This window comes from Scardinius erythrophthalmus (genome assembly GCF_964197995.2).
Source record: "Scardinius erythrophthalmus genome assembly, contig: HAP1_SCAFFOLD_105, whole genome shotgun sequence".
In the NCBI taxonomy this organism is placed as follows: domain Eukaryota; kingdom Metazoa; phylum Chordata; class Actinopteri; order Cypriniformes; family Leuciscidae; genus Scardinius; species Scardinius erythrophthalmus.
The window spans coordinates 76,978-149,066 of record NW_028296503.1 but is presented as its reverse complement, the minus strand read 5'-3'; positions in this window follow the sequence as shown (position 1 = coordinate 149,066).

The following is a 72,089-nucleotide window of genomic DNA, read 5'->3' as shown; positions in this document are numbered from 1 at the left end:
CCACCCCTGCGCGGGCGGGCACTCTCCGTCTTCAGTTCTGTCTTTGCTCTCTCCCTCGCATCAAAATCAACTGATCCTAAAGGTCGGAAGACCGAATCCATGTTTCATGTGGTGCATTCGGAGAATATTTTTGCTGAATTAGCGCTGGGTGTGAATTGCAGTCAAAAAAAAGTTGCCTTATCTTCTCTTACAACTTGTGACAAGCATTCCGCACATGCAGCTGACATAACTTTAAATAAACGCAAAAAAGTGTTGAAGAGTTTGAAGTGTTTTTTTTTTGTGTGTGTTGACAAATCTTTTGTGATGTCCTAACAGCCAGGATTCCCACACAACACGTCCGCTAAAGTCCGATTTGTGACCTAATGACTCCTTTGAGCCGATTCATTATAATGAATGGTTAAAGCAATTGGTCTGCCCGTCAGTGTCTGAATCGGTGTATAACAAATCATTACTGAGAAGAACATACACATCTGAAATAGGGGTGGGAGAAAAAATCGATTCTTAGATGCATCGCGATGCGGACGTGGACGATTCTGAATCGATTCACAAATGTAAAAAAATCGATTCTCTAAAAAAAATTTTTTTTCTAATAACGTAATATTGACGGAACGCAAAAGGCGGAACATAACAGACTCGCGCACTTAACAGACGCATGATGGCTGAGCGCCAAATTCGAACGGCACCCTCTTCGTTAAAAGCTAACGTATGGAAAATTGGCAATTTCATTGTTACCTATTTAGTATTTTTTGTATGGAAGCTGCTTTCAGTAGCCTATTTAGTTTTCACATCAATATACCGTATTTTCCGGACTATAAGTCGCACTTTTTTTCATAGTTTGGCTGGTCCTGCGACTTATAGTCAGGTGCGACCTATGCCGAGTTCAGACTGCACGATTTTCAAAGTAGTCGGGTCACTGTTCTTTTCACACTGCATGACTATCCAGGGTAACATTCAGTTGCTGGTGTGTTCACACTGCACGATGCATCGGCGACAGGAGGTTTCACACTGCATGACTTTCAGGAGGAAGAATCGCCGAAAACTTCTGTCTGGTCCGCAAACTACGTTTCGCAACCAAACACACGCGAGAAGTGATAAGGAAATAACGCAAAATCCCGCGTGCGTAAGACCGCAGTTCTCGCGCGAGTTTGAAATTGTTATTAAAAAATGATAGCCTGCAAGAAGCTTGCGATCCAAATTGTCTGTGCACTGATTGCAGCGAAAAGGAGAAAAAGAAAAACATTATGCGTGAGGAAATGGCTGGGAAGACAAGGGGAGCAAGGACTGTGTGTTCTGCAAAGAGAGTTTGGGGTAAATAAATAATGTTGCAATGTGCTGCTGTTGCTGCTGGTCAAGCAAATATTTGTGCTTTGTTTCTGTTTGATATAATTGTAAATATATCTATTAAAATACTGATATTGTGGTCTATAACTCCTCCCCGAACTCCCTGCTGCTCTGTATCTTGCTCTCTCATTGGCTATCGGTCATCGCCGATGTAGTTTTCAGTCAGAACACTTTCACACAGCAGGATTTTGAATCAGTGATCAAGTCAGTGATTCTCTCAGATCGCGTCTTTGCTCATTCACACTGCGTGATTGTCACTCGTGTGAACGAGCACCGATTTGCCTGTGATTTCGGGCATTTGTCGGCGATTTCTCAAAACCTGTCGGCGAGCCAAAATCGGGGCTAAAATCATGCAGTCTGAACTCGGCATTATATATCAAAATTAATTCAGACTGAGATGAACCAAGAGAAAACATTACCGTCTACAGCCGCGAGAGGGCGCTCTAGTTGGCGGAGTTGTTCAGAAGCGACACCATGGATGAAGAAAATTCAATGGATTCATTGATGTGGAATGAGATCGCGGGGGCTTGGTGAACTTGTTTACTGGTAACTTGCTTGTTGGACTCACTGGCTTATGTTAATTTAGCCTATTCAGCCTCCCAGGTATATGTTCTGTATGCTATTGTGTAGCTGAATAACTGTTAATGTGTTGCGTTAACATACCGGACACCTACTCAGCCTGTTGTTCTGTGTGTTACTGTGTAGTTGAATAACCTGCCTTTCCAGATTAAATGTCTGTTCTTGGTCTTGGATTTTGTGAAATAAATTTCTAAATGAATGCGACTTATAGTCCAGTGCGACTTATATATGTTTTTTTCCTCTTCATGACGCATTTTTTGACTGATGCGACTTATACTCCGGAGCGACTTATAGTCTGGAAAATACGGTACTGTAAACCGATCTGTTATACATACGTTATACTGCCCTGCAATAATGTGCAATGCCAGTCACAAAAAGTTACATTTTGACTGTGCTCTCTGCAGATGTTCATTCACTTTTTTTGTATAAGCTGTTTTTGATTGTGGTATACAGCTAACATTTCAAGTCATAACTCTTTATTATTTAGTTGTGAATAAGAGAGGCTTTGTATGTTACTAATTATTCAGAATATGCGCAAGTCCACAAGCATTATATGATATATCAATAATAGACTTCTAACCAACATCCTCTTGTTATTTCCAATGAGCAATATAATCCTTCTGACAAAAAAAAACATTTTGCTGTAGCAAAATCACAAACAGTTTTTGTTCAAAAATATAGAATTATGTACCAGAAGCTATAGCTTCTGGTACATAATTCTATATTTTTGAACAAAAACTGTTTGTGATTTTGCTACAGCAAAATGTTTTTTTTTGTCAGAAGGATTATATTGCTCATTGGAAATAACAAGAGGATGTTGGTTAGAAGTCTATTATTAAATGCTAGAGATTCAGAATATGCTGAAGTTTGTATTAATTTACTACAAGTACGCTGCTAGTACAGGCACACATTTATTTTCCTGTTGGTTCTTTGCAATGTTCAAATCACTTCCATTTGTTTTATTAATAAAATTAATATAGGAAGATGGAAGTAAGTTCGTTATGGGTACCATAAATACTTTGCTTTAAAAGTACCAAGTAAGTAAGTAAAAAAAAAAAAACGTTAATAATCAATAATCGTTACCCTCTGAATCGTAATCGAATCGTGAGGTGCCTAGAGATTCCCACCCCTAATCTGAAATGAGAAAGTAAGTGTGCTTAGCAAGAGTGTTTAGTAAAATTTAACTGTTTCTTTGTATTTATTTTAAATTTAACATTTACTGTCAATATTGGGCTTGCGGATCATGTGGGTACTAGGGTACTCTTTGCTGTGTGTGGATGACCATGTCGGTCAGCCACCACCGAAGACCAATTTTGACCCAGGAAAAACCCTGTTGTCCTGTAACATCTTTCATGATAGCTTTTAGCTATATTTTTATTTTGAAAGTTTTCAAAGTTATTCCTTTACAGACAGTATGAGGATTTTAATTTCAGGAGAGTTAAAGGAATAGTTCACTTCAAAATGAAAATGCTGTCATCATTTACTCACCCTAAAGTTGTTTAAAATCTGTATGAACTTTTTTCTTCTGCTGAACACAAAAAAAAATATTTTGAAGAATGTTGGTAACCTTTGACTTCCATAGTAGTAAAGGTAAATGATCCAAGTTGTCTGAAACATGAGAATGCTTTACATATTTTAAAACAAACGCATAAGCGTACTATGTGTACTACTTGTTTATGTCCCACAATTCTGACTTTATAATTCGCAATTGCAAGTTTATATTTTGCAATTCTGAGAAAAAAAGATTTGAGCCGATGGGTGCATACGCATCAAACAGACGGAGAACAGTAGAATAAGAGCACATTAATTATCAAGCATAGCGTTAGCTCTGGCAGGTCACGTTAGTCAAGCTCGCATCAGCTGACTCTCAGCTGATCCACACAGTGGCGGCTCCAGACAATTTTGATTGGGGGGTCCTGGTCATTTCAAGGGGGGTCTCATGAAAACCAACAAAAAATACAGTGGACACGGCTAATAACTGCATATTACTGCTACTAAACAACAAAAACAACACAGCAAATCAACTACTTTGTTTTTAATTAATCAATTGCAATTTGCAAACAAAATGCTCAAACTTTAATTGCCATAGCCACACCCATGACAGAAAACATATTTACAAAATAGTATCTATTCTCATACTCTCACCACCTTTTGATTGCCCTACTTCTGTCCAGTTTCCCCCTGGCATCTACTCCCCTCTCTTCAGTCTCCACAGGTGTGATTTACTGCAACATATGAGTTTATAGTACACATGAATAGGTTAGTATTTATGCTAAATACAGAAATACAATAGCAAGAGGTTCACCTCACTCACTTCACTCACCAATATTGACAGCTCTTTTGTCCAGTCTCCTCCTGTCCTCTTCTCTGCTCCTCTTACTCTCCAGTCTCCTCCTGTCCTCTTCTCTGCTCCTCTTACTCTCCAGTCTCCTCCTGTCTTCTTCTCTGCTCTTCTTACTCTCCAGTTTCCTCCTGGCATCTTCTCATCTGCTCCTCTTACTCTTCAGTCTCCTCCTGTCTTCTTCTCTGCTCCTCTTACTCTCCAGTTTCCCCCTGGCATCTTCTCTCCTCTCTTCAGTCTCCACAGGTGTGATTTACTGCAACATATGAGTTTATAGTGCACATGAATAGGTTAGTATTTATGCTAAATACAGCAATACAATAGCAAGAGGTTCACCTCACTCACTTCACTCACCAATATTGACAGCTCTTTTGTCCAGTCTCCTCCTGTCCTCTTCTCTGCTCCTCTTACTCTCCAGTCTCTTCCTGTCTTCTTCTCTGCTCCTCTTAAGTCTCCAGTCTCCTCCTGTCTTCTTCTCTGATAGAATAAATGGAATGCATATTTGGCGTGTTGTCCGGGGAGAGGGCTCCGAGCCTTCACTCTTCATGAATGTCATCATTGTGTACTGTATGTAGCGCAGAACAATAGATATCTGCTGTTTTTTGCTCACATCTTTTGTTTCATCCACCATTAAAGTAAAGTGCTCTCCTAGTTTAACTTCGTTACTAACCTGTTCTCTCAACATGCAGGCCATTATATCAATTAACTCGTTCTGAATGTCATGATGGACACATTTTTCATTACCTGGCCCACTAGATAATTTTTTGGATACAGTGCTATCAAACTTCCCCAGCAGATGTAACATTTCAAGGAAATTACCTCTGTTGGTGGACTGTAGGCTGACCAAACGTCCTGTTTTCCCAGGACATGTCCTGTTTTCACGTCCTGTCCTGGCCGTCCTGCCTGTTTTTTATAAAGTGATAAAATGTCCTGGTTTTCATTATTTTTCATTGGGCCATTAAGCTTGTACTTTAAATACATGCTTGGCTTTGCACACAAAACATATGAAACCGGCTTTGGCTTTGCCCCCTCTTCTTATAATCAGCACGTTCCTCAATCCGCAGCGGCAAGCAGAGAGCACGTTGGAATACAGAGGCCTGTGTGTGTGTGTGTGTGTGTGTGTGTGTGTGTGTGAGAGTGTCACTACTCATCAATGTCAGGTATTTTGAAATGACCAATCAAACCAAAGTAGGCGGACTTTACGTTCACAGAATTTTAGCAGCGTGACTCACTCAACGGCGCTTTAGTTTCCCCTTCAGTTTACGGTCAAGTGCAAGATAAGATGTAAGTCGATAACAGCGTAAAAAAACAAACAAATGTAAATTCACAGATGATTTACAGAGACAATTCCCGTGTTTTCGTTTCGTTACACGGGATCCGTGTAAAGCAGAATGCATGAACTGCAAAGTTGGCACGTACGTGTCAGTGTCAAATAAAGGTGCTAGCGACCTAGAAGCCCACATAAAGAAAGTATAGGCTACAAGAGGATCAGGAGGATTGAAATAGTTTTTTTACTGAAATAGTGTAGTAGATTTTTTATTTTAGTAGTAGATTTTTAACCTATGCTATGGCCATGAAAAGAAATAGTGTCATGTAAAAGGTGTTAAAAGCTAAACTTTTATTTATTTATTTTTTAATAGTATTCTATTGTTGCGGGCCAAACATTGAATGGAAAGGATGTATTACTTTATGTATTAAAGTACAATAACATAGTTGCAAGGTTGTGAATGCATTTGTCAAGTATTTTTTGATGCATTCACCCCACCCCACCCCACCCCACCCCTTAACCACGCCTCCCCAAACCCTGCCTCGCCCATCAACCACGCCCCCTTCCTGTTTTCTGAAAACTAAAATATGGTCACCCTAGTGGACGTTCATTCTCTCGGTGGCCTCTCTGACCAATGGTTTGACAAGCTGTAAAGCGCAGTGACTCAACAACTACTCGCATGTAGATCCTGTTTTCTTTAACAATTTTCTTATGTCCATCGTCATGGAGGTGCGTCAAAATTCTCGATCCGTTTTTCTCTCTCTCCTTAAATTCACACCACCCTTCCATTGCCACTTTGTGAGAAGCGCTGGCGTTATGTTGCGCCAGTTTCTCTCCTCCTTTTCTCCAGTTTTTAAACCCTTCTTGGGTGAAGCACTTTTCTGAGTGACCACCAGATCCATGCACAGTGTGAAAAAAATGACGACAGGCAAAACAAAAAGCTGCGTCTTTTGACACAGAATATTCAAGCCACTGGTACTGTTTGAACCACGAATAACTAAAACCCCTGGATGCTAACTGCCCCTGCGATCCAAAAGAACGACGCAGGTATAATTTTAGTTGAGGCTGTCTTGGTTCCTTGGCTGGGCCATGGCTTAAATCCGTCAGGATTCCCACCATCCGTGCCCACTGTAGCACTCGATGAGGCGCCATTTCTTTCCATCTGCTCACCTGTCTCCTCCGCCTCGGGGGCTGCGAGTTGCTCCGGTCGCACCTCCTCATCCTCAAATTCCTCGGTGTCCTCTGTTTCTAGGATCAAGCAGGGCTCGCCCTCCACTGCAACGGGTATATTTTCACTCCTATTGCTATAATTTCCATCTGCTCTCAATTTTTTTTGAGGTATGACAAAGCGATCCATTTTTAGCTTCAAGCTATAGCTGTAGCTCTTGCGGGCTCGCAGCAGCGCCTTGAACGCAATGACGCAAGGCGCAGCGACGTTCATGGGGCGTCGCAGTGATTCTTATGTTTATATTTTTTTATATGTCGAATAAATTATTAATTATTATTGTTCTGTGTAGTTTGAAGAGAAACATTTTTAAATCTTTATCCTGGATATATATATTTTTTAATCAGGAAGGGGGTGGGGGGTTAAATGGGGGGTCAAGGCATTTTTTGGGAGGGTCTTGAGACCCCCGAAGACCCCCCCGGTCTACGTCTCCCTATATCTGACACACCCATTTCAGGTCTAGCAGTCTCTACTGATGAGCTCATGAGTTGAATCAGGTGTGATAGATGAGGGAGACATCCAAAATGAGCAGGGCTGGTGGTACTCCAGGACAGGTTTGAGAACCACTGCCGTATATATAAGCTCCTTCAGGCGGGGGCGGTGTTTGAGTTTGAGAGGTGGCGTCCCTACAAATCTCGCGAGAATCACGACATGCTTTACGGCACAACGTCACATACATCAACAACATATGAAGCAGCCTCTATGAAAGACACTAGCACACATTTCAGACGTGAATCATGACAGAGTCGACGAAGAAAACGCGGTCGGAAGAGGTCAGGCTTTCACTCGTTGGCGAGAGCTAAAAAGCAGCAAGGATGCAACAGCGATGCTGACCTGGCGTTCTTGTTGATGGACTAGTAAGTAAATCTCTTATTTGTAAACTTGCTTGCGTTCTATGTTGTATGTTGTTGCGCTTGCTTGTTGTATGTCATTTTTTACGAAGTTGTTCATTCATCCATTGTTGATAATAAGACCAGTCCACTAATTTCCACATATGTCTAGCTAGCTGTTGATTAGCAGAGCTATTAGCAGACTTGATAACAAACACTCGTTTCTCTTACGTGTTTTTGCGTTATGTTTTATTGGCCAGCTTGCCTCACGAGCAAGTTTACTAGCTGAACTCTGGTGTTGTGATGTGTATTTATCACGTAGTCCTTGTCTGATTCAGGTTTCGTATGGCATGTGTACTGTGCTTATGCAAACTTTAACTGGCATATTTGTATGAAATCATGAAACATCACCTCGTCAGTAGACATCTTCGGAGGCTATCTGTGCCTGTTCGATGTCCGATGCTTCCATCCTACTGAATAGGTACCGGTATACAGGGGGGAGGGGATCAGGTCATGAGTGCAGAGACAGCTCTGCGTGAGTGGTACACTGTAAAACATGTCCCCGTTAATTTACAGTAAACTACAGGCAGCTATTTACCTGTAGAATGCTGTAATCTGAAGCAACAGTTTATTACTGTAAAAAATATTACAGTACTGTGCTGTAGAAAATATAGGCTGCACACTATAATACTGTCAGGTGTTCGGCTGCCATTATATTGTTAAATTAGTGTTCCTGCTGTAATCTACATAAACTGTGTAATCTACATAAAGTGTATTAGAGTACTCTAAAATGTGATCTTTACATTGTAACACTACTAGAATCTGACCATTTAAAATTTGCATTCTAAAATAAAAAACACACTGAAAATTGCTTGCAAACAAATGGCTCAAACAAAAGATGACCTTAAAACATGCTTTTATTAAAGCTAATACCTTTAAGTAATATTCCATTTTATGTTATGTGGATTACAAAAGAGAACAACACAACACTAGATAAACTTTTAGATTTATTCTCATACAACATTAGATAGACTTTTACCATATGCCTTAAAACAGGCATACATAATTACATACATATATACATACATACATAACCTGTTCATAAAATACAAATATACTCTTAAGTCAGGCTTCAGTGAACAGCCAATTATTTTATATCAAAACAAATTGTTTATAAAATATATATCAGCATTTTATACTTTTGGACTGATGGTTAAAGTCTTTTTCTGCACAGTTTTCCCAGTTATTTTACACACCTCTTTGCTCTGTGTAGCTTTGGTCCTCTTTTCCGGATTTATTCCAATAAAGTATCTGAAAAATAAGAGGAGAAAATTTTCAGTTAAAATGATTTGCAGTGTATCATTTTGATCATCTAAAAAAAAAATTACCCAAAACTACTGGATATTTCACTGAAGACTTGGAATTAACTGTAGAGGTCATACAGAGTACAATTATAGTCTAGTAGATTCTAGCATGAGGCACATAAATGTGGATCTTCTCCTGATAAACGAAAGTTATGTGTCAGTCTGGAGTGTGAACTTTGTTTTAGAGCAAGGGTCACCAAACTAAGGCCCGCGGGCCGACTCAGGCCCGCCACCCCCCTTTGACTGGCCCCCCCAGCCCCTCTGCCCCCCACCACTTGAATCGGCCCTATGAGGCAATCCCCAAAAGTCGTCATGGACGGTACGTCATGGTACGGGCGTCACAGTTTGGTGCATACATTTACACGGAGAATACACGGTATAAAAATAAATAAAACTTGCGTGCAATTTAATTAATGTAATGCGGAACTACTGTTAGATACGCGGATTCTTAGGGACACCTAATCTGTAGCTCCACCTTAGCTCTGAAGCATAGACAGTAAAAGAAACTCTGAAGCTCTGAAGCAGGCTGCGGTGTAAAGATTGCTATGCTGGAATATGTTGAGAGAGAGGTGTGGGCGCGATCGAAAAGTCGTAAAGTGTTTACTTATTTGTGTGTGTGTGTGTGTGTGTGTGTGTGTGGCCTGCCGCGATCGAACAGTGGAAACATAAAAACATACTCCGTCATTTAGTTTATGCAGGACATCATTCAAACTGCAAAGTGTTTAAGTTACTGTGACTTACATTTTTAAGGAAAACAAATATATTAATCTGAAATGTAGCAGATTAATTTTCAAATAATTCAGGTCCAATTACCAACCATATCAAGGTATTTTTATTAATTGAATTAATGAACTAATTATATAAAACTATTGTCAGTGCACTACAAATAAACTGGTTCTATGCCTTTACTTTATTAATAAAACTTATTTAAAAAAAAATACAAGGCTTAAGACATTTATTTTTCTTTTGGTGGTCCAGCCTGAGACATGCACAAGCCTTCTGCATTTTTGTTTTGCTTTTCCCTTCACTGTACCCAACCGTGATGTCTGAACCGAGGTATGAACCGAACCGTGACTTCTGTGTACCGTTCCACCCCTAAAAGAGAGTGCAGAGTTTTCAAAGAACAGTGGACCAACGATTATTTGTGAAGAATAACTTTAAATAAAACAAAGTGTGAAGACTCGATTACAACTTTTGCAAACCACTAGTAAAGATAAACAAATATGTGCCAGGAATCAAGTGTTGATATAGTAGCCTAGTGTGGATATAGTAGTGGGGATGGCTGTGCCAGGCTAGTAATCTCTACTACACAATGAGGCCTGCTGGTGGTCATTTTGGTCTGGGTCATACAATTCTATGTTATATAGCTGACCCGGCCCCGGCCCCCCATCACAGTCAGGAACGATAATGTGGCCCCCAGAGAAAAAAGTTTGGTGACCCCTGTTTTAGAGAAACAAAATGCAGACGTGTCTAATATGACATACTTACCAAGAAGGATCAAACAAGGAGACACAGGCAAGCATTTTCTCAAGGTCAGCAGGTTTGGCAGACATCTATTGGTAAAGAAAACAATTTAAAGGGATACTCCACCGTTTTTTCATATTAAACTATGTTATTCCCTTAACTAAGACGAGTTGATACATACCTCTCTCATCTCAGTGCGTGCACTCAATCGCTCTAGCGCGCGGTGACACTTTGAAAGCACTTTAGCTTAGCCCAGTATATTCAATGGTATCTAACAGCAATGAATTTAGAAGTGACCAAACATAAGCGTTTTCCTATTTAAAAACAGTTACACGAGTAGTTATACCACCAAGTATGGTGAAACGTGCCTTTTCTAAGCGGAATAAAAAGGATAGGCTAACTATAATGTATGGCGGAATAGCACTTTTGGGAGTACTTCGACTGGCGCAGTAAAAAGTCATGCCTGATCCTCTTCCTCTCACTTCTGTCAATAGTGGGAAGAGGATCAGGCATGACTTTTTACTGCGCCAGTCGAAGTACTCCCAAAAGTGCTATTCCGCCATACATTATAGTTATGCTTTTATTTTGTGCCACCATACTTGGTCGTATAACTACTCGTGTAACTGTTTTTAAATAGGGAAAACGCTTATGTGTTTGGTCACTTCTAAATTTATTGCTGTTAGATATCATTATCTATATCATATCGTAGCAAATGCAAACCAAATGAAGTCTGAGTGTATGCTAACGAGCTCACAAGCATGCTATCGTTTTACCCGGTTACTTTTCCATGATTAAAACATGCTATCCTGTCATCTAATTACACTTCACTGGATCTTTATACTGCATGTTAATATTTAGATGTAGGCCTACTTGGTAACTTACATATCAAATCAAAGAGTACCGGTAGTTTGCAAATAACAGCAGCAGATGGACGGTTTGAATCTCACGTAAAAAATGTAACCACATAAGAAAAAAAAACACCATTTCACTCGGATTTTTACTTGGATAAGTTAAGGAAAATGTGCTTGGAAAAGTTGACCAATTAAATTAGGCAGAATAACTTTTTATATGTTTGGTTGACTGTGTTTTATTTGATAATGAACAGTCTGCGATATGAAGCAACGCCAGAACTGATACTATGTTGTGTGAGAGCGCGATGCGCCTGCGCCATCACTTGGATTTGTTCCACTGCTGGGAAATAACTTAATACTCTGTTATTTATAGTCATAGGCTACAGATAATATGACATCATTCGAAACAGTAAAATGTATATTTTTATTTGTGTACATTCAAAATGACTACAATGACTTTCATGCCATTGAAAAGTAAATGAAATAACATGATGCGCTGCTTTAGCGCGTCTCGGTCTCCTTCAAGATCTTGCTGGCGCACACCAAAAATTAACCAAAATACAGCGAATAGCCTTCTTGGCGTGCCTAATTTTGAAAGTCAACATTTAGATTATTTAACGTTAAATGCATTATATATACCCGAGTCACTTTGGAATAAATCACAGCGTGTTTCATGATAAAACGTGACTTAGCCTATACAGTCCGAAAAATAGGCTATAGGTTATAGCAAATTCAGACCAACTGCTGGTCTACACAGAGAGAAAGCCCTGTCTAGGCTCTTCTGTTGTTCCCGAGCCATTCGTTAGTCTAGTTGTTTGATGAGAAAATTAAATGTAGCCTATAGTTGCAATACACGCGTTAAGTTTTGTAAGCTCCGTGCAACTGCTGCAGCAGACTATTATATTAGACTATTATATTAGCGGAATTAGGCTACTAGAATATTAGAAATCTAATACTCAAGCTGTTTTCTCATTTTTCTACTCTTAATATTAAATAAAAAACGACTGAACGAAAGATACACGGATTCTCTTGAACCACCACCGCGTTTGCGGCAGAAAACTACTGCAGTGCAGCCAAAATGCTCTGTTCGACTTATCTGAGATCTTTTACTCTTCCCTGTGGATGACCTGTGACCTACTTTCTGTAAGATCTGAATTTTTGAGTTTGAATTTTTGAGATTGAATTTTAGAAAACTGAATTTAAAGTTCCGAATTTCTTCATCTTGAAAACTTGAATCTGTATTTTTTTAAACTGAATATTTGCAGTATAAGAATTCAGAACAAAAAAACTAGCTGTTTGAAAATACATGTCTATAAAATTCAGCCATAAAAACATTTCAATTTGTTAAATTTCAAATGTTCAATATTCGTTTAAAAAAAAATCTAATTCAGAACTATTTAAACTACCACCTAAAATTCAATTTTGTTAGATTACACTTGAAAATAATTCAAATTTACACAATTCAAATTCAAATAATTTTGTCATAATATAAGCTCCATATTATACTGTTAAATAACAGTGTCATACTGTTGCTGGTCAACACGCAATTTGAAGCAACCAAGTTATCCCATAATGCATTGCAAAAAATGGTAACTTAGTTATTACATGAAAACAGCATTTTGCTGTTAAATTTTCATGTAAATTTACAGGAATTTTTTACAGTGTATTTAGGACAGTAACGTTAAATACAAGTACTCCACAGCGACTCTAGGGGTCGCTGTTTGACAAAAACGGAAAACTGCGTAGTGTGCCTTTTAACCCTTTTTAATGTACAGCATAGCCTACATAAATACATTCACTATATTTGTTTTCATAGGCTTTATATTAACATTGTTTGCAGAACAGCACTGGGCAGGATGTGGATTAACATTGTTTAAAATAATGGATGAAAATATATTTTTTTTTAATTAAAAAAGTTTTTTAATGTATAATAACTGTTAGATTTTTCATCAGATTAATTGAAAAAATAATCGACAGATTAATTAGCAAAATAATCGTTAGTTACAGTCTAACATATGTAGTTAACGTAAATGTAGTTAAGAAAAAGTTTCCCAAAATAAAAATACTCTGATAAAATACAGATACTTGAAAAATGTACTGATGTACAGTAACAAAGTAAAAAGGATTCTTTATCTCAGTACCCTCTGCAGGTGTAATAATTTACTGCAAGGTGCTTTTTTTATCAGACAAACAAAACTTAAAAGATCTGAAGTATTTAATAATTAATTAACAGTAATCTCAATGCTTAGCACTTAAGTGTGGTTTGTGAGTTTGGTTGAGACACAATGAGAGACAGTTCAGCATGGGGTCCATTTAACTATGTAAAACACTCTGTATTAAAGAATGCTTAAAATTATTTAATACTAGAGGTTGACTGATTCATCGGTTTTGCCGATATGTCAGTGGCGATAGTTGATTGGTGGAACTATGGTTATCGTCAAAAATCCATACCGATAGTTTTTCTGGGTTGCGTCCATTGCAGGAACGGCTGAGAATTGTGCGCAGTCATTACATGAGAGCGCTGAGAAGAAACTGCTGGCATTATACAGAGCGAGAGCGGCCTCTAGAGGACAAATAACAAACTATCACTGGCTGAGTTGTTTACGTTAACATGTGAGACCATGAGACCATGCCCATTTAACCTTCTGGGGTCTAAGGTGTTTTTGGGGTCCTTGAGATGTTTTGAAATGCCCTGACATTTGTGTTTTTTTCAGTTGCTTATAAACATATTAATGGCAAAGGTGTCATTACACTCTATTTAGCACAAACAGGGCTACCATAATATGTGAGCAACATGTATGTACATGTTTGTATTTTTGAGAGAATAATGTTTATGCATGGTTATTGAAAAAACTAAAAATTAAAGTTTCTGAAATAAGGCCACAAAACACATACTAAATATGTGTCCACAAGACTTTTGACTAATGGATGTTGTCGCCCAGAGTTTTTGCTTCAAAATGACCTGAAAATCATCCTGCCTAATCGATTTAAACTTTGTAAGACACGTTTTGTTTGGAAAGGCAATATGCGTGAATGATCATGAATAATGCTCTGATTCACACCTGAGAAGACAATGACCCGCATAATGAGCTGCATAATGAGCCTTTTATTCAGATGTGTCACTGAGAGGGTATACCACAAGAAAGAATGTGAGGACTTATTTTGTATGCATGCAAATTGTATAATATCCAAGGTAAACATTTCTAGTAACTATACAGTTAATTCTCATACTGTATTTTCAAACAGTTTTGGAATATATCCTCCCCCCAAATGTGTCACTAAAAAAAAATAATAAAAAAAAATAATGAGAAGGCTTATATTGACCTATTAACCCCCTGGGGTCGGCTATCGCGCCGGCTTTTTTTCTTATCAGTGCAAAAGAGACTCAAATAACTCAGTCGATTTTTGTCATACAGGCAAGTGTTATACCTCATTCAAAACTGTTAAATGTCTTCTTTTATTTGTGTACACTAATAATAAAAACAAAATGTTGTATTTTTCGTAAAGTAAAGAAAATAAACATGATGCGCGTTCTCCCTTCTCTCTCAGTGTGAAGATTATTCTGAAACGCGACAGAAAATTATCTGTAACTCAGCGAATGCTTGTCACTGTGACATGAAACATGTCTTTACGAAGCTTGAAGTCTCCATTTTTAAATGATGTAAATCATATCAAAAACAAATGTTTTCTATTTAAGTAATCCGTATGAAAGCAACGACATGTACAGTTTCTCCAGTCTGAGCTTATTATCTCTAATGTGACCACGCCCATGCACGCACTAGCGATTGACATACAAATAGTCCACGCGGGTAAACGCCCTCATTACCTCAAAACAAAGAATCAGAGACTACAGTAACGCACTTCTCTGCTTTTCATCGAGACTGTGTTTGTGCTGTGCTGTTTACCTTGGATTTACCTCAGAAGACTTAGAAGAACGCGATTTGAAGATGAGAAGATTTTTAAGGTAAGACAGTTCCTCTCCTTATAGTAAGCATGTTATTGTTGTATAAACTTTACAATATAGCTACTAGTTAAACTGGTGCCAGACTAAAATGTACGTTATGAAATGAGATTGGAGTAAAAACATGAAGCCTATGTCGTTCATGTATATGTAGGCTATCTATATATAGACAGAAACATGTTGAAATGTGAACTAGAGGCAACCTTTCAATGCTAAATGTATACATGTATGACACGAGGATGTTTTTTCGATAATAAAACACAGCATGATAAAAGTACCGTATTTTCCGCACTATAAGGCGCACTTAAAAGCCTTTAATTTTTTCAAAAAACGACAGTGCGCCTTATAATCCGGAGCGCCTTATATATGGATCGGGCGCCTTATGTTAATGTCTGTAAAACAAACGCTGACTTTCGCCTGGCACCGGAGCGCGAGCCTAAACTCCCCAAACAGACGAGGCATTTATACTTGACGCAACTGTTTTGTTTTAGACTGAACACCAGACCATACAACTGATTTAGACGCGCAAACTGGGTGCCGGTGTGGCAGATTCGGCTCAAAGTCATGCATCTTCGGATGCGGAGGCGCACGCGCTGTTACAATGACGTCATTTTTGCCGCGCGCGCACCTCCGCATCCGAAGATGCATGACTTTGAGCCGAATCTGCCTGAGCAGACGGATATTATTTTTTTTATTACCTTCGCGCTCATGCGGACGCGTCGAGTAAATAAGGTTTTACAGCTCAGCCACTTGTTTTTTCATATTTTTTTGCAAGTGGTAGATCTTGGTTTACATTTGGACTTTGGATGTGATCTTATAGGCTTGAAAAGGTTGGTGACCACTGCATAACGCAAACCCAGTCAAACGTTTGACTGCAGTATCTTCTATTCTATGCGCCTTATAATCCGGTGCGCCCTATATATGAAAACAGTTCTAAAATAGGCCATTCATTGAAGGTGCGCCTTATAATCCGGTGCGCCTTATAGTGCGGAAAATACGGTAGGCTAGTATGAGAGTTTACTCTAATATGGTGATTATTATAATGTTTAGACCCGTGTTTACTGTTAAATACTTTGTTTGTTGATATCTGCTCAAACGTAGATGGTAACAATAATGTTTCATAGTTTGGAGTGGCTCGATCGCTTTAGTAAATGTTCTCCGCACGGGCTGAGTTTGAGTCAGTCGCGCTGTGCATTAGGCTTCATGTTTTTACTCCAATCTCATTTCATAATGTCATAACAAACGGAAACATTTGAAGTAACATAGGATAATCAATATATTTTTCTCTAGTGTAGTGTTACTGATATGTTCCTTTTTAACAATGTATAGGCCGCCTGGTATAGGCTATTGTAAATATTATTGTATGCAGCACTGCAAGTATATGGTGTTCATTATTTATATATATATATATATATATATATATATATATATATATGTGTGTGTGTATGTGTTACGATGAGGCAAGGATGAAGCAGAGAGAGAATCCATACGCAAGCACTAATTTAATGAAACAAACAGGAAATCCAGGGCAAACAATGGAACTCAGGACAGAAACATGAAAACAGCTACAACGACAGAAAAACAACAACTGAAGCACAGAGGTTTAAATACACAGGTAAACAAGCTAAACAAGATAACAAGGGCGGGGCTAATTAGAAACACCTGGGAGACTAATAAACGAGAAAAACTACAAAGGACTACAAAACATGGCACAGGACAGGAAATAACAAAAATCCACACAAGACAAGGGGAACAAAAGACAGGAATCATGACAGTGTGTGTGTGTGTGTGTGTGTGTGTGTGTGTGTGTGTGTGTGTGTGTGTGTGTGTGTGTGTATTTTGTACATTTTAAATCGCAATTTTAACCAGAAAAATCTAAAATGTATTCCCAAAATCGTACATCCCTATAGTTTCTCTTGATATCAGCATCAGGTGTTTATTTTTATTTTTTATACAGGGACCAGATGCCCCACTGAGAAGTCCTGCTGACTTCAACATTCACATGAATACATGAACATGGTAAATGAAAAATCAAACACCTTGGAAATGACAGGTATGTTCTATGTTTCAGGAATGGCACAAATTTGTGTGACTGTTCAAGTCTCTGTCTTTAGATCAGTGTGTTAAATAATGTGCTTTTTTGTCCTTTGTTGTGTATCTTTGGATTATGTTATGTTATAAATAAATCCAAACAATCAAAAAAACATTATTTTTTAAATCTCATTCTTTGTGCAAGGTTGCTCAGAATGATAGCCCCTGCCCACATAGCAAATTTTCTCTGGCCCAGCTCCGGCCCACACAACCAGCTTTTGCTTGGCCCACATACCGCAATGAATGACGGTCCTAGTGTGGACCAGGTCTGGATTCCAGACAAGGGCCACACATGGGCCATAACTGGACCAAGTCTCAGCCAAGTTAATTACCCATAACTGGCCCAGAATTGGGCCAGATCAAAATGTAACATTGAAATCAAAACATAACCTTAAGTAAACCATATCAACACCAGTCTTTAACCAGAAAGCCCAAAACTGAGCCACACCTGAGCATGATCCAATTTTTCTGTGGCCCAGCTCTGGCCCACAAGACTTGGCCCACATACCGCAATGAATGACGGTCCTAGTGTGGACCAGGTCTGGATTCCAGACAAGGGCCACACATGGGCCATAACTGGACCAAGTCTCAACCAAGTTAATTACCCATAACTCCAATACGCTGGACCAGATGAGTTCCACGTCAGCCTCAACACCACCATAACCAAGTCACTTACACACCCCTCCCAGATGGATAGTCACACCAAGACAGTATTCTGAACAAATATTTAATTGTGTTAAACATCAAAGCATTGGCATCTGTTTTTTCATCATGACATTTTTCAGTTTTACAAACTCTAAAATGACACTCCTCTGTCAGTTCAGCTAAAAATAAATAAAAACAAAAATAAAACAAGTGCCGTTTTTTTGGTTTATGACGTTTCCATTTAAATGTTACTTGATCATCCATGTTTCTGATCATTAAGTTTCATTGCTTTGCCTAATGCTTGAACGTCCATGTTTCTGGTCACGAACAAGATTCACTAAACATATAACACTAGAACATGTTTCATCAACAAGTTAGATACAGCCATCTTTTAACGGTGGAATCAATGTCTTTCTCTGTGGCATCAGATGTTAGACGGTTAGCCTACGTCGCACAGCCGCTGAAAAAGACAAGCACACATGATGTATATTTAACTTATGCATCATCAGGTAATGTGGATATTGAATCAAATGCAATATTACAACAAAACCTGAACCCAGATTTAAATTCAAATTCTGACTTTCTTCTACAGGTGAAAGATCCTTCAAGATCATGTTTATTTTTACTTTTTTTAATTCAGTGTATGTTTTTGTTATGCAACCTGAGCTTGTATTGAGGCATATACATAAAATGTTCTCTCCCTCCTTCACTTTCTTAATCTCTAATATAGTGCATTCATGCTCAACCATGCTGGTTCCAGATTTGTTTTTGTTTTCATTCATGCTTTAAGCATTTAATTAAAGAGAGAAAGAGAAAAAAAAAAAAAAAACCTTTGTGGGGTCAATCTCCACACTGAACTTTGATTTGAAGGAACTTTTTTTTTTTGAAAACTGGACAAAAAGACAAAAGGTACAATACTGTGTAATTAAAGGCTTTATAAAAAGAACTGCAATCCAATGAAGCACTACAAAATCAAATTAAAAACAGCATGACAGTGTAGTTAAAAAAAAAAATGCATTATCAAAATTGGAAACAGTTCTGCTGCTTAATATATTTTCATAACCTGTGATACCTTTTTAGGATACTTTGATGAATAAAAAGTAAAATAACATAAAAATAAAAAAAGAAGCAAATGTTTTAAAAATAGAAATCTTTTGTAACAACAATATACACTACTGGTCAGTAATTTTTTTCTTTATTTTTTTGAAATAAATAAATACTTTTATTCAGCAAGGATGTGTTAAATTGATAAAACGTGATGGTAAAGAAGATTTATATTATTAGATTTTTTTTTTTTTTTAATAAATGCAGTTATTTTTAACATTTTATTCAGCAAATATATTAGGCAGCAGAACTGTTTCCAACACTCATAATAAATCAGAACATTAGAATGATTTTTAAAGGATCATGTGATAGACTTGAGTAATGATCCTGAAAATTCAGCTTTGCATCACAGAAATAAATAATAATTTAAAGTATAATAAATTGAAAACCAATTATTTTAAATTGTAATAATATACTAAAATATTAAATATATAAAAAAAAAATGTTCTGTATTTTTTATCAAATAAATGCAGGATTGATGAGGAGAAGAAACTTATTTCAAAATAAATTAAAAATAGTAATGTTTTCAAACTTTTGGCCTGCACTGTATAGTTTTACAGAAATTTGTTCCAACCACAACTTTTTGGACATGTTAGTTTATTGTATTTAAAACTGTGTTTAAACAATTGGCGTGCAAATTTTAATTAGAACAGTTTACTATAATTTCGATAGCATGTTCACACATCAATTAATTAAAACTTTACTTAAGTCCTTTTACGAACTTAATTAAACTTTAATGATACAAGTTTTCACTTACCAACTCTGCTGGCTTTTTCCTGGTTCAGTGCTTGACCGTTTCTGAATCTGAAGTCTGTGCAAGACTGCAGCGCCCGCCCACTTTTTCGACATACTGGTTCCGGGAGTATTTTCATTCACTTTTCCTCTTTGGAGATTTGTTGCTTTAAAGCGTTATAAGCCATGAATCATAACAACCAGCTAAAACTTGAATCACAACGTGTACAATATTCGATCCGAAATAAAAATATTTGCAAATTTGTAAAAAATACACAAGTACGAGACTATGTGTGTTAAAGCCAACTGGGTAAATAAAACTACAATCCCATGAAGCACTGCATTTGATAATTGCGCCTTTCGGCCAATAGGCCTTTTTCACGGAAGTTAGAACGCACATCCGGTTCAGCATTTGTTGTGTAAAGCGACTTCCGGTCGAAACAGCAATGGCTGAAGCAACATCGAGGTGTCACTGTAGCATCCCTCATTGCTCAAATAATAATCAGTGACAACCATATTTGATATATATATATATATATATATATCAAATATATATATATATATATATATAAGATTTATTTTTTGTTAATAGGCTATCTTCATTACCCAGAGATATAATTAAACAAAGTATTAAACAAGTTAAATTAAACAAGTAACCTAGTCAAAACACATCTAACAGAACAATGTTTATTTTTTACATTGTGTTCTTATTTTTTTTTAATTAACGAAATGTCAATTTTCGTCTTTATAACAGAAGATACAATCTTCAAGATAGCCTACAATCTTCAAATGTATAACGGATTGTCACCTTATAAACAGTCCTTTGTGTGGTGGAATAGTTAGTGAGCATTATTTGGATACAGTATGGTGATATCTTCCTGGAACAGTAATTTCATTTGTGTCAACATTAACTAAAATTATATTATGACTTGAAAGTGAAAGGACATAAATGTAAAGGCTTCAATAATAGATTTAATAAAATATGACGGGAAAGTAGCTTCATAATTTGTTTTCAGAAATGCATAAACATACCTGGAAGGAGTGACTGCTAGTCATGATCTGCTCCAGCGCTGTTGCCTCACTATTTCGTCGTCAGAGTAAGCTCGGTGCCACATTGCTGCCACATATTATTTCCTTATTATTTTGTACATTATTTTATGTACAAAATATGTCTTTATCCACATAAAATTGATATAGCCTAATCCTATCATGTCTATCATACATCTACGTTCAAAAAGCTGATAGCCCCCAATGGACATGTTAAAATATCAAATTCTGTACACACCTTATTAATAAACCACACTACAGAAAAGATGAGTCAGATGAGTCCAGAATATGAACGCAACGCATTTAATTACACGTTAAGCGTTTTCCTCCCATAGAAACCCTTTATTAAAGAAAAATCTTAACGTGTCTTTCTATGGGATGATGGCATTGCGGTGCACAACAAATCCTTTAAATGGTAGGCTATTCAATGCAAAACAAAAAAGGAAAAATATAAATAGCCTTTAAAATAAACAAATTATTGTGACAATATTTATTTTAAAGCCTAAACGAATTTATTTAAAAAAAACACCAGCTTTCTAGTGTTGTGTTTCAGCCGCCCAGCGCACACTGGTACAGCGCTTACTCGCCGTAGAAAATTCATGATTTAATTTGTTAAACATGAAGAGGACTTGTCCGTCTGGCATGGCCGCTCGCCCTACCTATTATTAAAGGGTAACTAAACCCTAAACCAACTTTTTTTAGTTAATGATCTGTAACAATGGGGCTTTATAAGTGCTGTTCATTGATTCGAGTAACTTTTTTGACACTTGGGTATAAAGTGTTTTAATTTTATAATATATGGTGTAAAAACGTCTGAGTGCTGCCCTCTTAAGGTTGAACGGTGGCTACTGCAGTTGAATTTTCCTATTGGATGTTGCGGTGGCAAGTGACGTAAGCGGTGGCAGGTGACGTAAGCAGGTTCCAGCTCACCACGCCCCTCGTACGAGCTCACCACGCCCTTGGTACGAGCTAGCGTAGATTTATCTGTATTGTATAGTGGGCAGGAGGGTACTTAGGTGTAGTGTTGCTGGTTGCAACAGGACTGCTGGACTGCATAGCTTCCCAGCAGACTTGGAAATTAGGCGCCAGTGTTTGCATGCACTTGGCCTGGAAGACCGTGAGTGTAAAACCTGCATTTCACGCGGGATTGCTTCTCCAACGCAATAGAGGTGGAAATGGGCTTCTCCACACAGCTCGCGCTGAAAAGCGACGCAGTGCAAAACGCTGCTACTCCTGCATGGACTCCACCACCGCAGCGGCGCCTTGATGTGAGTGATCATATATATTTTAATCACAATTTATGGTTAGGCTAAAGTTAATCCTCTGGGGTCGACAAACGCGTCGGCGCATTTTTCTGGATTTTTTCACATAGCGGCAAAATATGAAAATGCCTAGAGATCGCGCGCTATTGACATCAACTAGATAAAACTCATCAGATGCATGTACTTTACGTCGTCTTGCGACCCTGTGAGCAAACTCTCCATTTTAGAGAGTCTGACAGCAGGTCTCAGGTGCACGCCCCCCCGCTCACGGTTCGTCCCCTCTATCTCCGCTGGGGTCTGCCCACTTTTCTAGCATTTTTCAAATATTGCCAGTGGGTGGAGTCAGGCTCTGACCAGGGGTTTAGTTACCCTTTAAGCACATATCCAAGTGTTTGTGCAGAGTGCGGAGCGCGCACTGCAGGCGCCGGTGCCATCACTCGCATTTTCCTAACAGTGCAGTAACAACTTAAAATACTCCATCATTTCTGGTCATACAGAAAACAATAATACATTAGTCGCAACTACTTTTATTTGTGTAAACTCACAACAACAAGAACACGTTGTGCTTTTGTAAAATAAAAGAAACAGGACGCGCTTTCATGATCTCTGTGAATTGGGGCGCGTCTCAAAAATGAACTGAAAAAACAGCGCATCACTAGCCTCACAGACAAGAGAAATATATCTATAAATCTTGAAATGTTCAATAACGAAAAAAAAAATCCAATTGAAAGCAAATACGTACGGTAGGCTACTATCTGATGATGTAATCCTGTCCGATGAAAGGTGCATCTACTTTACAGCGGATATGTATGGAGATGTTTTCAGTCGACACTGATTTAGAAAACACCAGTTTATTAATAAACAATTAAAATGCTTCATTATTTTTTTAGACAAATTTATTACCATTAGCCTACTTTTGCGGCAATATGTATGCGCTTGAGCGCATAATATGCTATAGCCTATACCAAGGATTAAATATAAACGTGCGATAATTGCTTAATTAAATGAATGACTACTAGAAAAAATCTTTAGTCTATGGCAACTCTTATCAATAGCCTACATTTAATAGTTGACATTATTTAATTAGTAATTAGTATCCAGCTCTTTACATTGCATTAGTTGAGTTGGCATAGTTAATGAACTAATAAAATAAAGTTTAAAATGCTAACCATATATTTCAACATAGCCTATCATTGCATATTCCACCACACAAAGGACTGTTTATAAGGTGACAATCCGTTATACATTTGAAGATTGTAGGCTATCTTGAAGATTTTTGTATTGTATCTTCTGTTATAAAGACGAAAATTGACATTTCGTTAATTAAAAAAAATAATAAGAACACAATGTAAAATATAAACATTGTTCTGTTAGATGTGTTTTGACTAGGCTACTTGTTTAATTTAACTTGTTTAATACTTTGTTTAATTATATCTCTGGATAATGAAGATAGCCTATTAACAAAAAATAAATCTTATATATATATATATATATATATATATATATATATATATATATATATATATATAAAACTTAGTAGGCTACTGCCAGTAGCGGCAGTGTAATTAGCATCGGCTAACAAACGTGCGCTTCTAGCGATCTTAAACGTCGGGACTTCTACGTGTCAAATAGCATGCATCCACTTCTTTGTCAGACAGTCATCGCTTGGAAAAGCATTAAAACTCAAATATGGTTGTCACTGATTATTATTTAAGCAATGAGGGATGCTACAGTGACACCTCGATGTTGCTTCAGCCATTGCTGTTTCGACCGGAAGTCGCTTTACACAACAAACGCTGAACCGAATGTGCGTTCTAACTTCCGTGAAAAAGGCCTATTTTGCTCTGATAGGTCAGCTTCACATTTCCGGGGTTTTGAAATCCTGATTGGCGCGAGTTGGGCTAACTGACACTAATCCACTGATTCATGCGGAAGCTGTTTCTAGAAATATCTGTCATAAATGGCAACACGTTTCTATCATTTCTCAAATATATTTAATCTCTTTCAGTCACATATATGTTCAATTTGTGATCATCTTAATTAACCAACTGGTAACAGAAATGATCATAGAGTAACTTTGAATAATATAATATAATATAATATAATATAATATAATATAATATAATATAATATAATATAATATTGAATGCAGGATATAATCATATATAGCATATAAATGACAGTGGAAAAATGTTAAATTAAGAAAAGTCCACTGGTGTACAGTACATGGCATAAAAAATTGTGGTCTAAATTTAGCAATGTGCAGGAACTGAAATCAAACAATTACAGTTGATTTTCATAATTCAAATAATTAAATATTTATTGTTGCCTGGATTAACTTGAAAGCATTAGACCCAGGATGTAAACAGGAAGATGAAAATATCTTTGTGTATTAAAACACTGGAATTTTAATCAAAAATATTTGAAATGGATTTTAAATGTGGGTCAAGATCGGCTATACTTATGCCGCCCACATATCTATATTTGACATCTGGGCCATGTCTTGGGTGCCGTTTTTGACCCAGTGCCATCTCTACCAAACCCGGGCCATGTTTGGCCCACATGCGCCAGTTCCGGATGAATGCCAGCTGTGCCAGATGCATGCCAAATCTGGGCCAAATTTGTTTACTGAGTAGTACATAAAGTCAAATAAAATGTCCTGAAACCTAATCATGTATTGTTTACGTGGATAGGGCTACATCAAACTGTACTGAATGAGAATATGAAAGCAGTGAATGCAAAACATTGTTTGAAGTCAGTCATATATAATATCAGGATATACTATTCTACAATATAAGATATAATATCATACATCATATAATCGCCTGTCATATATGAGGCATGAATATAATTTTACATATAAAGACACATAATTAAATATGCAACATGAGCTTATGTTATGCATTTTAAAAATATATTATCAAAATGTATTTCAATATATTTTACAGTGTTTCACATATATGTGAATGTATTAACTTTCTGTATGGGAAAACATTGGGATCTTACTCAAAAATATTTGAAAAGGATTTTAAATGTGGCTCAAGATCGGCCATACATATATGGCCCACATATCTATATTTGACATCTGGGCCAAATACTCCATTTGACATCTGGCCCATGTCTTGGGTGCCGTCTTAAATCCAGTGCCATCTCTGCCAAACCCGGGCCATGTTTGGCCCACATGCTGTATGCCAGTGCCGGATGAATGCCAGCTGTGCCAGACACATGCCAAATCTGGGCCAAATTTGTTTGCTGACTGGGTGATAGGGTCATTATGGGAGGGTCTTTGTCTTTCTCAGGTGTGAAAAACATTAATATTCATGATGTGTGCTCGCATAAAGCTTTCTTACACAAAACATGTCTTACAAATTTAAAATCGATATATTGTTTTACCTGAATGAGTTGTCAGGATGATTTTCACATAGTTTTGGAGCAAATATTCTAGGCTACGTGATACAATTTTCAAAAGTCTTGTGAAGAAATAATCAGTATGGGTTTCATGATCTTATTTCAGTGACTTTTTTTTTAAACGTCATTATCTCAAAACTACAAACTTTTACATACATGCTGCTGACATATTATTGTAGCAGAGTTTGTGCTGAATTCAGTGTAATCAGACTTTAGCCATGAAAATGTCACAAGTAACAGAAATAAGTCGTCAAGTCATCTTCATTTATATAGCGCTTTTAACAATGTAGATTGTTTCACAGCAGCTTTACAGAGATAAACGTATAATTTAAGGTAACAGAGATTGTTTTGGCTTTATAGCGGTTCTTTAATAAAGTTATTTTCCAGCTAAAGTTAGTTTTGATTGATTCGCTTCCGTCGCAACGATCATTTGTTATTAAATTAGGGGCCGCCAAAACGACCCCATTCTCTCTACACAGACTTTAAACGCGAACCTGTGATAAACGCTGATGGCGTTCACATGAGCATTAAGAATTGGTTCTATAGTTATGTGCATTTGAATATATGTGCTCAGGTTTGTAATTCCCTACAAACCAAGCCTAAACAAAGTACTGGTCTTTCCTTATAAATTTTGATACAGAATTCTATTTTATTTTATCACTTCGGGGTAGGTACGCAAAACGAATTTCCCGAAAACGCTTTATCTGTAGAGTGGTAAAGGGATCCTCCATAGGGAGAGACTAGTTGGCACTTCAGCACTGCGTTGTCATCGGGTCCAGGCGAAGGTCCTTCGTCAGATCTGGATACGGCCTGGATCCGGCAGGCTGCAGGAAAACCTTGGGATAAACAAAGACACTAAAATTAGCATAGATGCCATTCTTCTTATGATGTAACGAGTACATCAGGATTTATGGGAAGTGTTCCCGGTTCCGGCTGACCTAATCTATGCAGCCTAACATTGAATTATAGAAGTCTATAATGTATTATGTGAATGCTAGGTCAAAGAGATGTGTCTTTAATCTAGCTTTGAACTGACAGAGTGTGTCTGCTTCCCGGACAATGTTAGGAAGACTTTTCCAAAGTTTTGGTGCTAAATAGGAAAACGATCTACCGCCAGCAGTTGATTTTGATATTCTAGGTATTATTAACTGGCCGGAATTTTGAGATTGCAATAGACGTGAAGGACTATAATGCGTTAAGAGCTCGCTCAAGTACTGCGGAGCTAAACCATTTAGTGCTTTGTAAGTAATCAGCAATATTTAAAAATTTATACAATGTTTAATAGGGAGCCAATGCAGTGTTGACAGAACTGGGCTAATATGGTCATACTTCCTGGTTCTGGTAAGAACTCGAGCTGCTGCGTTTTGAACTAGCTGTTCAAATAAGCACAAATGTCAGAGCATGTCAGAACACCTCCAGGGCCCAGAAAACACCACAGACCCCAGAGGGTTAAGATGTTGCTTACATCTACCTTGTAAACCTTGCTATTTTATTAAAATGTTTTCACATGTAAATCAACAACAATTACAATTTCAACAATATTTCAAGTGTAATCTTTCTTTGTAAAAAGTATAACTTTTATCATACGTATTCAAAAGTTAAGGATTCATTAGTTTGAATATTGGAACAAACACTATAATAACATCTTAGCTGATAATTCAATATACCTACTTTATTTTTGACAAAACATCACTATATATTTAACATATGAGCAGAAATAGGCGAACAAAAGCTTATTTGATGTGACAGTAGTCTTTTTTACAGTAAACACTTCATAATCTATCCAAAACTAATCAACGAAATCTTGTCTAAACATATTTTGTCTGTAACATATCGTTTTTATGATATATTAGCATATAAATGTTAATTTGCAGTTTAATACGTTGCTTATACAAAGACATTTTATTTCAGCGTATTTCAGTTGATTTTTACTCATCTGAGTAGCCTATAGCAATATAGTTAGGTAAAAGCTAAACGTCATAGATGCAAGCTGTTCTGTAATAAACAACAGCGTGCATCTGTGCAGTTCATTCACACACAGACACGCAATTCATATTTAACCCTCTGGGGTCTGGGCTGTTTTTGGGGCCCTTGAGATGTTCTGACATGCCCTGACATTTGTGCTTTTTTCAGTTGCTTATAAACATATTAATGGCAAAGGTGTAAATTCACTCTATAAAGCACAAACAGGGCTACCATAATATGTGAGCCACGTGTATGTACATGTTTTCATTTTTGAGAGAATAATGTTTATGCATGGTTATTGAAAAAAATAAAAAATAAAATTTCTGAAATAAGGCCACAAAACACATAGTAAATATGTGTCAATAAGACTTTTGAATAATGGATGTCCTTGCCTAGTGTTTTTTCTTCAAAATTATGTGAAAATAGTCTTGCTTTATCGTTCACATAAAACAATACATTGATTTAAATTGATGTAAAACAGGTTTTGCTTGGAAAGCCAATATGCGAGGGGGCGTGAACGAGGAGTGGTTTACAACTTAGAACACCCACTCTGCATAATGACTCTGCATAATTAGCCATTCATTCAGGTGTGACACTGACTGAGCCACAATGCAATGACAAAAGATATATTTAGAAGAAGACTTATATTGACCATTTAAGATTTTGCTTATATCTATCTTGTAAATATGTTTTGCCATTTTATTAAAAAGGTTACAATTACAACAATATTACAATTTCAACAATATTTCAAGTGTACTCTTTCTTTGTAAAAAAAAAATGATTATAGGCCTACATTTTATCTATGTATTCATTACTTTCATATTTCGCCTGACTGTAACGTTGTTTTCATGAAATATTAGGGCATATTGTTAATTTGCAGTTCAATACGTTGCTTATACAAATAGCCTACATTTTATTTCAGCATATTTCAGTCGATTTTTACTCATCTCAGTATAGCAATACAGCTTGCTGAAACATCATCATTCATTCACACACGCGATTTAAATTTAAACTGTCTTTGCCAGCTGTGGTAAACAGCGCGCATCTCTGCCGTTCATTCATTCATAAACAGAAACCCACTTGAAGAAATTCACGTGAGAAGGAAAAAACTTACTAGTATTCCTCAGCTCGCTCCTCGATATACCCGCACTTCTGAGGGACATTTTCCATTATTATTATTATTCCTCACAGCGCTGCAAGACTGTGTGAACAAGTAATGATCTGATTAAACTTGTGTTTTCTCGAGCTGATATAGGGGCGTTCACAGGATTGCGCGGATTGCCTCAGACATTTGCGTTTGAATAGCGTGCGCTCTCCGTGGGCGGAGTCACATTACATCTGAATCAGATGTAATTAGCTCGACTGGAATCGCTCTCTTTTAATACAGATTTCACAAGATGAGAATATTTGTTTTTTTATATAAATTACTTCATTAAAAAGAAGAGAATTCAAGCTTCATGCCTGTGCGTCTGTATGCCTGTTTGACTGAGTATTCGCTGAGTTATTGTTCATTTTCGGACGCGTTTCAGAATGGACTACACTGGCAGAGAGAAGGCAGAACTCGCCTCGTGTTTATTTTTCTTTATTTGGCAAAAAGCACAACACTTTGTTTTTATTGTGAGTATACACAAAAATAATACACATTTAACAGAATCGATTGATGTATGAAACTTGTTTTGTAAAATCAAAGTCAAAAGAGTATTTCGGGTCTCAATTCAACTCATAAGGAAAAAAGCGAGCAGATCACGCCGGCGTGATCTCCGACCTCTGAGGGTTAAGCAGTCTTTTTGCGGGTTACAGACACTATTGCATATCGTGATTAGAACAAAGCACTTAAGAATAAAGAACTTACTATTCACAATCCTCAGCTGGATGCGTTGCTCCTCGAAACGAGACTAAACCGCACTTCTGAGGTAAATTTCCCAGGATTATTATTACGATAGCATTATTCCTCAAAGCGTCGCAAGACAACCTAAAGTACATGAGTCTGATTAAACTTGATGTGTTTTATCGAGCTGATGTGGGCGTTGACAGGTTTGAATGGATTGCCTCAGATCATTTGCGTTTGAATAGCGCGTGCTGTCCATGGGCGTGTTCACATTAGCAGTTAATGAGCTATAATGAGCTGAAATGAGAATGACTGACATCTCTCTCTTTTCATACAGATTACATAAACTGAGAATATGTGTTTTTTATATAAATTACTTATTTTAAAAGAAGAGAATTCAAGCTTTATGCCTGTGTGCCTGTATGCCTGTGTGACTGAGTATTCGCTGAGTTACAGTTCATTTTTGGACGTGTTTCAGAATGGACTTCACTGAAAGAGAGAAGGCAGAACTCGCATCATGTTTAATTTTCTTTATTTGGCAAAAAGCACAACACTTTCTTTTTATTGTGAGTATACACAAAAAAATAGACACTTAACAGGATCGAATGATGTACACACTTATATGTAAGATCTAAATCAACAGAGTATTCGGAGTCTCTTTTGCACTGATAAGAAAAAAAGCGAGCTGCCGACCCCAGGGGGTCAACACACAGACAGTGAAACGGTATGAGTACAGAACACTAAAGTACATATTGCAATATCATTATAAAGTAATTAATTTGTTGACTAGATGCTGCATTAGCAGAGAAAGAAAAGAAGTATGTTGCTGTCGAGTCTGAGAGGAATAACATTAGTAGTGGCTACCTCAAGCGGTTAAAACAATGTGTCAAAAACACACACAAACCTGACCCAAATGTTTTATGTCACAATTGTTACCATCTGTTTGCATTAGTTTATATCCAGCTGGTCATTTTTATGCATTCATTAGCCGACAAAGTTTCATATTTAAAGCTAGATACGTGATTGCTTTCTCCACATTGACATGTTCTGCTGCTGACAGAAACATAAACAAATCAGTAACACATTCGATTTAGTTCTTTTTAATCACTACAATACATATTGATATTTTGATTAGATAATCATCAAGTGTTCTAAAATAGAAGCAAATAAAGTGAGAGACATGTAGGTCAACATTTATGTAATTTTAATGGCCATCTTTAAAGGTCCCGTTCTACGTGATCCCATGTTTCAAACTTTAGTTAGTGTGTAATGTTGTTGTTAGAGTATAAATAATATCTGTAAAATTATAAAGCTCAAAGTTCAATGCCAAGCGAGATATTTTATTTAACAGAAGTTGACTACATAAAACGGCTCGATTGGACTGCACCCCTCTAGTTCCTTCATTAGTGACATCACCAGAACCGTGTTTAGACTAACCTCCGCCCACAGGAATGCTCCCTCAACTCTACTGGCTACTTGCGCACTTCTTATAACTTAGGCTACTGTGTTTACTCAGCTCTTACGGTGATTTTCTGAAGTAAAACTGACGCTTCATCTTTTGTGTGATGTACAATAAACTTTATTAAACTCATCAGTACATGTTTGATCATCATTCGGACCTGGTCCGAAACAGCAGACTCGTAGGCTGTTAATAAATAATGGATACATACAAGCAGATGACAAATACGTTATAATAACCGTAATTAAACTACTAAACCATACCTGTTTCATCTCTATACAGCACTCTGACTCTGTAGGCATTATTGTCCGACTCGAAATGAACGCCGTTACTGAGAGTTTCTGATATTATCATCATTCCGTGAGATGAATTTGTCCTGACTAGTGATGTCCAGTTCGTGAACGAATCGTTCTTTTGAACCGGTTCTTTTTAGTGAACTGGTCGAACCAGTACACTAAATCGGACTGAATCGTTCGAAACAGTTCGCGTCTTGCGTCAGCACTGATCCACAACAAGTTACTAAAGTTACTCACTTTCGGACATGCCTGAGTCCTGACAGTCCCTTCGACTCAAAATAAACCAATATCCCGGAGTAGGCATATATGTTACTCCAGTAAATCCAACAGTTCACTGAACTGAGACATGTTGTGCTGAGAGAAGTGATGAGCACGAGCAGTTGATACTGAGCATGCGCGCACTACCGAACGTACAGGTACAGTGGTTCTCGGACCACCAGTACAGAACCGAGAACTGTTTCTTTCGGACGCGTTCGATACGGAGAACCGATGAGCTGAGCATGCGTGCAATTCTTTCAGAGGGACGAAATGCATGTTTCTTAAGTATTTTATTCAACATCAAAGTGTAACAAAATAAAACATGTTAGAAACATGTTTATCACATAGGCTACTGCCTTTTCACTGTATTATTTTAAAGATTGGAAACACAATGAATGGATTGTAAAACTAAACATTTATTATTATAGCCTACTAAAACATTATTTTCTGGAACAGATCATTTAATTTCTAAGTAAGTTGATATACATTTTTGACGTAAACTCTTGCCAAGGTTTTAAAGGGTGCAAAGTAAATGTTTATAATGTGTTAATCAAAACATAACGTATTAAACATACTGAAGACATGCATCAAGTTTTTATTTTTGTCGACTGAAGGCTATAGCCTAGTAAGGTTTCAGTAGTTCTCAGCTCACACACAGGCTACGGTTCTCGAGTCAAGAACTGGTTGTTGCAGCAGTTCTCGGATCACCAGTACAGAACCGAGAACTGTTTCTGTCGGACACGTTCGATAAAGAACCGACGAGCTGGAGAGACTGCGCATGCGTCTCTGAACCGAACTTTCTTTTGGCCAACTGATGCTGTGTTTATACTGTCTGTGCTGTGCTGATGAGCACGGGTGAACCAAGGACTTGAATGAGGGGCCGAATTCGGCGAAATGTAAGTTTATTTAATTACAAATAAAATAAAAATGATGAAGACCAGTTTATTCACTTCAAGACATGTAAAACATCCGCGTTTGCGCATCGCCTTAGGCCTACTACAGTACAGGGTTCATTTTCAAAACGTAAATGAAACCTATCCAAGATGATTATGACGATGAGTACTATTATTTAACTGGAGTTATGATTACAAATGCCTTTATTTGAATGTATTTTTATCCGCCGGGATGATAGAATTGACGTCATTACCTGATGACGTAAAAGAACTGGTGAACCGGTTTTTTGAACCGGTTCATTGAAACGAACTGTCCGAAAGAACCGGTTCGCGGAAAAGAACCGGACTTCCCATCACTAGTCCTGACAGACTGAGCGCGAGCTCATTAAGCTCCGCCCACTGGGTCGTCCAGCAGCAGCTCATTTGCATTTAAAGGTTTACTGCATTTCATGCTGTAAAAAATGATCTGTTGGGTATTTTGAGCTCAAACTTCACATACACACTCTGGGGACATCAGAGACTTATTTTACATCTTGTGAAAAGGGGCATATAACGGGACCTTTAAGCATGACTCTTTAAATTTATATGAAATGGTAACACTTCACAATAAGATTACATTTTTAGTATTAACTAAGGTTAATACATGTAGAAGTATTAATCATTGTTAGTTTGTTAATTTCAAAATTTAGTAATACATTTTAAATTGAGTTTTAATTTTTATTTGATCTGTTATTACCTTAGTTAATGTACTATGAACTAACATGAATGATAAAGGTACAATTGTATTACTCAAATCTAAATAAATGCAGTACAAACGTATATTGTATAGTGCATAATGAAAGCTAGCTAATACATCCTTGTTAACAAATTGGACTTGCAAAGTGTTACCTATGAAATATACATATGTTTCTAGTAGTGGTGGGCCGTTATCGGCGTTAACGTGCTGCGTTAACGTGAGACTCTTATCGGACGATAAAAAAAATATCGCCGTTAATCTATTCTCAAAGTTGGGTTGGGAGCTGGGTCTATACTACGCAAGCTGATGACCTTCACCTTGATATTTTAGCGCGGATGTATACCTAGCCGAATTCGGTTCGGTGTTCGGTACACATTTTCAAACCGAACGGTTCGTTTGACCATTTTTCCTGCCGACCAAAAATTTTCAAATGTAGGCGCGTTGCGCGTGGCAAGCGCACTCATAATGTAAGAGATGCTGGCGCGACCACAACATTGTCCGATATCAAATGGCAAACGTAATGTAAGCGGAACGAAACTGAGCTACTCGTTATTGTGTGGTTGACGGACCGTTGTTTATCAGTTTGGACCAAAGCAGCGCGAGCCGATCGTGATCATGCGACACTGTTACTACACAGCGCCAAGAGATCCAGTAAAGAAAGCATTTGAATTCGCCACAGAAGTAATAACATTGCTGCGAGATCTAGTGAGAAACATTCGTATTTCTCCGTTATTAACGGATCAAACAGTGCATGGAAGCCAGGAATTAGCATTGTGCCATGAATGAACTATTGGTTTCCACTATTGGTCGACCTCTATTTGATACATTTGGTAAACTGTCCGGTTATAAAATTAACTGGAGCAAATCCGTACTTTTGCCCCTTCCAGTCAGCAACCAGTTTAACCCCCAGAGGTCGACGGTATCGCCGGCGATACCAGCTCGCTTTTTTTTTATCAGTGTAAAAGAAACTCATAAATACTCTGTTGACTTTGATTTTCCATAGGAGTTTCATACATCAATCGATTATGTTAAATGTGTATTATTTTTGTGTATACTCACAATAAAAACAAAGTGTTGTGCTTTTCGCCAAATAAAGAAAAATAAACACGAAGCGAGTTCTGCCTTCTCTCTGTCCGTGTAGTCCATTCTGAAACGCGTCCGAAAATGAATCATAACTCAGCGAATACTTCTCACACAGACACGTGATATATGTCTTTATGAAGCTTGAAATCTCTTCTTTTAAATGAAGTAATTTATATAAAAAACAAATGTTTTCAACTCATGTAATCCGTTTGAAAGCAAGGAGAGGTACCGTTTTTCCGTCTCCCTTCATTATCTCTAAATGAGCTGAGGCCGCCCCGCCCCCTGCGCTATTGAAATGGTAAATAGTTAGGTGATCTAGTATGCAGCGCACCCGCCCCCCATCAATGCCATAAAAACACAGTTTATCAGACTTACTGATAGTTCATCGCTTTTTGAGTATGGCACGCTTCTCCAAAGACGCCCTTCAGATGATTCTGGACAGCGAGGAAGAATTCATGATACCGGGTTGTTTCCTCAGAGAAAGATTGTAACTCAGATGCCGAACGGCAGCATTTTGAAGAGCGAATTCCGCCGAGGACACAATTTCGGAGTAAGTTTTACTTAAAAGTATTTTGTCTTTTATTTTTCGTGTTCGCATTTATGAGGAAAAAACAATATTACGTGACAGTTCTCCATTATGGACGCGAGCGCTCTAAAAAAAGCACTAAAAGACTTTCAAACTTTCACAGAGACCTCAAAACAGAAAGTACCAATCCTTTCTTTAAAACAAATTTCGTTTTGTATCAATTGTATCTTAATTTTAATATTTTTTTCATTAACAAATTTCCTGGATTTAAAGTAAATATAGGCTAGCAATCACAACATAAGGTGCTTGAACTGGAGATCATCATGAACCAGACCGTAGCCTACTCGCCTCACATGTCTAAAAAATGTGAAATATATTTATGGAAAGCTGGTTCTAAACAAAACCATCCAAAACAAAAAACTATGTAGCCTAATAAATGTGCATTTCTCCGGTGCGTTCACTAGCCTACTGCGAAGATCGCGAGTCAATAGCCTATCGTCAACTTCATCTTTGCCAGAAGTTAAATTTAAATCGCGTGTGTGAATGAATGATGATGTTTTAGAAAACTGTATTGCTATACTGAGATGAGTAAAAATCGACTGAAATATGTTGAAATAAAATGTAGGCTATTTGTATAAGCAACGTATTAAACTGCAAATTAACAATATGCCCTAATATTTCATGAAAACAACGTTACAGTCAGGCGAAATATGAAAGACAACATCTTGTTGACTAGATTTGGGTACAGTTTTTACTGTAGAATATACTGCCACGTCAAATAAGCTTTTGTTTAGCAATTTCTATATATAAAATACTATTTTTTTTTTTTTCAAAAATAAAGTCATCAACTAAGCTGTTCCAATGTTGACTAAATTCAAACTAATGAATACATAGATAAAATGTAGGCCTATAATCATTTTTTTTTTACAAAGAAAGAGTACACTTGAAATATTGTTGAAATTGTAATTATTGTTGTAATTGTAACCTTTTTAATAAAATAGCAAAACATTTACAAGATAGATGTAAGCAAAATCTTAAATGGTCAATATAAGTCTTCTTCTAAATATATCTTTTGTCCTTGCATTGTGGCTCAGTCAGTGTCACACCTGAATGAATGGCTAATTATGCAGAGTCATTATGCAGAGTGGGTGGGACATTGTAAGGTGTAAACCACTCCTCGTTCACGCCCCCTCGCATATTGGCTTTCCAAGCAAAACCTGTTTTACATCAATTTAAATCAATGTATGGTTTTATGTGAACGATAAAGCCAGACTATTTTCACATAATTTTGAAGAAAAAACTATAGACGAGGACATCCATTAGTCAAAAGTCTTATTGACACATATTTACTATGTGTTTTGTGGCCTTATTTCAGAAATGAACCATATAACCATGCATAAACATTATTATCTCAAAAATGAAAACATGTACATACACGTGGCTCACATATTATGGTAGCCCTGTTTGTGCTTTATAGAGTGAATTTACACCTTTGCCATTAATATGTTTATAAGCAACTGAAAAAAGCACAAACGTCAGGGCATGTCAGAACATCTCAAGGGCCCAGAAAACCGCTCAGACTCCAGAGGGTTAATTATCTTGGATTAGAGTTTTTTCTTCATTATCTCGCATTTCTAAGTGGAACTTACCAATTACCTTCTGGATAAGATTTCAAGTAATTTTCTGTGTTGGTCTCCTCTCTGCTTGGCTCTTCATGGTAGGATGGCCACTATTAAGATGAATATACTTCCGAGGCTGAGCTTTTTTTTTTTTTTCAACTTTAAGTCAAGTCAAGTCATCTTCATTTATATAGCGCTTTTAACAATGTAGATTGTCTCAAAGCAGCTTTACAGAGATAAGCGTATAATTTAAGGTAAAAGAGATTGTTAGAGAAGTTATTTCCATCTAAAGTTAGTTTTAATTGATTTGCTTCCGTCGCAATGATCATTTGTTATTAAATTAGGGGCCGCTAAGACGACACCATTCCCTCTACACAGACTTTAAACGCGAACCTGTGAGAAACGCTGATGGCGATCACATGCGCATTAAGAATGGGTTCTATAGTTATGTGCGTTTGAATATACGCAGGTTTGGAATTCCCTACAAGCCAAGCCTAAACAAAATACTTGTCTTTCCTTATAAATTTTGATAAGGAATTTTATTTTATTTGTTGCTTTGGGGTAGGACCGCGAGACGAATTTTCCAGACAACGCCTTATCTGTAGAGTGGTAGTGGGATCCTCCATAGGGAGAGACTAGTTGGCACTTCAGCACTGCGTTGTCATCGGTCCAGGCGAAGGTCCTTCGTCAGATCTGGATACGGCCTCGATCCGGCAGGCTGCAGGAAAAACCTTGGGATAAACACAGACACTAAAATTAGCGTAGATGCCATTCTTCTCATGATGTAACGAGTACATCAGGATTTTTGGGAAGTGTTCCCGGTTCCGGCTGACCTACTATATGCAGCCTAACATTAAATTATAGAAGTCTATAATGTATTATGTGAAAGCTAGGTCAAAGAGATGTGTCTTTAATCTGGCTTTGAACTGACAGAGTGTGTCTGCTTCCCGGACAATGGTAGGAAGACTGTTCCAGAGTTTTGGTGCTAAATAGGAAAAGGATCTACCGCCAGCAGTCGATTTTGATATTCTAGGTATTATCAACTGGCCGGAATTTTGAGATCGTAATAGACGTGACGGACTATAATGCGTTAAGAGCTCGCTCAAGTACTGCGGAGCTAAACCATTCAGTGCTTTGTAAGTAATCAGCAATATATTGATGCGATGTTTAATAGGGAGCCAATGCAGTTTTGACAGAACTGGGCTAATATGGTCATACTTCCTGGTTCTGGTAAGAACTCGAGCTGCTGCGTTTTGAACCAGCTGTAGTTTGTTTATTAAGCGTGCAGGGCAACCACCCAGTAGAGCATTACAATAATCTAGCCTTGAGGTCATGAACGCATGAACTAATTGTTCCGCATTTGTCAATGAGAGCATATGGCGTAATTTAGATATATTTTTAAGATGGAAAAATGCAGTTTTACAGATACTAGACACGTGACTTTCAAATGAAAGATTGGTATCAAAGAGCACACCCAGGTTCATAACCGACGACGAAGACTTAACAGAGCAGCCATCAAGTGTTAGACAGTATTCTAGATTATTACGTGAGGAAGTTTTTTGTCCAATAATTAGAAACTCTGTTTTTTCAGAATTTAGAAGTAGGAAATTACAAGTCATCCAATTTTTTATATCCGCTATGCATTCCGTTAATTTTGTGAATTGATAAGTTTCGTTAGGTTTTGAAGAAATATAGAGCTGAGTATCATCGGCATAACAGTGAAAGCTAATGCCATGTTTCCTAATGATATCTCCTAAGGGTAGCATGTACAGAGTGAACAGCAGCGGTCCTAGTACTGAGCCTTGTGGTACGCCATACTGAACTTGTGATCGATGAGACATCTCATCATTTACTGCTACAAACTGATAACGGTCAGATAAGTATGATTTAAACCATGCTAGTGCATTTCCCGTAATGCCAACATATTCTAATCTATTTAAAAGAACGTTGTGGTCGATGGTGTCAAATGCAGCACTAAGATCGAGTAACACTAATAGAGAGATACAACCACGATCGGATGATAAGAGCAAATCATTTGTGACTCTAACGAGAGCTGTTTCGGTACTATGGTACGGTCTAAATCCTGACTGGAAATCCTCGCAGATATCATTTCTTTCAAGAAAGGAACACAGTTGTGAGGATACTGCCTTTTCTAATATATTTGACAGAAAAGGTAGATTCGAGATCGGCCTGTAATTGACTAATTCTGAAGGATCAAGTTGCGTTTTTTTAACAAGCGGTTTAATCATAGCCAGCTTAAAGTTTTTTGGTACGTATCCTAGAGACAAAGACGAATTAATGATATTAAGAAGAGGATCTATGACCTCTGGAAGTATTTCTTTCAGTAGCTTAGTCGGTATAGGGTCTAACATACATGTTGTAGATTTAGATGATTTAATGAGTTTAGTAAATTCTTCCTCTCCTATAGCAACGAATGAATAAAATTTTTCCTTAGGGAGACTACAATGCACTGCCTGATGCGATACTGTAGTAGACGGTTGCATAGTTATAATCTTCTCCCTGATATTATCAATCTTATAAGTGAAGAAGTTCATAAAGTCATTACTGCTGTGTTGCTTGGAAACTTCGGTGCTTGAAGCTTTATTTTTCGTTAGTTTAGCCACCGTTTCAAATAAATACCTAGGATTATGTTTATTTTCTTCTAATAGGGTTGAAAAATAAGCAGATCTAGCAGCTTTTAAAGCCTCTCTGTAAGTAATTGAGCTCTCTTTCCATGAAATGCGAAATACCTCTAGTTTTGTTTTCTTCCAGTTGCGCTCCATTTTTCTGGCTGCTCTCTTAAGGGCCCGAGTGTGCTCGTTGTACCACGGCGTTGGACTATTTTCTTTAATCTTCTTTAAGCGCAACGGAGCAACTGTGTCTAAAGTGCTGGAAAAGAGAGAGTTAAACGTTTCTGTTGTAATATCTAGTTCTTCTAAGCTATCTGAGATGCTGAGATGATGAAACTGATTAGGAAGATTATTAATAAAGCAATCTTTAGTAGCAGAAGTGATAGGTCTCACATATTTGTAACACGGAGTCGGCTTTGCAGCCTTGGCTAAATGCAAATTACACGAGACTAGGTAATGATCTGAGATGTCATCGCTCTGCTGCAGAATTTCAACGGCATCCACATCTATTCCGTGTGATAATATTAGATCTAGAGTATGATTACGACGATGAGTAGGTCCTGACACGTGTTGTCTAACTCCAATTGAATTTACAATGTCTTTAAATGCCAATCCCAATGCATCTTTTTCATTATCGATGTGTATATTAAAATCACCAACAATTAGTACTTTATCTGCAGTCAATATTAATTCTGATAGAAAGTCCGCAAATTCTTTGATAAAGTCTGTATGGTGCCCTGGTGGCCTGTATACAGTAGCCAGCACAAATCTCAAACGTGATTTATCGTTTACACTATATATTTTTACATTAAGCACCAATGCTTCAAAAGAATTATATTTAAAACTTGATTTCTTAGTGGTTTTGAAACTATTACTATAAATTACAGCAACACCACCCCCTTTGCGTTTCAGACGAGGCTCATGTTTATAACAGTAATCTTGCGGGGTTGATTCATTTAAAGTAATGTAATCGTTTGGTTTTAGCCAGGTTTCTGTCAAACACAGCACATCTAGGTTATTATCTGAAATCATATCGTTAACAACGAGTGCTTTTTAAGTAAGCGATCGAATATTCAGCAACCCAAGCTTTAGCATTTGCTCATCTGTATTATAGCTGTTTTTTATTTGTTGAACATCAATTAAATTTTTTACCTTAGTTGGGTTTAAACGTTTTTTGGATTTCCAAATTCGGGGAACAGACACAGTCTCTATATGATGATAGCTAAGTGAACTTTACCTCTGGCACCACCTATTGGTTACTTTAAAGAGCTTCGTACAGCAGTAACAAAATTCTCATGGAATTATAAACGGCCTAGAATTCGTCTCAAATCTATGCACAGGCTAAAACCTCATAGAGGCTAATCGCTACCAGATTTTTGGTCCTATTACTCAGCATACCAAATGAGACCACTTAGGACTTGGATGGATGTTGACTCCCCTGTGCCATGGCGGGCCTTAGAAACTAATATTATTTACCCCACATTTTTACCCCAGGATTTACCTTTTACTGAAATACCTAAGAAAGTTATGGAAAAGTTTGGTCCAATTATATGCCATTCTATCAAAACCTGGAGAGTGGCAGAAAAGATCACGGGATCTTTAGATTCCTACTGTGACTCTACCCCCATTTGGCATAATAGTTATCCCTGTATGGGTAACAAACCCTTTGTTTCCAAATGCTGGGTAAAATGTGGGGTTTATACCCTGAAAGATCTGGGCTGAGTTCTCAGATAACGTTGTGTTCTCCGAACTATACCTTAGGATGTTGCTTAAGGTAAACCTTCTTAAGTTCGACCTTAGCAGGTGCTGTCCATGGTGGAGGTGCTGAATAGGTTGATATCGATGCCTCGATGATCGATTGTGCGCTCTTTCCTTCACAGCGGTATAGGTAAAGTATTGAGAAAACAATGTTCTTTATAAAGAAGCGTTTTAGAAATAGTACAAACTGCATTTATCGGGGCTCATTGAAATATGTACATGCAGAAATAAATATGAGTATGTGTTTATAATTTAGCAAGTGTGCAATCCCAAACCCTCACGGCCATAAGTGTGTTAATGTTCTCCACAACATATGCTGATTATCCACCAGCCATGTAGTTGACACTAACTGGCTCCGCGGACGGCGCCGTCTTTGATTTAAAACAAGTACTCGCTGTCTCGCTGCCATAGCTATAAAGTTTGTGTAAACTCATCTTTCTTTATATAGACTCCTAAGCCTTTTCTGTCAAATGGTTCGCCAGCTGATGTGCCTAAGGATATTAATTAAAAAAGCTAACAACCATTAGTGTATGGAAACTTTATTAATGAAAACACTTCCATACACTGGGTGTAGGCTATAACAACTTAAGTATTTTATGTCTAAAATTTTAAAGTAAAGTAAAAATGTAATTTTAATACTAAATCAGATTTTATATTAAATGTTCATATAAAATTTTCTATGTGTAATTAAACTGCGATGTAAAAAAGCTTTTTGCGTAGTGGTGGCCACTAGCGGTATGAACTGTCAGCAGCGATAAGGTATAGCTAAGAGCGCTCCAGACCAACCTTACGAACGTATGACTTACAGAAGGTATACTTAACTAAGAAGGTTTCGGAAAACACGTATTAACGATAAGGTACTTCTTAAGGTACAACTTAAGAACGACGTAGCGTTAAGGTAGTTTCGGAGAACGCAGCCCTGTACAGTGATTATGGACTTAAGTCCTTTCAGATTGTAAAGGATGAATTCTCCCTTCCAGGATTTTCCTTCTTTTTGTAACTAAGATTGAGATCTGCGTTGAAAACATATGGAGTACCCTGGTCGACTAAAATATCTTCTCATCCTATGATAGACTGGATAGATTCCAGAATGGCTTCTTGGGGTATTGTTAGCATAATTTATAAATCGCTTGTGGTACGACAGTACTCGAACATTCCGACTAAGGACTTCTGGGAGAGACAACTTAACACCGTGATTAACTGGGGCACTGTCTGAGAGAATTGTTTTGCTACCTCAAAAAATCCAGCTCACCAAATGATACATTATAAGTTAATTTATAAGGCATATGCCACACCCTGTTTACTATATAAAATGAAAAGAAAGTCTGATCCTTTTTGTCACCTGTATAACAGTGCAAATTTAGGTACATATATGCATATGTTCTGGGACTGTTCTCGAATTGTGCTGGCCTGGTCTTCAGTCCAGGACTTACTGACAGATCTTCTGTGGATTCCGATCCAAAAGGACCCTCTGTTTTTTCTTTTGCTGGATGATTCCTCGTTGTCACTGTCTGTCAATCAAAGGAGGATTCTGTCCGTTTCCATTACTGCTGCTAAAGAGGTTATCCTAAAACTGTGGTTGGAACCAACTACCCCAAAAAATCCTATGTCCTAATCCTAAGCTATGTCTATCTGGATGTCCTATTTTCTGGACATTGCCCTTTTGGAGTGTACCACAGCTTAAGTGCTCTGCGCCAACAGAAAGAAAACACAATTTTGGTTGGACCTTATTGAGACTTTATCACAAAGTCTTTGAGATCCTTCTAAGTTTTGGTCAAAATTGTATTTTAATTTCTTGTCATATTTATCTATTTTATTTATTTTTATTTAGTCTTATGGTTATGGGCAGATCTTGGGCTTTGTTGTAAATAGTTATACACACAAAATGTTTAAAGCATTATCTGTATATCTATGTAATTTGCACGCTGTCGCGGAAGCGACTCGGGTAAAGACCAGCGACTCTACCTGCGCGACTCCACCGAGCAAGGACACCAGAAAGGCACTTAAGTATCTCCTTTTCCCTTTTCCTTCCCACTTTTTATCTTATTGTTCACCTTAATCAACATGCGCTTTCAACACATTCCTGTTATCTCTTGGCAACGCCCTTTCATCACGCGCAAAAGGCAGCGCAAAACTGCTAATCTGCGTCCCATTCTCTCATCCTCACACACTCCTCTCTCTCTTTCTGTGGGTCTATGGAATTGTCAGTCAGCAGTCAATAAAGCTGACTTCATTTCAGCTTTTGCATCTCATTCTACTCTTAGTATCCTGGGCTTGACTGAGACCTGGATTCGTCCAGAAGACTCAGCAACCCCCGCTGCTCTCTCTAGCAATTTCTCCTTCTCTCACTCCCCTCGCCAGTCTGGGAGGGGTGGGGGTACAGGGCTTCTCGTTTCTAACAATTGCAAATACTCCGCGCTCTCTTCTCTATGCAACAACAACTCATTTGAATATCATGCTATTACACTTACTACTCCCAATAAGATCCATATTGTAGTCATTTATCGCACCCCAGGTCAGCTGGGTAACTTCGTAGAGGAGCTGGATGTGCTGCTGTCCACTTTCCCTGAAGACGGCACCCCACTTCTAGTCTTCGGTGACTTCAACATTCATCTCGAAAAGCCGCATGCAACAGACTTCACCTCTCTCCTAGCCTCTTTCGATCTCAAACGACTCATCACCACAAGTACTCACAAATCAGGCAACCAACTGGACCTGGTTTACACACGCAACTGCATCACAGACAACATTTTGGTGAGACCTCTCCATGTTTCAGATCATTTCCTCATTACTTTCAGTCTACAACCCTCTACCTCTGCACCACCAACCCCACCACCAGTCACTTTCAGACGAAACCTGCGCTCACTTTTCCCCTCCCATCTTTCCTCTGCCGTGTCATCTTCTCTTCCCCCACCCTTACAATTCTCATCTCTGGATGTGAATACCGCAACGGACACCTTATGCTCCACTCTAACCTCTTCTCTAGACAATATCTGCCCTCTCTTCTCCAGGCCAGCATGCGCTACTCCCTCTAACCCCTGATTATCTGAGGTTCTTCGGGAACACCAGACCGAACTCAGGGCAGCGGAGAGGAAATGGCGCAAATCAAAAGATGCATCTGACCTGAGTATGTATAAATCTCTCCTCTCTTCCTTTTCTGTTGATGTTCATGCTGCAAAATCTTCATACTTCCACAACAAGATCAACAGCTCCTCCAACACACGATTACTCTTCAAGACATTCAACTCTCTCCTCTGTCCACCTCCACCACCACCCACCTCCTCTTTAACTGCTGATGAGTTTGCTAACTTCTTCACCAACAAAACAACAGCTATCAGCAGTCAGTTCTCAGCTCCACACACACAGGAACCCAGACCGACCCCTTCCACAGCCAATATGCCTCTGTCCTCCTTTTCTCCGCTATCCGAGGAAGAAGTATCTACACTTCTCCTCTCCAGTCATCCTACCACCTGCCCTCTAGACCCCATCCCCTCACACCTTCTACAAGCCATCTCTCCCACACTTCTACCAGCACTCACACACATCATCAACTCATCCCTCCATACTGGCACTTTCCCTACAGCATTCAAGCAGGCTCGGGTTACTCCACTGCTTAAAGGGGGGGTGAAATGCTCATTTTCACTCAATCTCCTGTTAATCTTGAGTACCTATAGAGTAGTATTGCATCCTTCATATATCCGAAAAGTCTTTAGTTTTATTATATTTATAAAAGAAAGATAGGCTGTACCGAGTCTTTCCGGAAAAAAACGAGCGGCTGGGGGCGGGCCGTGTGGGCGGAGCTAAAGCTGTGCTAACGCGCCGATAGCTAACAACACACAGAGACATTTGTTCAACAGTTTTACTCACCGTCCAGTTCCAACGCACGAACCTTTACCATTGCGACTGCTCGATCCTTAAGCATTAGACGATCTGCAAATCCGTCGATCTGGGCTTTGTTTATAAAACAATCATCGTCAAAATGCAGGGAACAATGCAGCTTACACAACTCCGTTTATGCTCAGGAAAACAAACTCCATCCACGGCCCCCTAAACGCTGGGTTCTTTGGGAATCTGTGCAGGGTTGTCTTGCCCTGGCAACCAAAAACACACTTCTTTGGCTACATTGACTTCCAAAAGCCGAGCAGGGCGCTTTGATGGCGAACTGCTTTCACTCTCTTGCTCTGGTCTACGAGTGCGCGCGCGCCCGCGATCTGACCGGAGAAGTGCCCTTAGAACCCATATAAGGAAATTCCGCCCTATCTTACGTAAGACAGAGCCATACTCGAAAAAAACTTTCCGAAACTTATGACAAACCGGAAGGAGTATTTTTGGAACAAAAATACTCCTTCAAACGTACAACTTAACTTTTGAAACTTTGTCCATGTTTAGCATGGGAATCCAACTCTTTAACAGTGTAAAAAACTCAGTATGCAGGAAACAGCAATTCACCCCCCCTTTAAAAAAACAACGCTAAACACATCATTTGTAGAGAATTACAGACCTATCTCTCTCCTACCATTCATTGCGAAAACACTTGAAAGAGCTGTTTTCAACCAAGTAACATCCTTTTTGTCTCTAAACAACCAGCTGGATGTCAACCAATCTGGCTTCAAGAAAGGGCATTCAACTGAGACTGCATTACTGTCAGTCACAGAAGCCCTACGGATCGCAAAAGCTGCTTCCAAATCTTCAGTCCTCATTCTCCTGGATCTGTCTGCTGCCTTCGACACTGTGAATCATCAGATCCTTATGTCCAGCCTCTCATCACTGGGCATCACAGGAACTTCACTCCACTGGTTTGAGTCCTATCTCACAGGTAGGTCCTTCAAGGTCGCATGGAGAGGCGAGGTATCCAGAGCACATCAACTGACCACAGGGGTTCCCCAGGGTTCAGTTCTTGGTCCCCTCCTCTTCTCCATCTACACTACATCACTGGGACACATCATACAGGCACACGGTTTTTCCTACCACTGCTATGCTGATGACACGCAGCTCTTCCTCTCATTTCAACCAGATGATCCCACAGTAGCTGCACGGATCTCAAGCTGTCTGGCGGACATCTCCACATGGATGAAGGAACATCACCTGCAGCTCAACCTGGCATAGACTGAGCTTCTCGTCCTCCCTGCCAATCCGTCTCTACAGCACGACTTCACCATCCAGCTAGAGTCATCATCAATCACCCCATCAAGGTCGGTCAGAAATCTTGGAGTAACGTTTGATGACCAGCTGACCTTCACAGATCACATTTCAAAGACAGCTCGATCATGCAGGTTTGCACTGCACAACATCAGGAAGATCAGGCCTTTCCTTACTGAGCATGCAACACAACTTCTCGTCCAGGCCCTGGTCATTTCTAGGCTTGACTACTGTAATGCTCTTCTGGCGGGACTTCCAGCATGTGCAACCAAACCCCTACAGATGATTCAGAATGCTGCAGCTTGTCTTGTCTTCAATGAGCCCAAGAGGGCCCACGTCACTCCTCTGTTCATCTCTCTGCACATGTGCAACCAAACCCCTACAGATGATCCAGAATGCTGCAGCTTGTCTTGTCTTCAATGAGCCCGAGCACTTCTTGCGTTGTTGTTGTTTTTGCCTCTTCATGATGACTCGCTTAACTTAGTCCTAATTTGTAAGTCGCTTTGGATAAAAGCGTCTGCTAAATGACTAAATGTAAATGTAAATGTAATCACAAAAAAAAAAAAAAAAAAATCTTATAAAAGTGTGAGGGGTGGCCCATCCAGCTGCATCACACACTTCTTGGATTGAGGCCCCTGAGAGAAGGGCTCTAGAGGACACCATGCTTCTGGTTGAATGAGGCCTCACGGCCAAAGGTGAAGGCAAGCTGCGCACCTGATAGGCCATAGAGATATCCTGAACGATCCAGTTGCTGATGGTCTGTTTTGGATGTGGGAAGCCCCACCTTGGGCGACCCGAAACAAGCCAGCAACTGGCCTGACTTCTGAACATAAATATTGAGAGCTCTGACAGGGCAGAGCAGACGAAGTCTCTCATCTTTCGCTGTCATGTGAGGTGGAGGATGGAATTCATGCAGAACCATAGGCCGTGCTGTGTTGGAAGGCACCTTAGGCACATATCCCGGCCTGGGATACAAAATAGCCTTAATATTCTCAGTAGCAAACTCCAGGCACTCGGGAGATATAGAGAGAGCCTGAAGATCTCCTACTCTCCTCAGAGAATTAATGGCTAATAGAAAAGCTACACTGAGGGAAAGGTTCTTGGCCTTAGCCGACTCCAGAGGTTTGAAGGGGGCCTCGACCAGCCCTTCGAGAACCACTTCCAGATCCCATGTGGGAGCTCTGGTCCGAGTCGTAGGTCTCATCCTCCAAGCCCCACGGAAGAAACGTACGACCAGCTGATATCTTCCTAGAGGCCTATCACCCAGAGGAGTGTGGAAAGCCGCAATGGCAGCCACGTACACCTTGAGTGTGGATGGGGCAAGACCAGCCTAGAAGCGATCTCTGAAACTGTTTTACAGTGATGGTGTAGCCTATCTTTATCCTGGTCACCATGGCCAGGATGGACTTGATACGTGCAGGAGACATTCTTGCCCGCATCGTTGTCGAGTCCCACCCCACCCCCAGGAATGTAATCTGCTGGGAGGGTGTCAACACGCTCTTCCTCGTTTTGAGTCTCAACCCCAAGCTTGAATGTGGCCAAGGACGACATCTCGATGCCGAACTGACAGTTCTAGAGACTGAGCAAAAATAAGCCAGTCATCGATGTAGATTAGCACACAGATGCCCTGGAGCCTCAGCAAGGCCAGGGCTGCATCCATGCACTTGGTGAAAGTGCGAGGGGAGAGTGCTCAGAATTTTTAATTCCTCAGAATTAATAACAGCCATAAACACTGGATAAGTGAAACACGGTCTGAACGGTAGGCTGAATTAAAATATCGACCTTTTGGTAACACTTTAAAATAACGTTCAGTTGTAAGTCATTTATAAGTGGTTAGTTAATGATGAACTAATCATTTACAAAACATTCATAAATGATTAGCAAGTGATATACAAACATTTTATGTATGTTTTGTAAATTCCGTTACAAGTCATTTACAAGTGATTAGTTAACCCCCTGAGGTCGGCTATCGCGCCGGCGCGATAGGCTCGTTTTTTTCCCTATCAGTGAAAAAAAAAAAAAAAAAAAAAAATTACTTTTTATCTTATATGCTTGTGTTATACATCAATCGATCCTGTTAAGTGTGTATTATTTTTTGTGTATACTCACAATAAAAACAAAGTGTTGTGCTTTTCGCCAAATAAAGAAAAATAAACATGATGCGAGTTCTGCCTCCTCTCTGTCATTCTGAAACGCGTCCGAAAATGATCTGTAACTCAGCGAATACTTCTCACACAGACACGTGAGATATGTCTTTATGAAGCTGGCTTTCTCTTCTTTTAAGTGAAGTAATTAATATAAAAACAAATGTTTTCAACTCATGTAATCCGTTTGAAAGCAAGGAGAGGTGCGTTTTTTTCCTTCTCCCTCATTATCTCCTAATGAGCTGAGGCCGCCCCGCCCCCGGCGGCTATTCACATGTAAATAGTTTAGGTAATCTCTGCTTCGCACACGCGTGCGAATGCCTTGATCAATGCCTTGAAAACACGAAGTTTCATCAGATCAGATTCACTGATAATTCATCGTGTTTAGAGAGGATGGCTCGTTTCTCCGGCAAAGACGCCCTTCAGATGATTCTGGACAGCGAGGAAGAATTCACCTTTTCCTCAGAGGAAGATTGTAATTCAGACGAAGAACGGCAGCATTTTCAAGAGCGAATTGATCCCGCAGAGGATACAAGTTCAGAGTAAGTTGTTTACTGTTATATAATTCCTTTTCTGATAATATAGAACTTTATATATATTTAATTTCTGAATTTTCAGACTATATTTTCCCTAGTTTTGGCTAGCTTTTGACAACTTACAGGAACGATTGCCTTACTATATCCCTAACATCCGTGGAACTTATATGCTCAAGTGTAAACTTTTTTTAAATGTGATATTGCTCTTTTAACATATTTGTATATTAAATATATTTCACTCAGTTTTGATTAGCTTATGACACTGATTCATGCTAAAATACTGCATTATGCATAATGTAGATTGTTTGCGAATATCTGCTTATAGGTTATAGCCTATGTGGTTTAGTGCAACTATATTTCAGCCTCCGGTAAAATATGTGATACTGTCTAAATACATTATATTTTTATATAAATGTTCTGGTTTTGGTTGGCCTATGACAGTATTTATCATGCTGCAGATGTTTTTGAATACAGACTGTGTAAATGTTTTAGTGATGTGTCATTCGCGAACGATCCGTTTATTGCGTGCTAAACTAAATGCATGCGGCCTATATGGCCCATCAATGGTCCATAACCATCAATTGCTCATCAGTTTACTTTGAATAATGTATGTTAACAGTTTTATTTTAATTTTATTTTTTTAGGAATGTGTCTGCTTCAAGCTCTCCTTCTCCAGCACCTCGCAGAGGGGCACGCAGGTGTCGTTCAGTTCTCAGTGCGATCGAGAATCATACTGAGTAAGTACATATACGTAATATTTTACAGATGAAATGTAGCCTAATTGTGTTTACATCATAATAATATAAAAGTAGCCTATACCTATTCTTGTGTGAAATGACAAAAACCGTTGTCTTTTTTTATCCATGGCCATTAGTGATTGATAATGATAATACAAGTTCTTTTATTGTGTTATCAGCATGCTCATGTTTTTTTTTTTTTTGTTTTTTTTTACAGATGTGACAATGAACATGTCCAAGCACCTGTCCCGAAGAGAGCCAAGTCTAACCAGCATGCAAGCAACAGGCAGTCCACTCTGGCATGGAAAACAGAGACTGATGTTGACATGGTTCCGCAGACTGTGCAATTCTGTCCTGCACGGGAAATTGGACCACAACTGAGCCCTGTAGACTCACATTCGCCTATGAGTCTATTCAAACAATTTTTTTCAGAAAGTGCTGTGTCAACTCTGTGCCACAACACAAATGCTCAAGCTGCATTTAATTTAATTTAATTTATTTTGCTCACATTTGATTTGCTTAGAGCAAATTTAGAACATTTAGTTCCTCCACATAGAGGAATTACAATAAAACAGATTGAAAAACAAAACCTTTGAATCTCCTCTTGCTTTGTTCAGGCACCTGATGGCCCATTAGCCACTGGAAGAGTGTATGTCACACCCCTGGTCTGAATCGCATTAATATTGATGGGCCATTACCCCTCCCATGCATAAACCTCTTCTGACAAAAAAACTGTTTTAGAAAGTTCAAATCAATGTACTGTTTTATGAGAACGATAAGGCTGGATAATTTTCACATCATTTTGAAGCCAGAACTCAAAGCTACACAATTCATTGGTCAAAAGTCTTATTTACACATATTTAGTATGTGTTTTGTGGTCTTATTTCTGCAACTTTCATTTTTATTTTTTCCAATAACCACGCATAAACATTATTCTCTTAAAAATTCAAACATATACATGCATGTTGATCAGATATTTTGGTAGCCCTGTTTGTCCTTTATAGAGTGAATTTACACCTTTGCCATTACTATGTTTATAAATTACTCGAAAAAGCACAAATGTCAGAGCATGTCAGAACACCTCCAGGGCCCGGAAAACAGCTCAGACTCCAGAGGGTTAATGATTAACTAATCATTTACAAAATATGAATATGCAGTTCATAAATGTTTAATAAATTGTTATTTTTTTGTATGTACGTAGCAATTAGAGGGTGCAGAAAGTGTTGCAAATGCCTTGTATATACGTACAGATAATTTGTAACAGGTAAGTAAGTGTTCAACACAATGATGTGTAAACGCATGAATAAATCATTTACAACACTTTCTGCATCCCCTAATCTAAAGTGTAAACTATTCTTCACTTGTAAATGTGTTGCACATCATTCGTAGATTACCACTTCAAGAATCAATAAGGCATAAGATCAACGAATCGTATCTACGAATGATGTGTAACACATTTACAAGTGATGAATAGTTTACACTTTAGATTAGGGGATGCAGAAAGTGTTGTAAATGATTTATTCATGCGTTTACAGATCTATAACAGGTGTTGAACACTGTAGTGTGTACTGCAGTGTAAGTGCTGACTAGTGAGGGTATAGACAGCGGTCTTCTCTGAAACACATGGAGTCTTTAACCACTGTGCACCTGATGTGAGCAAAACACAAAAAAATGTTACAATTTATTAAACATTTATGAAACGCATAGTCATGTTTCATTAACTAATCAATTGTAAATTACTTACAACTGAATCTTATAAATGATAAATACTTATAAATGACTGACAGCTGAACGTTATTATAAAGTGTTACCATACTGTTTTAATATTTATTTATACGGTCTCATAGCCTACTACACGCTGCCTTGGCAAATGCGAGATACAATATATTTCGCTTTCATCCCTCTAGAAGAAAGTCAACAGGTGCGAGGCTGAAACACCCGACAGTGCACGGCTGTAGGCTCCCTCAGGAGCTGGCTGTGAGTGCCTCGCACCCAAACAGTATTATTTCACATATCGCGTGTATCCCTTTTATTGCAGACCCGTAATCTACGTGCTGCCTCGGCAAATGTGAGATTCGAGTCATTCACAATATATTTGGCTTTCATCTCTCGAGACACCCGAAAATGCAAATGCGAGATCCGAGCCACTATAGATTCTATATTGCAATCCAGACCTTTAATCTATGCGCTGCCTCGGCAAATGCAAGATCCCAGCCACAGAATCTTTACTGCAGAGTAGACCCGTAATCTACGCGCTGCCTCGGCAAACCCAAGATCCGAGCCACTAGATTCTATATTGCAAAGCAGACCTTTAATCTACATGCTGCCTCGGCAAACGCGAGATTCCCAGCCACATAATCTTTTATTTAAAGTTCTTACAGGACAAACAACATCAAATAGGACAGAGAGTTTAACACAGAGCGCTTGCTGAAGAGCAAAAAGCTCGAAAGGGAACTCCGTTAATCCTGCAATAAAAAATATATTACTTTGCATTAGGGCTGTCACTTTTGTGAAAAAATCCTGTTCGATTTTTGAGACATAAGTGTTCATTGAATCAATTGTAAAATCGATTTTCCATGTCTAAAGACGTTTCCATTTTAAACGCAAAATATGGGCAAATCCACGGACAACGAACTGGTATTATGACGAACTTAAAGAGGGCGCTTGAGAGGCGCACAAGTCTGCAATATTTCTGATGATTTATTGGCGTGAAGTTTCGTACACAATGACAAACGAAGTGCAACATTCTCGAAAAACAATAAGCAGAGTGGACTGCCATAGCATAAATGAAAAACATTACCTCAGTCTTCAACATGGCTGTGTTTGATTAGAAATGTCAAACAAATTTCGCCTACGTAGGTGATTGTAGACGCGTAGCCCGAATTTGTATCTGAATGCATGAGACTGTCTGCATACCGGCAGAATTCACAGTTTTGTAGTAAAAAGAGACGCATTATGCAGAAGAATAATTTGCTGTTATGCGTGTTTGTCAGAGCCTGCAGTTGCTGTGTGACGCGCGTTCGTTGCAGGCGTATCGTGACGAGCTGGAGAAAAGACCGTTAAAATCGATTCCCTATTTTCGTTTTCGAAACTTCCGTTGGTTGGTCCAGTCGATTGTGCAATCGATTTTCGAACGTAAAGTGGCAGCCTTACTTTGCATTGACCTGACCAGGCAGCCAAGGTAGGGCATCTGCCATACACTGCCATACCCAAGTGATGCCCCTGGGGTTCTATGAGTCCCTATTATAATGGTTATATGATTATTTTGCTCAATTTTAATCACTATGAATAATTTTGACTATTTTGTCAGTTAATATACTTTTTAATTTCAGCATATTTATTGCACTTTACAACCAAATCGATATAAAAAACCAAAACGAAGTCACTATATAAATTTCTGAAGAAAATGTACAATACTGGTAAAAATAAAAGTGGGCCTCCTAATGTGTGTGCAGGTTTGTTTAGTCCACCGACAATAATCGGCCCCACGTGTCTCATTGTTACTCTCATATCAGGATTGTCAAAGAGACTATGTTTGTGTAGTGACACTGTCCTCTGTCCCTGTGTATATTTTCCCACATCTGTCTGTTTTTTCCTATTACTGTTGGTACTCTCTACCACTCAATTCTCTGTCAGTTATATTTCTGGTTTGCTCGCAGGGAAACATAAGTCAAATCATGAAGATTCCTGGACATGAATCTTGCAGTAGCAACTGATTTAGAACTTATTTTAGTCTGATTTTAAGTTTTTAATTGTGAGTGTGCTCTTGCTAGTACAGAGAAAGCAGCAGTGATAACCAGGATTCTGATTCTAAAATGAGCTGACACAGATACAGGGTGAGTCAAACAGAGAGGAAAAGAAAAAAAAGAGAGAGAGAGAGAGAGACTGTCCATGTATGAAAAGAGCTGCTCATCACATCAGTAGCAGGACTGACCAGGCTGGGAATAGAGTGGATCAGGAAAGAGGTGGAAAGAGGGTTAGAGGGATGAAAAAAAGGAAAGAAATGTCAATCAGTCATCTGATTGGTAGTACTCACTTTGTGACAAAAACATTCAACTAAAAGATAGAACGTTCAACTCTAGATTCGGTCAGAAAAACAAAGCAAACGGGCACTGGACGGGCTATCAAATAATTAGAAATGGCTATGAACATTTTGATAAATTGTTGGCTTGTTGATCACCAAGAAGGACAAGAGGAGGTGAGCACATTGAGTATGTTCATATCTGTAGGTGTGATCCCAGTGGAAGTTGTCCCCTACGTTTTGTCAGGCCGATGATGTGTTCACTGAAGCGGCACATATCCAGGGTCCCAGCTCCGCTTGGTAAGGAGTGGTGTTTTGAGTTTTCAGTGGGAGTGGATTGCAGCGATCCGGAGCCTCGATGCATATGGTTGGTGATTCTTAGGAACGCTGGTGTCTGGCCCAGCCATGCCACAAAGGTCTTTGAAACTGGCACAATGCACTGGGATCTGAAAATGGTAAGAAATTGAATACAATATAATCTATGTGTTTGAAGCTAAAGCAATGTGAAATTCATTGTCACTCATTTTATGCTGTCAAGTAAATTCTGCTCCAGTTTCCTGAAATAACAACATTGCATATCCTTATCAGGTCATTTGTGAAATGCTGTTTGTATTTGTGTGTGTCTTGTAGGTCTTTAATCAATGTGTCACACAAAACTCAGCTGTGTGTTTGCCCACGGTGGATATATGTTGCGTCAGTCTCATCACTGATTGATGTTTCCAGGCGTGTGTTTTGCATTCACTTTTGCTTTATAGATTTTAAAGCTGGGGGTTTGGATATGTCTGCCCCTGCTATGGCTTATCTAAGGAGAGCTTGGAGAGGAGCTGGAGGGGAAAATAGTGGAGGGGAAAAAGACAAGTGGAGGGGAAAATATATAAAATTGGCTCCCCTGCCTGCATTAAGCATTTGTTTGTTTGTTACCAGCCTGGACTTATTGTTGCCAGGTTGGACTTATTGTTGACACGTAGGTCATACGTAATTTTTACAGACAAAACATACTTTTCTGTACGTTTGGGTAGATTCTAAAACGTACAATTTGGACGTATTTGCAACATTTAAACATAGCATTATTACGTTTAAACAGCTAAAAACAGCTACCTCTAAACCTAACCTTCCCATTACCATTTCTTAAAAATATGTATAGTTTTGTAAAACATAACTGTCACAGACTGGGTTGGTGAAAGGAGCGAGGACTCAAGTGCAGAAAACAAATGGGTATTTATTAACAAAAGAAATAAAACACTACAAACAAAAACTCCCCACGGTGGAAAACAGGACAGGCATCAGCAGGAACAGGAAACACAAGGGAACTTAGACAACGAAGCAGCACAGGACTGCAAACACAGGGAGACTAAATAGGAAGCAAACAAAAGAGGGTAACGAGAAAGGCAGGTGGGGAAAATTAATCAATAATCAGGTAACAAGATGGGAGGGGCTAGACAATTGACAGGAGAGCACATAGCACAAGGAAAAACATGATAAGCCATGACTTATCCAGACTATAACCAGACTATACCCAACGCATGACAGACCGGGAATACCAGAGCTCTGTCGCCAACCCAAGATGTAACCCAAACAGAAGTGACAGAACTCTGACATTACCCCCCCTCTAAAGGGACGCCACCTGGCGTCCCCAAAGAGAGACACCAAAAACAAGACCGGAAAAAGACTGAAGGACAACCACAGACAAGACAGGCAGATAAAAAAAAGACAAGACAGGCAGATAAAAAAACAGAGACAACGAGGGGAGGGAGGGGAGCCAGGGAAACTCGGGTGGGTAAAGATTCCTGGCAGAGGACCAGGGCGGACCAGACAGTTCAGGCGGCCAGGGCTGTGCAGGCGGCCAGGGCGGAGCAGGCTGTGCAGGCCCTTCGGGCGGCCATGGTGTGGACCACCCTTCAGGCGGCCATGGTGGAGACGACCAGGGCGGCGCAGGCGACTAGGGCGGAGCAGGCCCTTCGGGCGGCCATGACGGAGACGACCAGGGTGGAGCAGGCTGTGCAGGCGACCAGAATGGGGCAGGCCCTTCGGTCGGCCATGGCGGAGACGATCCTTCGGGTAGCCATGGTGGAGATGACCCTTTGGGCGGCCATGGCACAGGAACAGACACCAGCGCAGGAACTGACACCAGCTCAGAAACAGGAACAGACACCGGTTGAGGAACAGCCACCGGCTCAGGAACAGGAACAGACACCGGCTCAGGAACAGACACAGGCTCGGCGGAGGCCATCTTGTCAGGAGACACAGGCTCGGCGGCGGCCATCTTGTCAGGAGACACAGGCTCGGCGGCAGCCATCTTGTCATGAGACACAGGCTCGGCGGCGGCCATCTTGTCCGGAGACACAGGCTCGGCGGAGGCCATCTTGTCCAGAGACACAGGCTCGGCGGCGACCATCTTGTCCAGAGACACTGGCTCGGCAGACATGACGTGAACAGTCTCTGGATCGACAGACGTGACGTGAACAGTCTCTGGATCGGCAGACGTGACGTGAACAGTCTCTGGATCGGCAGACGTGACATGAACAGTCTCTGGATCGGCAGACGTGATGTGAACAGTCTCTGGATCGATAGAACCCATGTGCTTCCTCCATGCATGCAGAACGGCCAATGCATAGAACGTGAAGACAGCCCTCTTGGCCATGTCAGGACTGATGGTGGAAACGGTAGGCTCAGGAATAGCCTCCATGGCCATAACAGGGAGCTCTGGAAACACAGGACATGGGGGCTCGGGAACCACCGGACCAGGTGAAAGCAAAGCCTTCCTCCTCCTCCTCAGTTTACGACAGCGCGACGATACAGCAGCCTCTTCGGCTACCACTGGGGCCATGACAGGGAGAGTGTACAGCTCTGGGACAACTGGGTCAGGGACCACCGAAGTCGGGTCCTCCTGGACCACCGGGCTTGGGACCACCGAAGTCGGGTTCTCCTGGACCACCGGGCTTGGGACCACCGAAGTCGGGTCCTCCTGGACCACCGGGCTTGGGACCACCGAAGTCGGGTCCTCCGGGACCACCGGGCTTGGGACCACCGGGCTAAGGGAAGCAACAGGAGCCGCCCTCCTCCTGCGCTGGCGAGTGCGAGGCGGTGTGGGAATAACCGCCTCTGGGGTCTCTGCAGCTCCTTCATCCACCCCAGGATAGAAGGCAGATGGGTCTGACCTTTTCTTCCTCCTCCCTCTCCCCAAAGGGGTCATCGGAGGACCAGGGACTTGGCAGTTTGTGAGGTAAATGGGAGGTGGGCCACGAGGCAGAAGACCAGCCTCCCATCCGCGATGGTAAGCATACCCCACAAACTGCCAGAATGATAGTATCCCCAGCATTCCCATATGATATCACTGCCGTAAAACGTGTTGACTAAAGCTTCTTGAGGCAATTTTGAAAACGAGTGTGGGATTTGACGTTTACGGTCACTGTTGAGAATGATAAAGGCCTGAATTTGGATCTGTTCCTCACAATTGAACAGATTCTAAAGATTTGGATTACAGCGAACAAATAAAATTTATGTCTTTTGTAAACTTATGTCGCGTTTTGGTATATTTTATGGTTCTATTGTCAGTCACAGCACAGGACTATACTGAGAAAACGGCTTTTGTGTCCCACGTCGAACAAAATAAATATTACATTATAAATAATGGTTGAACGGTTACAGAAAGGTTATTAATTTTAAGGTTTTAAAGTGTAGTTTTTAACATTATGTAATCTATTGAAACAGGTTTGCAACAGAAGTCACAGAACAGAGCGAAATGTTATTTCATATTAAGTAGATGAGTAAACTGCATTAAATAAATAAGACAAAAGGTAATTGATATGACAGTTCAATACAATAGGAATAGTTAAATAGGAATTCGTACGTCTGTTAGTTAAATAATGTATGCTTTAGTGCTGTCAATAAGTAAATTATTTATGTTTTTGTGCTGTCACGTCAATATTGTACATTTCAGTGTGTATGAAAAAGTAAATGTATGTTTGGTAGAACCACACTTTATGTAAAATACACATGTATTCTCGTGAGATCATGTTGTTGTTGCATATGTGGGATAGTGGGAGTGAATCACAATATGGACTCTATAGCCCTTTAGACCTGTTTCTGTTCCTACTCTTCCCCAAGCAAAACCACTGAACATGATGTCTGTATGCTTATTGGTCACTAACTTCCTGATTTACTTAAAATATAATTTGATCGGTTTGCACGAATGATGAGTGGCTCTCATAAGCAGGCGAGAAATAGGTCAAATGCCTGAAGGCTATACTGGGTTTTATTTAAACAGACAACATAAATGTTATAGAACCATGCTTTTTTTCCTAATGATTGTGCCAGTCCAGTCAAGTGTACACGATAATTTTAAATCACGTTAAATCATGTGTTAAATGTGGGACTGCACTTACTGCACTCGCTTACCGAGTATTTAAAGTCTGTGTTGGTTGTTTAAAATATCTGATGAGTGAACTCACGCCTCGGACACAATTTGTCAATTGCGATAAAACTTCCCGGTGTAATGGACATTGCCATTTTTTGATAGTGTCGCTGAATCTGCTGAATGAACGAAACATTTCAAGACTCACACCTTGCTGTCAATCCCAAACAGGGACTATGAATGCAGCCATCATGGACAATTATATTTCCGATAAGTGCCTTTTTATTTTTGGCTGTGGTACTTCCTTTTTTTATGTTGGTATTTATTTAAAATTTCTATTTTATAAAAAAATGTTTAAAGGTTGAAAGGCAGAAGTTCTGGTCATTATTTATTGGTAGGTTAACTAAAGGATTAAAGGTGGACTTCCGGTGGCACGCGCTGCAAGATGGCCGCACAGCACTAGGCTCCTGACGTAAACCTCCTAATTGAAGGTATTTTTTTCACATTGAGGAAAAATAACATATGTGACCCGTCACGGAAACCAGTGACACAAGTCGGCAGCACAACTTTCGAGCAAAATGAGAAAGAAGCGTTTTTTTTTTTCAAAATTGGTGATTTTCGTTTTTTTGCAGAATCTGTTAGTTGAGATCACGAAGAAGCCTCTCCATGTTTGAGATAGCAGTATTGGTATATTTAAAAGCGTACATTTTGAGGTTGAAATCGGCTTGTTTTTCGGAGATTCTAGCACGCAGTAGGGGCGTGTCATTGTCGGTGCGTATTTCCATACTGAATAAGCCGGCTTTTGTTTCTTTTGTTATTGCCCCCGCCCTCCAAGGGAACAGCGTGGCTACTTAGGCTATTATGCAACGCTCTGGCCGGCTCTATCTGATTTCAAAATTCAATGAAGATGGACGCCAATAACATTACGATGTCCAGCAATCGATTTAAATAGTAGGTTACATGGGGTTTAATTTGTCGTTTAATGAGATGTAGCATAATACATGTTGTCAGTGCCAATACATAGATCCGCCTTATTAACTAATGTGTATCTTAATGGTCTAGTGGTAGAGCTTTCGCCAGCTGTGTCAGAGGGTCTGAGTTTGAACCCGCCCTCGTATAGGTTTTTTTTTTCTCTTATCAAAACGATTATGTTCATCAGTGGTTGTATATCAAGCAGGGACACGCAAACGTTTGCATTATGTTTTGTGGTTTCACCAGAACAAATAGATAGTATCCGCAACGGATTGAAGCGCGTGTCCGAGTGAAGACAGTGCGGGTGTGCGCGAGCCACACGAGAAAACACTGTATCCCACTGATCGCTACGGCAACGAGCACTTTGATCACTTGATTTAAAAAACACATTTCAGCGCTAGTCTCTTATTTAAAAAACGAACGAAATGAATGCTCTGCCAGTTAACTGGAGATGTTTTATTTATTTGTAGAATTGCATGAGTACACCGAAGAAAATTCCTAGTCTGTGAAACCTTTCATTGACAATGGCAATAAAATCTATTCTGATTCGGATTCATACTTTGATTCATACTCATACTGTGTATATATATATATATATATATATATATATATATATATATATATATATATATATATATATATACAGTATATATATAAATATATATATATAGCCTATATCACATAGCACATCCTGTTTTTGATTTGAACATTGTCTAGAGTTTATCTTATTTTTTATTCAGTGTACATAAGAGTTGCCTATACAGTTTTATCGGTAGATGCTAAGAGACATTTATTTATATATTACCTGTTTGCAAACTTTTTCTTTTTTCTTTGATGGCACATTTTCCTGACCTTTTTGCTCCCCCATGTGCTTTACAGCTTTACAGGGGGGAGCTTTACAGGGGGTATGGCTTATCTAAATGATATGTAAATGAGCCCTATTGTCACTCCCAGCAGGAGAGAGATGTGAGAACTTCACAATCTTTAGAGGGGTTTTCTCCCCTTTGAGCTTTTTTGAGTGCCTACCTTCAAATGGCCACAACTTCTCCAAATATTATCAGACTTCCATGTGTTACACATCGTTGGAAAGCTTGGAAACTACACTTTCAGAATCTGTGAATAACTCAAAATGCCCCAGAACAGACTTGTGTCCCTACTTTCCGTGACTGGTCCCATATTTTTGTACAACTGTACAATTTCATTTCAAGTATGGCAACCAGTAAGAAATCACTGAAAAATGCAATGACCTCGAAAACCGGTCACGTCGCAATAATGTCCGCCTAGTTAATCTACCAACTGGAATGGAAGGGGATGATCCGGTCGGCTTTCTACAGAAAATACTACCTAAATGAATCCCCTACCGTTCGGTGCGCTCAAGTCTGATCGAGATCGATAGAGCTCATTGAGTGTATTCAGACTCCAACTCACCAAAACTACGATTGTTGATATTCCGGCTCCTCCACTATCCTGACAGGCAAGCCATCCTTCAAGGAGTCCAGAAAGCAAAACCCAATTTGCTCGGAGGAGCGCGCCTGAAATTCTACGCTGATTACAGTCACGAGACGGCGCAAAAGAGGAAGGCGTTTTCGGCCGTAAGATTCAAGCTTCACCAGAAAGGCACAGAAACTTTCCTGATCTACCCAGCATCGCTGAGAGTCACACACAAGGGTCAGGAATACTCGTTTTAATCTTGGGAGGGCGCTGAAAAATATCTCGAGGGTCTTGATGTTAAGGTAATGGAGGAGGAGGCGGTCTAAAGTGACATGTAACGTTAGTGTCTTTGCTGAATTAACCTGGGCCCGGTTTCCCGATAACGCTCACTCTTAGCGCGCTAAGAAAGCTCGAAAGATATATCTTACCAAAGTTGTTTATGTTCCTTAGTGTGTTCCCCCGAACCATACCTTAGGAAGCTGCTTAAGATATACCTTCTTACGTGCGACGTTACCCGGCGCTGTCCGTGGCGATGGTGCTGAATTGTTTGATATCGATGGCTCGAGAATCAATTATTCTCTCGTGCAGGGGCTGTTTATGTGAGAAAGCGGTGATCTTTATAAATGAAGCACTTCAGAAATAGTTGAAATTGCAATTTATTATGATTATTGGATATTATAAAAAATAATCCAAACTATAATAGCCTATAATAGCCTAGCCTACATATTTTAAAATTGTAACATTTATTGCTGCCACAATAACCTTTTCAAAAATTTACGTGCCTTCTTCTCTTTCCCATTTTTGTTCGCTGAGGTGGAGCTGCGATGAAATATTGTTCTTGTAAATACTTTCCAGCATTTCAGTAATAAAAGTTTACATCTTGCGTACGGTGCTCGGCAGTGATCAAAAAGGATTTAAACCGTGAATTTTGAATATCTTGTAAACTCAGAGATGTGGATTCAGACGGCAATTAAATTACCACACGACCTGTTTGTCAAAAAACAGAAGGTACTAATTTGGCTAGGGATTTTTACGCGGGTTGGGTGAGAAAAACACTGATATTATGGATTCGGACTACACTAAAATCACAGACTTACCCCTGTAAATGTTTAAAATACCGGACGAGCCCATGAGAAACAATATCAGCGTCTGAATAGGACTTAACTTACAGTAGCCTATGCTTTCACTGGCCTTTAAAAGAGCGTTTTAATTAAATTAATAATATTGTATAATAATATAATTAAAAATCTAACAACAATCAGTGTAATGACAATTTTATTCTTTGCATGAAAACACTTGAATTAGCCTACTTTAATACTGTCTGGGTGTATTAAAACTTCAGAATTATATTCACATAGACCTGCAACAGTGATAAGGTAAAGCTAAGAGTGGTCCAGACCAACCTTACGAAAGTGTGACTTAAAAAAGATATACTTAGCGTCAGTGGCGGATTTAGCAAATCGGGGGCCCAAGGCGAGGTAGAGCTATGGGCCCCCTCCCCATCCAATCTTTAAAAGAGAGCGAAAAAAATATGTATGGACTGAATGGTGGATAGGCAGGTAAAGCTAATCTACGGGGATGTAAAGGTTAGAGAGGAGAAAAAACGTCCCCTTTAAACCCTGCATACACTTCTTTACTCCTAAACAGAAACATGTTACAATGTTTAGCCTACATGGTACAATTTCTGGTAAGCTATGTTTTTTTGTTTTTTGTTTTTTTTTTGCTTGACAAATTTCACCATTTCGATTCAATTCTTGTGATTTGATTCAATATTGACTTATTTGGATAAATATTAGGTAACGTTTCACAAGATAGGCGTTACTTTTTCTCAAGAAAAAAAAGCCCTATCAGCTGGTATAATTTAAGGTTAAAATAAGTAATATAGCAGCCTACACATATTTAGCCAAATACTCTCTAATAGCTCTTATTTTTCTAGCCAATTAAATGGCTTTCCTGAGGTAAAGTTATGTGATGATTGTTCTCCAGCTGTTTTACAGCTTTCCACGGTTGAAAAACACTTATTGATCGATATTATGAAAGAGGATTATACATTTCGGTAAGTTATACTGTATCTTTCAACATTGTTAATTCGTGTTTATTTACTATTAGCTAGAGATGATCAGTTCACGTGCCGCTATAGGAATCTGTCACGTAACATTAAAACGGCAAAACGGTATTTATTGTTTGTATTTCGTTATAGAATTGACAGAATCTGAGAGCTGAGATTTTTTTAAATATCATGATTCATAAACTGCTCAGTTTTGTCTGTCGATCTCCGTGTCCTCTTTGCTTCACGATTTTTCTGTGCGTTGGACTTGGACGTTGTTGTTCCTGATCTGTATCCCCAACAGTAGCCGTAATAATACTTATCAGCGTCTTTTCACTTATTTCTTTTATTTGAGCCGCTTGGGTAACCTCGAAACTTTAAATTTTCGCGTTTAGACTCGTCTTGCTCTGTTTGTGTATTTCCCAGTCCTCCTGTTACTGCGTGTTGTTTATCTTTCGCGCCGCGCACCTTTACGGACTTTTTGCTTTCCTCCCGCTTCCTCCTTTTTTCAGCACCGCTTGGGTAGCTAGCTTCGCTTCATTTTTACTCTGTCTCTGTCACTCTGTACACTCTGTCTGTCAATCACTTCTTTTCTCCGTCAGTTTTTTGGCACAGCCTTGTCACTTTCGCAGATGCGCAGTAAGTGAGATAATGGAATAATCCAATGTAGTGAGGCGGGGGGGCCCCCTCCTGTCTGCGACACTAATGATTTGATGCCATTTTTCGCAAATGGAGTTTTAGAAATATATAATTAAAAAAAAAAAACTTAGACATAAGTTAATAGGGCATTTTGGGGGCCCCTAGGTAGCTCGGGGCCCAAGGCAATTGCCGACCTTTGCCTAATGGTAAAGTCCGCCCCTGCTTAGCGTACGAACGTTTCGGGAACCGTCCCATAAAGTTAAGAGAGAGGTTAAGGAATAGGTTAAGAACTACTTAGAGATAAGAACGCTTTGGGAAACCGGGCCCTGTGCAATAAATGGACCAAATACTCTATCAGCGTATATTTGGGTTTCAGTTCACCAAAGTGAAATGGTAACTAATCTTTATTTCTATACAATTGCATTTTGACTCTAAATCTCCTTTAAACAATTTTCAGTTTTCAAAATTCAATTTCAAAATCTGCAGGTTGTTAGACCGTTAAATGTAAAGTTCTTGTTTAATTATTGGATGATTGCCTACTCAGAAAAGACGGACTACAGTTCTTAGTTTAAAGCTGGTTGCCATAAAAATCCAGTTATGAAAATTTTTGACTGTTCTTCTGATTCCGAAAATATTCATTCTGAACATTACAAGTTATTCTATGTGAGTCCGGTAACTACAGACTATGGTTAGAATAAATATGTTGTCTTTTAACTTTAGGGGATTAAACTCTTCTATTAAATGTACACGGGTTTTATATCTTTTACACAGGAAAAAGATTGATGTAGCGTTTCTTCAAGAAACCCACCTGACCGCCATGGATGCCAAAAGACTGCAAAACAGTATATCCCCATTCATCAAGTTGTAAATCTAAGAAGAAGGGGGTGACAATTCTATTTAAACTTAACTCTAACTTTATTATTGAACACACAGGTTCTGATGATGATGGTAGAGTTGCATATTGCTGTACGTTAATAGAAGGAAAGAGGTTTGCATTTGTTAATATTTATGCTCCAAACTCATATGACGCCTCCTTTTTTCCAAATGGTTCGAAAACCCTACTATCTCTCTAGGGCAGGTGTGTCCAAACTCAGTCCTGGAGGGCCACTGTCCTTGAGAGTTTAGCTCTAGCCTGCCTCAACACACCTACTTGGAAGTTTCTAGAATGCCTAGTAAGACCTTGATTATCTGGTTCAGGTGTGTTTACTTGGGGTTGGAGCTAAACTCTGCAGGACAGTGGCCCTCCAGTAGCAGGATTGGACATCCCTGCTCTAGGGCTATTCAATTATCATTGGATTTGACATTAATGCCATGCTCGATGCAGTTTTGGACCGTTCCAACCCCTCAGTCTTCTACAGCACTGAGATTGTTCACTAAAGATTTAGGCGTATGTTATGCATGGCGACTACATAATCCAACAGCCAAGGAATACACCTATTTCTCCCCAAATCATAAATCATTCTCAAGAATTGATTATATTTTACTTTTATCCTCACTACTTTCAGGTCTAATCAATATTGGATTTCTACCACAAAGTGTTTCTGATCATAATGCTATATTAGCATATCTTCAGATGAATACATCCTGTAAACCATCCCGATGGAGATTTAATACTTTTTTGCTGCAAAATGAAGACTTTCTTTCACAACTGAGAGCAGGACTGATTGAATTTATCAATTCAAACCAGGACTCTGTTTCCAATCAGGAAATGTTATGGGTGTCCATCAAAGGGTTTTTAAGTAACAATGCTATCTCCTTTTAAAAACAATTATCTTGAACAATTATCAGTATTAGAGAGATGTGGGGAATTAGAAAGCGAATTAGGTCATACATTTTCCAGCGATACACAAACAAAGTAAATGAAAGGGCTGCACTTAATGATCTGCTTCGAAGAAGACCAGAGTATTTAATGCACATTACAAAACATAAATATTACATAGATCGAAGCAGACCGAGCAGACTCTGAAAAAAACATGAGCAACGTTTTAACAGCCAAGCAATCTAGAGTTCAAAAAATTGTCTCACCTCACATCCCACTGACATCAACAAAACATTCATGTCATTTTTTGAAAAATTATATACTTCAGAAATGCAACCTGCTCTTCCAAATTCGAAACACCCAGTGGCCTCCTATTTATTGATGCTGAAAAAGCCTTTGATCATATGGAATGGAGCTATTTATGGTATACGTTGAAGAAGTTCAATTTTGGTGACCAGTTAAAAAAGTTTTTTGATCAGTTGAACTTAAACATACTTTCAAAGGAGGCAGCTGACAGCCTTTGAATTGAATTGAATTGAAAAACTTTATTAATCCCGGTAGGGAAACTGGTTAGCCACCAACCATACAGCCATCAAACACAATACACAACTAACAGACAAATAAATAATTCTGCATTAGAAGACTAATAAAACCTGATTAGGAGACACAATTTAAAGAAATGTTCAATTTCACAGTTCAAAAGTATCAAATACAAAGACTATAAAAGACAAGGATAATATTCAATAATTAACAGTGTTCGTTAAAGTATCTGACCGCTGCGGGAACAAAAGACCTTCTCATGCGCTCAGTAGAGCACCGAGGCATAACCAATTGCTCACTGAAAGAGCTTCTGAGTCCTTTGAACAAATCGTGTAGTGGGTGGCCTTCAAAAAGCAGGACAATTTTCAATTTCGAACTTATCCTCTTCTCCACAGTCACCTCCAATACATTGGTTAAGACCAATAACTGAACCAGCTCTCTTGATCAGCTTATTTATCCTATTTTTGTCCTCAACAGATATACTGCCCCCCCCCCCCCCCAGCAAAGTACAGCATAAAAAAGAACACTAGCTAAAATCCCTTGATAAAAGACATTTAAGAACTTTGCTGATGTTGAATGATCTGAGTTTTCTCAAAAAGAACAGTCTCGACTGAGCCTTCTTCATCACGACGTTAGAGTTCTCTTACGAGAGGTCTCTCATACTGCGTAAGATATCTTACGCTCAGGGAAAATCCTTTTTCCGCGAGATATTGAAGAATTACCTCTGCAAGAATTTAAGTGAGAGTCACAGCTCTCAGAACATTCTTTTCGATCATAAAACTCAGTCTCAGTGTGTGTCCTGTAACAAGACACTGTGTCCTGCCAGTGTGTTAGCTTCATTTGGGGAACATTTCACAGGCCTTATTTGGGAGAGTGAGTTTGCTGGATTATTCATTAAATAAATGAATAATTTGTGTGTGTCTGATTGGTCCAGACGCTACACCTCTGAAATTCAGGCGACTGGAAATGTCAATATTGCAGTGAACGAGCCTGTTGCAATGCACGCAGGCCTGCAAATAAACGCCAGCATGTTGACGCTCTCTGTTTCTATGGCAACTTCTCGCTCGTTCAGTTCCAGTAAATGTGACTGTTCCAGTGTATTCTGCAGTAAACAAGTCGGCGACGCAGCACGCTTACCTGCACACAAACGCCGCTTTTACGGCTACTCAGATAAATCCTATAAGAGTGAATTTTCTGGTGTCCCGGCCACGGCCGATGGTGTTTTTGTGTAGAAAGAATGCCCACTGCCCAGTGCCCATCTCTACACACAAGCACAGCCCGTCACACAGGGCTCGCGCACATAAAATCGACTCAGATCGATTGCGCATCAAACGTGGTAAATGTGCCCACTACCCAGTGCCCACAAACACTACGTTATGAATGTCTCACGGTTTCTGTAAAAACGAAACCAACGTGCATTCGCTTCACTCAAGCGAACAATGCTTTTGGTGTGGTAAATGTGCCCGCTATCCCGCGCCCACATCCACGCACAGACATGACAGTTCCTACGGGACTCGCCCAGCCCTCCTCCTCTCGGTTGACCGCCGCAGAGGAGTCGAGCGTGGGCAATCTGCCTGCTGTTATCAGCGCGCCCCTGCCTCAAATGTCACGAGCGCGACGCTTGTGTTACAGCACACCGAAGCCTCTCCATCGCTGAGCGAACGGAGCACGCTTCGTATTCAACCCCTAGCTATTCATGCAGATGCATGGGCAAAGCTGCCTGGGGTTTCGAAGTGGGTGCTAAACATTATAAAAGAGGCTATTCGCTGCAGTTTCGCCGAAGTCCTCGCCGCTATACGGCGCGCGTCGAGACCACGGTAAAAACAAAAGTAGCACATTTACTTCGAGCCGAAGTGGCGAAACTATTGAGCAAAGGGGCCTTAGAGCCTCTCTCTCAAGTTCAGAGCGAAGGAGGGCTATACAGCAGATACTTCCTGGTACCGAAAAAAGACGTGGGTCTCAGACCCATACTAGATCTAAGGCAACTAAACAGAGTGCTTGTGAAGCGACAGTTCAGGATGCTCACGACCAGAAAAATCCTCGCGCAGATTCGCCGAGGAGATTGGTTCGTGTCAATAGATCTGAAAGACGCGTATTTTCAAATACAGATAGCGTCACATCACAGGCGATTTTTGAGATTCGCCTTCGAGGGCCAGGCATACCAGTACACAGTCCTGCCGTTCGGTTTATCCCTGGCACGCCGTACATTTACGAAGTGCATGGATGCGGCGCTCGCATCCCTCAGAATGAGGGGCGTGCGAGTACTGAAGTATTTGGACGATTGGCTGATTCTAGCGCAATCTCGCTCAGTGCTCATAGAGCACACGACCATTTTACTCGATCACCTCGAGAATTTGGGTCTAAGAGTCAATTGGGCGAAGAGCTCTCGGTCCCCCAGTCAGACGATATCTTTCCTGGGCACAGAGCTGGACTCGCTGTCCATGATAACGCAACTATCACCACAGCGCGCGGTAGACATTCAGCGTGCAGCGAACTCTTTCTGCTGCGGCGCATCTGTCCCGCTCAAGAAATTTCAGAAGATGCTGGGTCTCATGGCCTCAGCATCATCAGTGCTCCAGCTGGGCCTGCTCCGCATGCGCCCACTGCAGTTCTGGCTGAAAGCGCGAGTCCCACGCCGAGCGCGGACATCCGGTCTGCTTCGTCTCAAGGTCAATCAGAAGTGCGTCACAGCTCTGAAACCTTGGAAAGCGGACGACTGGTACCAATCAGGTGTAAGCCTGGGGACTTCTTAGAGGGTGAGGGTGGTGTCTACGGACGCATCCATCTCGGGATGGGGAGCGCTGCTCGAGGGCAGACCGTTCTTCGGCCAGTGGTCAGAACGGGAGAAGCTTCTGCACATAAACTGCCTCGAAATGTTGGCAGTAGACAACGCGCTGACGCGTTTTTGTCCCAAATAAAAGGACGCCACGTCCTGGTCCGCTCGGACAACATGTCTGTGGTGTCCTACATAAATCGCCAGGGCGGCCTCAGGTTCAGGAACCTGCACAGGCTAGCAGAACGCCTCCTGGTATGGGCTCAGCGCAACCTGCGCTCGCTGAGAGCAGCGCACGTGCCAGGGCTCCCAAACATAGGACCAGACAGACTGTCCAGGAACAATGTTCCGGCAGGTGAATGGTCTCTACACCCACAGACAGTCCAACTGCTGTGGAAGAAATTCGGCAGAGCGGAAGTAGACCTGTTCGCGTCTCAAGAAAACGCTCACTGTCTGGAATTTTTCTCCAAGAGCAGGGACGCGCTGGCTCATGTCGCTCATGTCGCTGGCCCCGCCGCCCGCTCTATGCTTTTCCCCCCGTCTCTCTCCTGCCTCAGGTGATAGAGCGGATCAGGGAAGAAGGATGCTCAGTACTGCTTGTAGCACCGTTCTGGGAAAACCAACCGTGGTTCCCAGTTGTGATCCCAGGTCATCTCCCTGTCAGCCCTACCGGTCCCTGATGAGGAAAGAGACGCGAGCCTCCTTTGCCCAGTCAGGGCATTACGAGCTTATGTGTCTGTTTTCAGACAGACAGAGCAGCTCTTTGTTTCGTTCAGCGGGCGCTCTAAGGAACTAGCCGCGTCGAAACAGAGCCCATCCAGATGGATAGTTGATGCTATAGCGCTAGCATACGCCTCCAAGGGCATGCAGTGCCCGTTGGGTGTCAGAGCGCACTCCACGAGAGGCATGGCCTCTTCGTGGGCCTGGTGCAGGCCAGGCTGCTGTCGGTCTATTTAACCAGTATTATTTGACCTGATGCTATCAGCTCAGAATGTTGCGTCTACTGAGCACAGCTCGATGATCGACAGTGAAAAGCAGTAGCACAAAGATGTGCCTGGGCAAACTGTGTAAGACCCACATTTCCCCATCAGTTCAGGCCGTACCCCGCCCTGTCTGTATGATGAAATTCGCGTCTAAGCGACGCTGCCATATGTGGAAGAGTGCGGCTTCGCCCCTCCCTCTTCCCGGACTCCCTGTGAGTTCCCTGGGTGATTGTGCACTATATGAACCCCGGGCTTTCGCCCTTGGGTCTTTGGTGTCAGATCCCAGCATGCACGGCGTTTTGCATTGGGTCCCCTAGCGTAAGATATCTTACGCAGTACGAGAGACCTCTCGTAAGAGAACGTACTCGGTTACTAACGTAACCTCGGTTCTCTCTAGTAGAGGGAACGAGTACTGCGTATCTTGCCGTGCATGCACACGCTCTGGTTGCTTCGATGATGAAAAACCAGATAATAGCTGCCTGTGAGCGGTATTTATAGGCCTAGACCACGCCCGTTTCGGCGGGATGTGACGCAGCGGGCGCGAAGCACCCTCATTGGGTCTGGCGTCACGCCAGGCCTCGCTCGATAGGCTGCTGCAGTTGCGCAGAACAGCCAATAGGCGCGCGAGCTGCCTCACCTATGTCTGTATGCTGCCGCAACGCGTTTTGCATTATTACAAAATTAAGGATAATTTTTGGCTTCAATATCTCGCGGAAAAAGGATTTTCCCCGAGCGTAAGATATCTTACGCAGTACTCGTTCCCTCTACTAGAGAGAACCGAGGTTGCGTTAGTAACCGAGTACGTTCTCTTTCCAGTTTAATTTTTCATCCAAATGGACACCTAAAAATTTATATGACTGCACAATTTCGATCAACTGACCATTAATTATAACTGGAAGGACCTTCTCTTTTTTTCTTTCTGAAATCAATCACAAGTTCTTTAGTCTTCCCTACGTTCAGTTTCAAAAAGTTTGACTCACACCAGCTGTAAAAAGACTGAACCTCCCTTCTGTAAGCAAGATCATCACCTTGATTAAGTAGACCCACTAAAGCAGTGTCATCAGAGAATTTTTGTACCCAGCAAGATGGCTGACTATGCCTATATTCAGCAGTATAAAGTGAAAATAAAAAGGGGGATAAAACTGTACCCTGAGGTGCTCCAGTATTAGTTAAAATGATATCAGAATGTTTGTTACCAATCCTAACAAACTGTGGTCATGCTAGAAGATAGTCTAGAATCCAGGCAATGGTTGTATTATGCAATTTAAAATCGATTAATTTATTAGCTAAAATATGTGGCTGTATAGTATTAAAAGCACTCGAAAAATCAAAAAACATGATCCTTACGGAACTGGCAGTAGTTTCAAGATGACTATAAATATTGTGAACCATAAATAGTAGTGCATCATCTACCCCCACACCCTTCCTATAAGCAAATTGCAAAGGATCCTGAAAGGCAGACACATCCCTAGTCAGATGATCCAGTACAACCCTCTCGAAACACTTCATAATCTGCGAAGTCAGAGCTATAGGCCTCAGATTAGAAAGATTGTTAGACACCTTAGCTTTTTTGGGAATAGGGACAAGACAGGATGTTTTCCACATAACTGGGATTTTGGCAGAGGACAGAGACAAAGAAAACAATAAATGAAGGACGGAGCACAGCTGGTCAGCACACACTTTTAGGGTACGTGGATGAACACCATCAGGGCCTGCTGCCTTATTTGGTTTAATACGCCTTAACTGGTGACGAACCTCTTCAGTGTTAAGAATAATAGCTGGACTACAGTCCTCAGAGCTGTTCTGCCTAAGATTAGAACGGACATTCTCATGAAGTGAAGAAAAGTCTAATTCATCAAACCTTGCAAAAAAAGGTATTGGCATCGTTAGCCTGTAAACCCAAATTACATAAACTGGGTTTACTGGTCCCATATCCAGTAATAGACTTCATACCATTCCATAGTCCTCTTGTATTACTACAGGACATATTTCAACCTTTTCCTTATACTTTAATTTGCCCTGTCTAATAATGACTTTCAACTCTCTTTGAGCATTTTTAATTATTTCTTTATCACCACTGTAAAAAGCAGCTTTCTTCTTATTTATAGCAGCCTTAACTTCTCTAGTGACCCATGGTTTGTTATTGGGAAAAATCTTGATTAGTTTACAAGGAATTATAGACTCAACACAATAATTAATATAACAAGTCACTTTGTCAGAAATACTGTCCAAAATCACTGTCTCCATCAAAGAACACAGTCCAGTCTGTGCAATCAAAGCACCCCCTTAATGTTTCACAGGCATCCTCTGACCAGATGCGCACAGTCTTTGACGTTATCAAGGTTATCAAGTTATGGTCCGATTTACCCAGTGGAGGAAGTACTTTAGCAACATAGCCATCCTTAACGTTCGTATAGAACAAGTCAATAGTTTTGTCACCCCTCGTAGAACACGTCACAATTTGTTTAAGAGACGGCAGAGAGGTGGAGAGAGAGCTGTGATTAAAATCCCCGTTTATGATAACCAGCGCATCTGGAGAGGACCGCTGTAAGTCATGCGTGATTCTCGAAATAGCCTCAGTGGCACGTTTCCCATTACCCGATGGGGGAATATACACCACCATGACAATGACATGGGAAAACTCCCTGGGTAAGTAGTAAGGTCGACAACTTACTGCAATAAGCTCAATGTTCGGATCACACACTCTCTCTTTTACCGTAACATGTTGGGTATGACACCACCGGTTGTTCACATACAAACAAACACCTCCACCTTGCTTCTTACCTGTGTTTGCTTGATCTCTGTCCATTCTATGTAGTGCGAAACCTTCCATCTCCACGTGAGAATCAGGTATCCTGTCGGACAGCCACGTCTCAGAAAAGCAGAGTAAACTGGTCTGCCGAAACATGCGATCGAACTTCATCCAAGCTGTCAACTCATCTGCCTTGTTGACAAGGGAGCGGACATTCCCCATAATAACCGAGGGTAGAACAGGTTTATATCCCCACCAACGGTTTCCTACCCGAACACCTCCTCTGCAGCCTCTCTTCCTTCCTTTGGCCCTAGGCTTGATATCTGTCAGATCAACATCATGATCCAGTAATCCTGGTCCAGAAACCCGCAGCTGAAGAAGTTCATGCCGGCTGTACATTATGAGAGGCGGGCCGGGCTCTCTCATCACCTGGAATGTTGTTTGTGCGGCTTTCCAAACAATCAATGTCCACAGCCACAGAAGGCAAACAACGGTACAATTGTTGAATAAAACCATAATCATGTCATCAGGGATCACTCACGCTAATAATCCAGAATTAAAAAACTTCTGAGGAGTCACAAAACACATAAAACACGGACGTTCAGACGCACAGTGGTAGCAGAGTCGCCAGCAAGGGGGCTGCGCCTCCGATTGATGTCTCTTGATTCTGAAATTACCATAGAAGAACTACATAACGCA